Raw genomic sequence first — 72,089 nt, forward strand, 5'->3', positions numbered from 1 at the left:
TTAAGTTGTTCCTTTTGATAAATGAAATAACATGTTTATCTCCCCGATGATGGCGGTAGCTTCACAATATCCATTCCCCACTTCATGAATGTCCAAGGCGTCAATGTTGGGTGTAGCTCTTCAGATGGATTATGTGTCAAAGGTGCGTGTTTTTTACATGCTAAACATTTCTTGGCAAACTCTACAACTTCTTTCCTCATGCTTGGCTAGTAGTACCCCATTCTGAGTGCCCTGTTGGCAAGGTCGCTCCCTCCTGAGTGGTTTGCGCATTCGCCGCTATGTAGAGACTGTAGGACTTGTTGCGCTTCTCCTTTTTGAAAACACCGTAAGAAGGGACCGGCTGCTGAATTTTTAAAGAGCATGTTGCTGATTAGGCAATACTTAGAAGCTTTTAAAGAGAGTGCTTGAGCTGCAACCTTCCCTATTAGAGTTATTTTGTCCGAGAGATAATCTTTGAGAGGTTTTGTCCAACTACTATCTTCCTTCCCTATAGGATCAGTTTGTATTTCGTAGACGTTCATAGTTGACTCTTTCTCTATAGCTGGTGAGAGAACGTGAACTAATGGGATAGCTCCAAACTAATCAGGGTTAATGTTTTACCCCAAGTTTGCCAGGGCATCTGCTTCAGTGTTCAGGTTCTTGGGTACCTGATCTATCTTGAATTCCTTAAATTCCTTAATAAGTTTCCTTGTTACCTCCATGTAGGATATCATCTTGGCATCTTTTGTTGCGTATTGCCCGTTGAGTTGCTTCACGATGAGTAAAGAGTCTGATATCACCTCCAGGTGTTGTATCTTCATGTCTCTTGACACTGTCAGTCCTATGATTAATGCTTCATATTCGGCTTCATTATTGGTTTCTTTGAAGTTACACCTTACTGCTTTTGCTATTTGTCTCCATGGGGCGATGTAAGCACAACTCCTATGTTGGGGTTTGGTGAGTCCAACTCACCGTGGAAAAAAACCCAAAACCAAGACCGCACTTGCAATAAATAAAATCATAAACATAAATAAATTAATCACAATATTAAGACAAGATAATTACCTTTGGAGCGTGCTTCACCCAAACGGAACGGCCTCTTACTTCGAAAGCAAGCCTCGAAAATACGACGGTCTCTAACAATAGTCCACCCACAACCCGACCACCGAAAATGGTCCAATGCCTTGGAGTAAGCAAGGCCCGACCAAAAACCCGAGTGATTAATGAGTTCAAAGGTTTTCACAATGGTGATGCCTTTTTCAACTCTCACTCAAGTGATTTTTCCAATACCCCAAATTGGGTATTTATAGGAAAAATAAGAGAATGAAAAGCTCTCCCATCAATGTGGGAGAATTTGATTTTTCCATTTTATTTTAAAGTTAAAATAAAATTAATAATCAAACTAGTAATAAATCAACAAGTGGCAAGCTCATGTGACAGATTAGGTGAGGACCATTTGGAGGAGGGGGGACCAAACTTGCTCCCCACTCCCTCTCCAAAAACCGGACAACACACCCCTCCAAGGTCCTCTCAATTCACGCCACGGGGCACCCACACTTGGGCACTAAGGCACCCAAGGTGGGCTGCCTTGCCGCGGCTGCCCAGCAGTTTCAGCAGCGCTAGCATGCGCGCAATGGCCTAGCCATGCTGCTGCTAGATGCTGTGGCTGGCGCGCATTGCGTGCTAGCTGCTGCGGCTTGTTGCGGCATGGCTGCTAGCCAATGCGTGCACAAGGCAGCCTCTTAGCAGCGCTAGCACGCACTAGGCTATGCCTAGTATTTCGATCCTAGCCACCATGCCCCTAACACTCGGTTTTCTTGGGGCATTCCGATGCTAGGGGTATTTTGGTCTTTGTTGATTTATTATTTTCATGTCTCGTCTTTTATTATTTTCCGACTCGACTTTCGACGTTCGGTTTCGACGCTCTAAGCTCGAATTCCCGACGTCTAAACTAATTACTCGGTTGACTTATTAATTAATTCATAATTAATTAGTCGCTTCGGTTCGTTAGTTTCTTGGGTGTGACCCGAAGGGTACAGTCAAGATTAAGCTGTAATATTAATTATGCATTAATATTACTGATCGGAAGCGGCCTCCACCCAGGCATTCCAATCACTTGTCCTTACGAAATATATTAGCTTTCTAATAATTCTGAACCCACTAACAGAATAGTACACTTGTTCGAAGGACACCATTCCTTTCAATCTCCCACTTGTCCTTCCGGACAAGTGCGCATTTAGTGTACAACCTTTTTCCTATGTCACTTAATGTCTCTTCATGAACTATAAGGTAAGATTATTTTGTCATCCTTATTACGTCTAGAAGTGTTTCTCGATTCCGAGTCCGACTATTAATAAACATATGATTTCTAAAATCCATCCGAGCACGGCCATGCATTTTTACAATCTCGTTCTACGAGTGGCCTTGTATACAACAAAGACATCTTCCCTATTTCAATAGGGGAACATTCCCAGTCTTGTAATGTAGCTCCTCTTACTGAGAGGACCTAGCCACCCGAGTGTTGCCATTATAATCCCCTATTACGGCAGACGTTTGACAACATCAAAGCGGACTAGTACTCAAACAGGAGAACTCACAATACTCATGGTCGAGGAAATAGGTTCTGATAGCCATAATGAGATGATTTTTAATCTCTTAAAGTATTCTCATAGGTCGATCCAGTATGGTTTTAAACCAATACCTGTGCAAATGATTTATGACAATCATGTCCTCGTAGCACAAGAAACGGTGCTATAAATCAGACTACACACTAATCTCAATTGGTCATTAATCGTCCATTGTTTAAATGACCTTGATTAGGGATAATTTTTTATTATAATATTCAATGTTCACTTAATAGGTGTTTCCTTACCAAGACTTGTCATGATACCCTATTTTGAATATTCCAAGAATCGAATGGACTCATTATTTAACCCTAAACCACAATTAAATAGCAAAAGGAGTGATAAAATATTGCATGAAATTTATATTGTTCCAAAACTTGAATGGTTTTTCTTAGTGTCTTACATTAAATGTTCAAAATTAAACTAAAACACTAAATAAAGAAATCAAAGCCAGTCTCCTACATGCCTGATTCCCATTGCTTCAACGTGCTTGTTGTGCTTCACTTGAGGCAAAGGTTTAGTAAGTGGATCGGCTACATTGTCATCTGTTCCAACTTTGAAAATTTTGATTTCATCTTCTGATTTCCATTCTCGAATCATGTGAAACCGTCGTTTGACATGTTTGACTTTCTGATGTTCCCTTGGCTCTCTGGCTTGAGAAATAGCTCCATTGTTGTCACAATAGAGGGATATTGGACCCTTTATGGAGGGTATAACAACAAGTTCACCAATGAACTTACGAATCCAAACAGCCTCCTTAGCCGCTTCAACAGCTGCTAAGTACTCGGCTTCAGTTGTAGAATCTGCAGTTGTACTCTGCTTGGCACTCTTCCAACTGAACGTTCCTCCATTTAGACAGAGCATTTATCCAAATTGTGATTTGAAATCGTCTCTATATGTCTTGAAGCTTGCGTCGGTATAACCTTCCACAACTAATTCTTCTGAACCACCATACACCAGGAATTTATCCTTGTTTCTTTTCAGGTACTTTAGGATATTCTTGGCCGCAGTCCAATGAGCCTCTCTTGGATCTGATTGGTAACGGCTCGTAGCACTCAAGGCATACGATACATCTGTCCTAGTACATATCATAGCATACATGATTAATCAAATAAGCGAAGCATATGGAATCAGATTCATTCTTTCCCGCTCATCAGGTGTCTGTTGACACTGCTTCTTGCATAGGGTTATGCCATTTGACATTGGCAGGTGACCTCTCTTAGCCTCCTTCATGCCAAATCGAGCAAGTACCTTATCAATATAAGTACTTTGCCTCAATCCAATCATCCTTTTTGATCTATCCCTATAGATCTTGATGCCTAGTATGTACTGAGCCTCTCCAAAGTCTTTCATTGAGAAGCATTTTCCAAGCCAGGCCTTTACAGACTCTAACAACGGAATGCTGTTTCCAATTAGCAATATGTCATTGAAATATAAGAATAGGAAGAAGATGTCACTCCCACTAGCCTTCTTGTAAACACTGGATTCATCTGTATTCTTAATAAAACCAAACTTACCGATGGCTTCATCGAATCGCAGATTCCAACTTCTGCTAGCTTGCTTTAGTCCATAAATGGACTTCTTAATCTTACAAACCTTCCCCGCATTTTTTTGGTCGACAAAACCTTCAGGCTGTGTCATGTACATAGTTTCTTCCAAAATACCATTTAGGAAGGCGGTTTTGACGTCCATCTGCCGTATTTCATAGTTATAATATGCAGCAATCGTTAGGAGGATCCGAACGGATTTAAGCATTGCGACTAGTGAAAAGTTTTCATCGTAATCAATACCAAGAACTTGTCTGTAACCTCTTGTCATCAATATATCTTTGTAAATGAATACATTTCCATCTTTGTCGGTTTTCATCAGAAAAATGCACTTACATCCGGTAGGTGTATAACCTTCGGGTAAGTCAACCAAGTCCCAAACTTGATTTTCAAACATAGAATCCATTTCAGATCTCATGGCCTCATGCTATTTAGCAGAGTCGGTGCTTGCCATCGCTTGCTTGTAGGTTGTCGGTTCATCTCCATCCATAATCAAGATGTCCTCCGAGATCTCGGTTAATACTAAACCAAGATATCTATCAGGTTGAGATCTCGGCCTCTGAGACCTACATAGGGTAATAACTTGAGCATTTATATTGTCAGTTTGACTTTGCACATTTTGATCATTTTGACCTGCGTCAACAGATGCTATTTGAGCACTTTGACTGTCATTCTGATTTTGTTGATCATCCTCACGAACTTCGTCGAGTTCGATTTTCCTCCCATTTTTCATTTTGGAAAGGTGTTCCTTCTCCAAAAAGACACCATTGCGAGCAACAAACACTTTGTTCTCCGATTAGTTGTAGAAGTAATACCCTTTGGTTTCTTTTGGGTAGCCCACAAAGTAAACCTTTTCTGATTTGGGATGAAGTTTGTCAGAAATCAATTTCTTGATATATGCTTCTCATCCCCATATCTTTAGAAAAGACAACCTAGGAGTTTTATTTGTCCATAATTCATATGGAGTCTTTTCTATATCTTTTGATGGTGCACGGTTCGGTGTTAGTGCTGCAGTTAGAAGTGCGTGTCCCCAGAAAGAGATAGGAAGATCACTAAGACCCATTGTTGATCGTACCATGTCTAACAAGGTCCGATTTCTCCTTTCGGATACTTCTATCCATTGTGGAGTTCTTGGAGGTGTCAATTCTAAAAGTATACCCTTTTCTTTCAGATGGTAATCGAATTCTTGGCTCAAGTATTCACCACCTCGATCCGATCGAAGGGCTTTGATTTTCTTGCCAAGCTGATTTTCAACTTCACTCTGAAATTCTCTGAATTTTTCAAACGATTTAGATTTATGCGACAATAGGTAGACATAACCATATCTACTATAGTCATCTATGAAGGTGATAAAATATCGATGCCCATTTCATGTGGTGGAGCTCATTGGTCCACATACATCAGTGTGTATTAGACCTAATAAATCTCCTGCCCTTTCTCCCAGCTTGGAGAATGGCTACTTAATCATCTTGCCTGATAAACATCCCTCGCGGTTCTCAAACGATTCTAAATTGAAAGAGTCAAGAACACCTTCCTGTAGAAGTCTCTTGATGCGTTTGATGTTAATGTGGCCAAGACAACAATGCCACAAGTAAGTTTGATTTGACTCCATGGTCTTAGCTCTTTTGTTAGTATCATAAAAAATTTTGTCTAAACACACAAAAAGGTGTAATTTTTATATAAACAAGACATTTAAACAAAAGGTCTTGTTATCAAGGTTAAAATGACATCCAATGTCGCAAGATCAAAGTATGGTAGATAAAACATAACTAGTTTTAGAATTTAGACAAAATACATGAGATTACAAGCTTTCTTTGGATATATTTTCTTCATCTTCCACTTGTGTACTCATGAACACTTGGAAAACACTGCTCATTTCGTTCCTGAAATAAGAGCATAAAATGAGTCAATTTTCCGATACCTAATACCTTATAAATTGCTTATTTTCATGTGTATAGCTGATACCTGAGATTGAGGGTTTCTTTCCTCTTTCCTCATCTTCCAGATACTCGCTACATTTTCTTTTGTAGTGGCCTTGCTTACTACAATAGAAGCAGTGCATCTTTGCCTTGTTTTTGAACTCCTTTGTATTGAGCCTTAGAGCAAACTTAGCCGCCTTGCAAGAATAGGTTTTCTGGAGCTCTTGGACAACTTTCTTGTAGGATAGTTTGTTCCGATTGTTGGTAAGTCGCATCTCAATTTCAACGTATCCCGAGTGGAGTGAACTTAAAATCATATGAGCCGCTTGTTCATCCTCCACCGGTTTACCAATCAGTTCCAGACAGTTAAATAACCTTGTCATATTTTGCACATGGGCTTGAAGTGGCATCCTGGGTCTAAGTCTTGCACTATAGACTAGCCCATACATCTTGCCTTTCTTTTCTAAGACATCCATCTTGCGGTGGTTTGATCCTCATGTTAGACAATGACCTATTCAATTCTTTCACGAGTCCATCATAGTTGCCCTTATCGCTCTTTGTTACCCTCAAATTGACCACATCTTCTAGAGCCTTGAGAAGTACATCTGGAAGGTAGTTGGAGAATTTCTTCTTCCACTGTTCTAGAATGGAGTTTACCACGATTTGAGAGACTTTCTTGCAATCATAACTCCAATCCTCATGAGCCATATCACTCATAATCCCTTTTGAGTAGTAATTCGGGATGGGAGTATCCAAGATATGCTCTAGGTAGCAATTGCGGAGGGTCAAACGGAGTTCCTCTTCATATTCCTTGAAGTTTACCAAATTCAAGCTAAATGATAACTTCTTGGGAAGTTATGGGAACATAAGATTGTTGTTGATAGTTGAAACATGATTCTACATTTGAAAGATTTTTAAAATGAAAAACCATTCATAATACTTAAATAAGATTGAATTCATTTAATGATATAATTGGCAGTCCTGTTTCTCTGACTGAAGTGGAACCCTTTAAATCTTGCCAAAGACAGAACAATCTTTCTTATTGGGCTGCTGGGGGTATGTTTTATACTTGGTGTAATAAGTAGGCTGGTTGTGATAGGGTGTGTACTAAAATTGATAGGATCATTGTTAATGGTGATCGGATGGATAGATTTTTAGACATGCAAGCTACTTTTTTCCCTGAAGGATTAATGGATCATTGCCCTTGTGTTATTAACATGTTTGATTCTAGAACTCAAGTTAAGAAACCATTTAGGTTTGTTAATTTTTGGGTGGAATCTCCTAAGTTTCTTTTAGCTGTTAAAGAGGATTGGGAGATTAATGTTGATAGTACATTAATGTTCCACTGTAATAGGAAGTTGAAAGAGATGAAAAAAGTGTTGAAAAATTTGAAAATGGTGAATTTCTCTTGTATTGAAACCAAGGATGCTGTAGCTGAGAAGACTTTGATGGAAATCCAATCCAAACTCCAAGTTGAGCCTGATAATGAGAGATTGATTGAATTGGAAAGGGAAGCTAGAGTGAGATATGCTAAAACTCACCTGGATAGATACAATTTTTTTGAAGGAAAAGGCTAAGGTTCATTGGCTTAAAGATGGTGATATGAATTCTGCTTTCTTCCATGCTATTATTACGAAGAGAAGACTTCGTAATAACATCTATTCTATTGTGAACAATGTGGGGGAGGTGACTGCTGATCCTAAGGAAGTGTGTGATGCTTTCTTAGAGTATTACCAAGGGCTCCTTGGAACTAAAGCTTCAATGCAGGGCATCATTCATCCTGCAGTCATAGCCGATGGTAGTGTTTTATCAGATGAGCAAGGATTGGCTATTTGTATAGCTTTTTCTAAGAGTGATGTTAAGTCTGCTTTATGGAGTATTGATGATAATAAGGCTCCTGGACCTGAAGGTTTTTCCAGCAAGTTTTTTAAAGCTGCTTGGCATATTATTGGTAATGATGTTACCAAGGCTGTTCTGGATTTCTTTTATTCTGGTAAGTTGCTTAAACAGGTTAATTCCACTACTTTGACTTTGATTCCAAAGATTGAGCATGCAATTAAGGTTACTCAATTCAGAATTATAGCTTGCTATAATGTGGTGTATAAGATCATTTCTAAAATGATCTATTCTAGACTGAAGGAGGTGTTATCTGGTTTAATTGATGAATGTCAAGGGGCCTTTGTCTCTGGAAGATATATTCTGGATAATATCCTTATTTGTGAAGACATGCTGAAGGCTTATAATAATAAAAGGAAGCCCCCTAGATGTACCATTAAAGTGGATCTCAGGAAGGCTTATGATTCTGTAAGCTGGGATTTTATTCAGGGAATGATAAGTGCTATGAAGTTTCCCATTCAGTTCATTTCTTGGGTTATGCAATGTGTTACTACTCCTATTTTTTCTTTACTGCTTAATAGTGGTTCTTATGGATTGTTTAAGGGGAAAAAGGGAATAAGGCAAGGGGATCCTATATCTCCTCTCTTATTTGTTATTGTGATTGAGTATCTGTCCAGATTGCTGAAGAAAGTTGGGAAGAAAAAGAGATTTAAATATCATCAGAGGTGTAATGAGCTTGCTTTAAATCACTTGATTTTTGCAGATGATTTGATGTTGTTTTCTTATAGGAATAATGACTCTGTCAAGCTCTTGATTAGGGCTTTTAAAACCTTTGAAGCTAGAGCTGGTTTGCAGGCTAATCTTGAGAAAACTGCAATTTATTTTGGCAATGTTCTGCAACCTGTCCAAGATAGCATTCTGTGCCATTCTGGGTTTGTAAAGGGTGATATTCCTTTTAGGTACTTGGGGATCCCTTTGAATGCCAAGTACTTGAAGATGGTGGATTATGATAGTTTGATTGATAAGATGTTGGTCAGATGACACGGCTGGAGTAGTAGGAATCTTTCATATGCAGCTAGGGTCACCCTTATTAATGCAGTGTTAATGAGTCTACATACTTATTGTTCTCAATGTGTTTTACTTCCCAAATAAGTCATTGATAGGATTAACCAGCTTTGCAGAGTTTTTTATTGGAGTGGTAATGCTGTTCTTTCTACAACTCCACCAATTGCCTGGGATTGGTATTGTAGACCTAAGAAGCACTACTACAAAAAATCCCAAAGAGACCTGTTCAAAAAGGCCAAAGAGACTGCCTTAGAGGCGGTCTCTAGCTAAGCGGTCTCTTTGGCTAAGAGACTACTTTATTAAAGGCGGTCTCTAGAAAGAAAAAACTGAGACCGCCTATCTTAGATAAGTAGTCTCATTTTTTAAAAAACTAAGACCGCCTATTAAAGATAGGCAGTCTCTTTTTTCATAAAACGGAGACCGATTTTTTAGCTTAACAGGTCTCTCTAGTTTTATTATAATAAAAAAAATTAAATTATTATATGCTATATATCAAATTGGTGGTAAATTACCAATTAGCTTCAACATTAAACGAGAATAACATTGCGAGAAATCCAACATTCTTTAATTCAATTTGTTTCACAAAATCTCCACAGTTACAACTAACTAAATTCACAGGGTAAGACGTAATAGGCATGCTTCTAACACCACTTAGTCAAAGACGACGCAGCAGCACCACCACCAGCAAGCTTGTTAATATGCTTGCTACTCACTTGGGTTATGAATAACTCAATCCTCTTGTCATCAACATCAACACCAACTGTAGAAAAAAAAAACACAATTACAACCATGAACCATCTCCTCACAGACATAGTCAAATATTGAATTCCAAACAAATTGCAACACCAATAATACATTTCTGACATCAAAATATGCAGCACATTACAAAAATAGGAGAAATTGAGAATAAACCATAGTATCTTTCCTCATTGACCGTATTCAACATAACACTATTGGAAATTTGACAAATAAAAAAGAGAATCACTTTTTTCAAATTGTATATACATAAATAATTCCAAACACATAACATTTAAAAAAAAATAATCAATCATAAATAGTAATAATGACCATAAAACCTCAAGCAAAACCGATCGCAATCAAACTCCTCAAAATCAAATTCCTCCAATGTTGTACTTGTTTGGATCTCAAGCCAAGACAACCGAAAAATAAACTACGAAAATTGTACGATCTTCGCAATAAAATCGATGAGCTCAAATAATTCTAAAACCGTAGAAATTTTTGGGGGAAAGAGAGAAGAACAGATACAATAGTGTGATGGCGGTATGCGTATGTATTCAATGTTATTGTTCTAATCGATTTTAAAGAAAGAAAATTGGAATGACGGGAAAGGAAAGAAGGGAGGAGAGAGAGGGAAAGGAGGAAGAGGAAGGAGATGGAGGCAGAATGAAGAGAGCTGAATCGGCTAGGGTTTCTGTTTTTTTTTTTTTTTGTAACTAAGGGAGACCTGTTAAGTGGAATAACAGGTCCCTCCTAATAATTTTCAATTTTCTTTTTCTTTTTATAAAAAAAGAGAGACCGGTTTACTATAACAAAGGGTCTCTAACTATTTTTATTCCAAAAAAAAAAATATTTAAAAAAATGAAAGAGACTCATTATCTTAGATAACCGGTCTTTCTAAAATTCTTACCCTCAAAAATATGAAATTAGAGACCCGTTATTAATAATAAGCAGTCTCTAGGACCAAAGAGACCCATTATCTAGTTAACAGGTATTTTATATTGGGTCTCTTTGGCCAATTTTGTAGTAGTGATCGAAGGCGGGTGGTTTTGGTATTAGAGACTGCAGAAAGTGGAATAAGGCTGCTCTAGGTGTTTATGTATGGAAAATAGCCAAGAAAACTGACTCACTCTGGGTCAAATGGGTACACTCAGTTTGTATTAAAGGTGAAAATTGGTGGGATTATGTTCCAAAGAAAGATGCTGGGTAGGCTTGGAAATTGTTATGTAGAGTTAGAGCTGACTTGATGCATGGTTTTACTACTAAGGGGTGGCTGAATAACAAGTACAAAATCAGGGATGGATATAACTGGTTGCAAGGTGATATTGATAAGGTTCAATGGTGTAAGTGGGTTTGGAATCCTTTCAATATCCCAAAACACACCTTTATTGTTTGGCTTGCTGTTCTGGGGTGGCTTAAAACTAGAGATAAGCTCTTCCAATATGGGTTAGTGATAGCAGTGACTGTTTGCTTTGTGGTGATGCTGTGGAATCTTGCAGTCATCTCTTTTTCTCTTGCAGTTTTAGCAGGGAAGGTGCTGAAGGCTGTTTCTCACTGGATTGGGTTTGATAAGAATCATGTAGACATCCTACACAGCTGGAAGTTATGGAAAGCTGAGGTTAGGAATCAAGTGCAGGAAAATTTGATCTTGGCTAGTTTGACTGCTGTTGTTTACAGTATTTGGCTTGCTAGGAATCATGCTCTCTGGCATAAAGCTGTGCTCAGACGTGAGTTCATTGCTAAGGTCATTAGAAGGGAGGTGGTGACTAGGTGTCAGCAGCTGATGAATCATACTTGGACAATTGCTGACTGTAAATGCCTGTATCAGCTTAGAAATAGTGTCTAGATGTTTCTCTGTTAGTCTTGTTCTGGTTGTATGCCTGTTTTGGCAGTTTTTGTTTTTGTGTGTCTTGTGCAGGTCTTGGTTTCCCTGAGCCCTTCCTAGAAGGTACCAGGGGTCTTTGAACCTGGTTCTGATTCTTGTTTATCCTGGTACCCTTCATAGAAGGTGATCAGGATCTTCTTGAATTTGTTAGGGGTGGTGTGCCTTACTTTTGAGGCTTGTGTAGTTTAGAGTTTCCCTGTTTTGACAGGTTGTATTTGTTGTACATTTGTACAGTTTCTGTTTATAATACTTTTCTTACTTTCCAAAAAAAAAGATTGAATTCATGCATTTTAATTAATACTTATTTAAAACGTCTTATTCACACATTTAAAGTTGTCCCCATTTTGGTTGAGAATAAGTCGATTCCAAAATCCGAAGAAACAAAGAGTGGTTAAGCATGCTTTGGCTTGTCTTAACACTCAATCTCCAACGGTAAGCAACGCTTTGCTAATGGCTCCAAGCCACTCTTGGTTGAATAAATCGTCGCATCTAATGCTCTCTCAACAACTTATTTACTTTGCCACGACATGTTAGGACTCCATCACTCATATCATTGAGTACAACCAAAACCAACTTGCATACCCGGTATGCCTTACGCTCCTTGGAGAGGTAGTGATGCCTCTCTTTGGCGTAGCCCACCACTACCCTCGTTCGGTTGGTAAGTGTTGTTTTTGAATGACATGTTTTACTCAATATTTAGGGACCTAGGGTTTCTATGTTAGTTGATTTAAGTGAACTTAATTAATTATCACAACATTCAAAATCCTAAACATGCATCTAACATATAATTCATATACATAAACAAATATATTTATCAAAAAACATAAATATAGATGCATTTGGCTTCGTCTTCAAATCTTCAAAAGGTCTTCATTTGCAACTTTATGGGTTCGTCTTCCAAGACTTGACCATAATTAAATGCAACTACTAGTATCTACGATTAGGACTAATCTTAATATTAAGATACAAAAAATACTCAACGGTACGCAGACCGTATTTAGATTTACAAAAATGCATCACGGATCGTAGTCTGTATTTTCTATCCTAATTGGGCCCCACTAGTTGTCATTTCATAAAACCTGTGAGAGAATATACATTTCATTAATCCATTCACCATTTGTGAATGGCCCATGCATTTTACAACGATAAATAAGTAACAATGCATAATCGCGAGAGAACTAGTAACTAATCTAGGTGGTTAATCCGATTAACACGCCTAATTAAAACTAGTCAAAGTTGTTTTAACTGGTTATGTACGATTAACATTTGAAGCTCCCACTAAATTCCGCAGCCAACTTAATTAATCCAATTAATTAAGCCGGTAAAACCCAAATTTTATTAAAATAAATTTTTCCAATGCCGCTCAAAACCGAGGCTTAGCCTCTAAAATTTATTAAAATAATTAAAACAAATTAGATTAATAAAATAATTAAAATGACAATTTAAGCAAAAAATTACGTAGTCCAAAATGTCTAAGTGCCTAGCACTAAGACATGGAGTGCTCACATTCCGCACACCCTTTTGATGCCCAATGAACGTGGGAGTGGGCCCAATGTCGCTAAGAGTTACACCTCCCACATCAGCGAACTTTCACACATCAATAACGTGGCCCTTGAAGACCATGTTGTACGAACTCATTGCACTACATTGCTTCGCAAGCAACATCTACGCTTATTCCTTATTACACAACGCATGCACCAAGACCAAGTACACCATGCTCGTGCCATCACACCCGCGCCACAGCAGCCCCACGCACCACGCAACACAACACGCACACACACACGTATAAGGCAGCGTGCTGCCGCTGTGATGTTGTTGCTGTGCTACTGCTTGCGGCCGTGCGCACCAGCCACGGCTTGGTTGCACGCACACACATGAAAGCCCCTTGGTAGCCACATGCGGGTTGCTATGCATCCCGGCTAGCCAAGGGTGCTTATGCCTTGATTTGCGTGCCATAGCCTCGGGATTTTGATCCCAAATTTTCCGTGACATTTTTAATAAATTCTAAATTATTTTTAGAACTAATTTATTGAGTGTAGACACCCATTTGTGTCTCCCCAAAACCAAACCCAGTGATGAGTATCTTTCGCGTCGAATCATAATCGAATGAAGTGAAAGTGTGGAAAGTTTAGTGTTGCGGATAGTTTTAATTTCTTTTCTTTTCTCTTCTCTCTGTTTTTGAAAAATTATTTTAAGAAAACAGCCAATCCAGTTTGGTTGGTCCATTATATGGGTCCAATAGTAGTGTAATTGGATGGGGCTTGACAAGAGCTTTCCAACGATATATTATATGCCCAATTCCGATGAATATTGAGGAAGTTATGGCCAATTTACTAAACTGGGCCCGTTTTGAGCCTTATATGCGGCCCAATGATCTAGGGGAGGGCGTAATAGATTTATCATTCCTAATGAAATTAGGAATGGTTTCAGTCTTCTAGATTTATCTAGAAGGTTCTTTTCATTCCTAATTCAATTAGCATTGATAAATTGACTTTTGTTGATTTTTCCGGGTTTTAATTAAAATCAAAGAACGTTTTTTGAGGAAGATACGATTTTATCCTCCTGTACGGCAATTTCTATCTGATTTTAAGAAAACGCGTGAATTTCTGAATCAGCGCCAAACGCCAGCTGTAGCGTCTGGCGCTACGCTTGGCGCCTGGCGTAGGATTGGCGCCTGACGCTAATGTTGGCGTCTGGCGCCAATAGCCAGCGTTGGCACCAACATCGTTTTATGTGCGCCAGAACACTGTTTTGATATTTAATCTTTTTGGCTGATTTTCTCTATTAATAACGTGCTTAAAAACTCCGTTTTCGATACCCAATTTTCATTCATCTACCATCTACCAATTCTCATCAAGATTTCCTTGATCTCTCTCTCTCTTTTTCTAAACTAGCCTTCTCACAAATATCAAAATTCCGCATTCATTAGATCTAGAAACACCTAACCATATTCGAAGTTGCCTTCGCTCTAGACGTGAAAGGTTTAATTTCTGAGGGTTTGGTCCCAAATCTCTATTTCCATTATTTGATTTAATTGTTTTGCTTATTATTTTCCTTGAAGTTACTAACGTGTGTATTTTGTTATTAGAAAGAGGGACATCAAAGTAAGTATTTTAATGATTTTTATTGATGTTATGATGTAGGAATCATGTTTAGGTTGTTATTATGGTATTCATAGTATCATGTCGAGGGTAAATTTAATATCAAGTATGATTGTTATGATGCCTTTTATTTTCTTCCTAATATTTATAATTGTTAGTATCATGTTAGGATTAAAGCTTTGATTTTTATTGTTTAGTGACATGCTAGGGTTTGTTATTAATCTTGTTAGTATCATGCCTAGTATCTTGCTGTGCTTTTATATTGACATGAATATGATTATTATAATTATTATTATGATGACTATGGTTTTGATTATTATTATAATTATTATTATGATGATTATTATTATGTCGCTTGATATTTATTGTTATTGCTTGATCACACCTTTTATGCATGTTTAAAGGGAATCTATACTTGTAATCACGCTTAATAAGATAATTAATAATCTTGTTTAGGGTTAATTTAATTATAATTCAAGTGATCGCCAATAATAGATTTATTTGTGCATTAATAGTCAACCAACATAGATAAACAGGTTTAGGGTTAAACCTATTGATTGCATGTAAGTCAGAAAGCGCACATGAATACGATCTGAATAAAGTAGAGGCCTATTACTAGGGCAGGTTCAATCTCTTTTAGGTTGGATTTGTACCCTCATCCCCGAACCCTATTTGGTTCAAGACCTTATGGAGTTGACGATCTCTTGGATCGTTAAGGGGTGTAACCTTCACCTCGTGAACGGTTTACAAGTTCCTAAAAAACTTTTTGGCGACTCTTTTGCTCTATCTTCTTTCCCTTTGGACGCCACCATACTTTAGTGTATGATCACAGTGGGGTTCAAGTTAGGGGATTAACGCTTGAAATTTTCCCTACATTGAGCAAAATGAAAAATTTAAGGGCTTGTTTGGCATCTGTTTTGGTTTTTAGTTTCCTGTTTTTTTTTAAACCAAAAATCAAAAACAGGAAACAAAAAAAAGGTGATTCCAATTTTCTGTTGTCTGTTTTCACAATTATCATAATTTTAATAAGTTTATATAATTTTTGATTCATTATTGGACTCATATCATATACTTTTAGAAAACAAAAAACCAAAAAACAGAAAACCATTGCAATGCCAAGCGAACCCCTAAACAAGTCTAACTTAAAATAAAACTTTCAAAGTGCATGTAACAAAAATAATTCCCAAGAACCATTCTTTAATTAAATTGGTTTAACTTGGTGCAACAAAAATAAGAGGGCAATTACTCACTATTAATTTAATTAATTTAAATTAATTTTGAGTTTTTGACAAAATAAGAGGGAGTTGGAAAAAAAATGAACATAAGTTCAATAAAAGATTCCAACTTTAATACTTGTGAATCCATGAAAAATTATATCTTTCAATGTGAAGATAAACAATTTTCTATCACAAAGATACAAACTTTATGATTCCAATCAACTAAAAAATGATTAAATCTACAAAATTTAAAAAAAATTCATGGAATTTAGTAACATAAAGTTTCAATCACTTAACATAATTAAAGATTGAATCTTTAATACTTGGAAGCCTCAAAGAACAACAATTTCACACTTTATGCAATTAGTTTGCAATTATGTGAAAAAGAAAACCAAGCTTTCAAGCAAAAATTACTACCAATAATCATGCCTAAAGAGGTTTAAAATTGCATAAAAATATGTATTGAACCAATTACATAACCACCATAAATATGCAATTAATTTTCAAGGTTAGAAAGACTTAAAAATTTTCGTAAAAACAAAAAAAAACCCTCGAAAAGTGCAGTTCTGGTCGTTTTTTGGCTAAAAACCGTACCTTAAAAGGATAAACCCATTTCCAAAATACATTTTCAACCCAAAATTCACTATTTTTTGGTCGAAATCTGGGTTTGGGGCTGATGATAGCTTTAACACAAGGATAAAATAACTAAAACGAGCTACTAATCTAATTAGCACATCAAAATCAGAAAAATTAATCCATAAAACACCTTGAAAAATATTATGATTTTAAAAATAAACGAGCGAGACTCTGATACCGCTGTTGAGGTTTGGTGAGTCTAACTCACTGCGGAAACAAACTCAGAACCAAGACCGCACTCGGAATAAATAGAACCATAAACATAAATAAATTAATCACAAGATTATGACAAGATAATTACCTTTGGAGCGTGCTTCGCCCAAACGGAATGGCCTCTTACTTCGAAAGTAAGCCTCGAAAATATGACGGCCTCCAACGATAGTCCACCCACAACCCGACCACCGAAAATGGTCCAATGCCTTGGAGTTAGCAAGGCCCGATCAAAAACCCGAGTGATTAATGAGTTCAAAGGTTTTCACAATGGTGATGCCTTTTTCAACTCTCACTCAAGTGATTTTCCCAATACCCCAACTTGGGTATTTATAGGGAAAATAAGAGAGTGAAAAGCTCTCCTATCAATGTGGGAGAATTTGATTTTTTTCATTTTATTTTAAAGCTAAATAAAATTAATAATCAAACTAGTAATAAATCAACAAGTGGCAAGCTCATGTGACAGGTTAGGTGAGGACCATTTGGAGGAGGGGGGGATAAAACTTGCTCCCCACTCCCTCTCCAAAAATTGGCCAACACACCCCTCCAAGCTCCTCTCAATTCGCGCCACTTGGCACCCACACTTAGGCACCAAGGCACCCAAGGTGGGCTGCCTTGCCGCGGCTGCCCAGCAGTCACAGCAGCACTAGCATGCGTGCAATGGCCTAGCCATGCTGATGCTAGCTTCTGTGGCTGGAGCGCATTGCGTGCTAGCTGCTGCGGCTTGTTACGGCGTGGTTGTTAGCCAATACGCGCACAAGGCAGCCTCTTAGCAGTTCTAGCACGCACTAGGCTATGCCTAGTATTGGATGCTAGCCACCATGCCCCTAGCACTCGGTTTGCTCGGGGCATTCCGATGCTAAGGGTATTTTGGTCTTTGTTGATTTATTATATTCATATCTCGTGTTTTATTATTTTCAGACTCGACTTTCGACGTTCGGTTTTGACGCTCTAAGATCGAATTCTCGACGCCTAAATATTAATTATTTGGTTGACTTATTAATTAATTCATAATTAATTAGTCACTTCGGTTCTTTAGTTGCTTGTGTGTGACCCTGTAGAGAATATTTCAAGCATTATTCCTAGCTTGAACCCCACTGTGATCATACACTAAAGTACGGTGGCATCCAAAGGGAAAGAAGACAGATCAAAAGAGTCGCCTACAATTTTTAGGAACTTGTAAACCGTTCACCAGGTGAAGGTTACACCCCTCAACGATCCAAGAGATCGTCAACTCCAATAGGTCTAGAACCATAACTGGTAGTTCGGGGATGAAGGTACAAATTTAATCTAAAAGAGATGGAAAAATTGTCAAGAATAACATGACCTTTCACCGGTCTTCCAAAAATAAAACAACCTTTTGATTATTCCAGAATAAAACGACCTTTGACATGAATCTTCCATAAATGCAATGTGACCTGTTAGTAACTTGTTTGATAGGTTAAGTGTGACAAGTGTTGCTATATAATTGGCAGTTTAATTTATTATTATTTTTTTTACATTTTTCTTAGTATAAAAATAATTATTTTATTTAAAAAAAAAAACCCAACCGGCCCCAACCCCATGAACAACCCCCCTTTACTAGTCACCACCACCACCTCCTCCCCAACCCACACCACCACCAACTCCTCCACTACCCACACCACCACCAACCGTCGCCAGAATTTTCCTCCACAACAATAGACAACCACGCTGACCCCCTCACGAATTCAGCCCCCCCTCCGACCACCACGCTGAACCCATCATGAAACCACCCATGGAAGCGAGCGAGGACGGGTTGGTAATTGAATACGGAGAACTAGTAAGGAAATAGTCAATAGTGGGTAACTCAAGATTTATAATTGCACGACCATTCAAAGGAATCAAAGCTTGCAATAAAACATTATTGAATGAAAGTAAGTTGCGAAATCCCAAGGAGGAAGCTAAACAGGAATGGCCAATGGGGACAGAAAGGCTGAACAGGAATGGCCAATGGGGGAGGTGGAAATTAATGGAAGGTTTTTTTTTTTTTTTTCCTTATAGAAATTAAGGGGTTTTTTTTTATATATATTATTTATATATAATTTAAAATCACATTAATGTTAAGTTTTAAAAAAATAAAATCCTAACAAATCACAATGCGACACGTGTCATGTTTAACCTATGAAACAGGTTACCGGTTTTTTATTCTATTTAGGGAAGATGTAGGTTAAAGGTCGTTTTATTCCGGAATAATCAAAAGGTCGTTTTATTTTTGGAAGACCGGTGAAAGGTCGTATTATTTTTGACAAATTTTCCAAAAGAGATTGAACCTGCCCTAATAATAGGCCTCTACTTTATTCAGATCGTACTTATGTGCGCTTTCCGACTAACATGCAATCAATAGGTTTTACCCTAAACCTGTTTATCTATGTTGGTTGAATATTAATGCACAAATAAATCTATTATTGGCGATCACTTGAATTATAATCAAATTAACCCTAACAAGATTATTAATTATCTTATTAAGCGTGATTACAAGTACCAATTCCCTTAAATCATGCATAAAAGGCATGATCAAGCAATAAGAATATCAAGCAACAATAATAATCATATATAATAATAATATTCATAATCATGTTCATTTTAAAAATAAAGCATAATAATAGCAAGATCCTAAGCATGATACAAACAAGATTAATAACAAACCCTAATATGTCACTAAACAATAAAAATCAAAGCTTTAACCCTAAAACGATACTATTAGGAAAGACAATAAAAGGCATCATAGAAATCATAATTGACATTATATTCTTTACCCTAAACATGATACTAGGAATTTATTGTTGTCACCTTAAACATCAAATTAAAAAAAAAAACATTCTAACATGATACTAGGAATCATAATAACAATCTAAGCATGATTTCTACATCATAATATCAATTAAACAATTAAAGCACTTACTTGGATGCCTCGTACCTCTTTCTAATAGCAAAATACACACGTTAGTAACTTCAAAGAAAATAATAATCAAATAATTAAATTAAATAATTGAAAGAGAGATTTGGGACCAAACCCTCAAAAATTAAAACCTTTTACGCTAGGGCGAAGGCAACTTCGAATATGGCTAGGTGTATCTAGGTCTTTTGTATGAGGAATTTTGTTTACTAAGAAAAGGCTAGTTTATAAAAGAGAGAGAAAAATCAAGAATTTCTTGATGAGAGTTGATGAATAGAGAGAATTGGTGTATGAAAACGGAGGTTTTAGAAGTCTATTTATAGAGAAAATAAGCCAAAAAGATAGAAAATCGAAATAGAGTTCTGACGCGCATAAAACTTGATTAGCGTCGACGCTGGCAATTAAAGCCAGACGCTAAAATTAGCGCCAGGCGCTAATGTCTGGCGTTAGGCGTTAATCCCGTTTTTGACGCGTTTTCTAAAATCAGATAGAATTTAACGGTACAGGAGGATAAAATCGTATTTTCCTCAAAATCATTCTTTTATTCTGATTAAAACTCTAAAAAGTCAACAAAAGTCAATTTATCAATGCTAATTAAATTAGGAATGACAAGAACTTTTTAGAAAAATCTAGAAGACGAAAACAATTCTTAATTGCATTAGGAACAATAAATCCATATTAGGCCCTCCTCTAGATCATTGGGCCGCATATAAGGCTCAAATCGGGCCCAGTTTAGTAATTTGGCCATAACTTCCTCAATATTCATCGGAATTGAGCTTATAATATATCATTGGAAAGCCCTTTTCAAGCCCTATCCAACTACACTATTATTGGACCCATATCATGGACCAACCAAACTGGATTGGCTGTTTCTTTAAATAAATTTTCAAAAACAGAGAGAAGAAAAAAGAAATTAAAACTATCCGCAACACTAAACTGTCCACACTTTCACTTCATTTGATTATGATTTGACTTGAGAGGGTACTCATCACCGGGTTTGGTATTTGGGAGACACAAATGGGTGTCTACAGAAGCCCCCACTTTGACTGAGTTTGGAGAAACGCAAGTATCGAAAACGAAAGTCAAAGTATCGATAGGGATGGAGAATGATTTAGAACGTTCTGCGATCCTAAATCACTCTTGTAACGCCGATACCTACAATCTAGCGTTAGTTAAACAGATAAAAGAGTTAAGAAACGCGTATCTTGCACCGTCAAGCACACGTCTCTGAAAGTAACCGATTTGTTGTTGCATTGTTGTTACAACCTTCCACAACCTAGGGAACGCCATCTTGTTGTTTTGTTGTTCACTCGTCTCTAAACAATAGAGCTTTTTGGATATGTCCACGCGTCTTTGAACAAAGAGCTTGATAATAGGATGTCCACGCGTCTATGAGCAAAAGAGCTTGATAATATGTCCACGCGTCTCTGAATAAAAGATCTTTGTTAATATGTCCACGCGTCTCTGAACAAAGAGCTTGACAATAGGATGCCCACGCGTCTCTGAGCAAAAGAGCTTGATAATATTTCCACGCGTCTCTGAACAAAAGAGCTTTGATAATATGTCCACGCGTCTCTGAACAAAGAGCTTTGATCATATGTCCACACGTCTCTGAACAATAGAACTTTGATAATATGTCCACGCGTCTCTGAATAATAGAGCTTCTTTTTACTTGAATGTTTGTTGCGATAATATTCCGAAGACCAACGCTTTTCGATCTTTAAAGCTTGCTTGAACTTTGCTTCCGCTATGCAAGTAAGTCGGCGGTTTGCTTCTTGTGAACTATTAAGTTGGTGCCTCTGCTGTTTATGAACCAGTATGTCTGTGTCTCTGCTGTTTATGAACCAGTACATCGGTGTCTTGCGATGAGCCAATGCTTTAGGCGCTTTAAGCTAAGTGAGACGATCTTTCGTCAGGTCGATTACTTATTGCGATTGTAATCAAGCCGACTACTTAATCATGTTAAATTGCTTATAGGGGCTAACTGGCGTACCAAGGAACTCAAAATTGCTGAAAGAGGTTGAAATAACTGCTCTTAGTGGCTAAGCGTTCTGTCGCCGCTGCAATGCCTCTGGCGTCGCGATTTGGCTCTGTCGCCAGACGCTGGAATCTAGCGCCAGGCGCTGAAGTCTGTTGCCAGACGCTAGATTTTTTCGTCTGGCGCTGAAGTAGGGAATTCCCTATTCTGCTGCACCTGTATTTATCTTTGACTATAGGACTTCGCCAATTCCTTTAATTATTTTAGGGTTGACCTAAGGTTTAATGTCGCTTGACTTGACAAGACTCAAGGTATAAGCTCGACTCGCTGTGATTGACTCGAGGTTGACTCGACTCGAAGTGAAATGACACGTGTGACTCATGACTTGTGCGACTCGAAAATGCAAAAAAAAAATCCGTCATTTTGTGGAGGGTATCGACTTTCTCTCAAAAAAGAAAGACGCAAAAAAAGAGTTGAAGTTTTTAATGGTGCATGTTGAATGAGCTTAGTCAAATTTTGTTTGATACTATCTCTCAAGGTGAAAAGATTAATCCATCCTAGGCTATCTCAATGGTTGACTGAATGACGAAATTATTTGGGTAACTTAGGCACGGAGGCTAAGCACATCATACACAATTATGATTGATGTGTGATGCTGATATGACAAGGCATGCTTCAACGTTTAAGATTTCACGACAAAGGGTTCCTAATGGAAGGTATATTTTGTCATGTATCTGTGATGTGTGTGAAAGTGATTCTAAAGTTAGGCCGCAAGGGCTAAGTGTGTGGAAAGATATTATTTTTTAAAAGAGTCAAATGGTGGTGACTCTTAGGCTAGGTAAGTAAATAATGTAGGAATCAAGCCCCCAAGTCTAGCTCTAAGTAGATAGGGATGAGCATTGGAGATCCTTTGATATGATCATGGTGTAAGTGTGTGAATGTGAATATGAATGCATTTTTATTACGGCCGCACCTCGATGTGAGGTTGCCTATGTATCCGTTAGGAATCAGGCCGAACATAGCTCTAGTCGAACCTCGCACAAGTGTATGTATACCTCAAAAAGGTCTTCTGAAGGGTTGTAACGTGGTTAGGCTAAAGGTTTGAAGAAGAAGGGGGATAAAGGCTCAAGCCCCTAGATAAGCCCCCAAGGTGTGCAACTTTGCTTTTGAATCTTTGTTTTTTCATGCTTGAGGTTTCTCACTCTTTTTTATTTTTTTTCTTTTTGCTTTAGCATTCATTTTATTTTTATAAGTGTGGGCAATCTCGATCATGCGGTCTATCACTCACTTGATATTCATGTTTCTCAGGCACGGTATCGAGCACTCGATAAGAGACGCAATATGAGACGTGTTCATATCGAAGACATTTTCATATCAAAGACATTGGAACACTTGCCCTTTTGTACACTTTTATTATTATTTTTTTGCTTAATTATTTATTTTGATCTTTTGAAATCACTTAAGCTCTTTTTTTTTTTTAATTTTATTTTATAAATTGCATAAGTTGCACACCATCCCATCCCAAAGTTAGGTAGATGTAGGTTGAAAAATGAAAGGTCTATTGTTAGACGAGGCTCAAAATGGTTTATTAAGAAGAGATTGTATATTAGAAGGGTGAAAGGAAATATGATGTGGCTACAAGGGGTGCCTCAAATCATTGGTATACCTTGTGCTTAGCTTGGCAATGGTTTTTTTTTTATTTTTTTTTTATTTTTTTTATGCACTGCAATGTGATGATCGTATGCAAGGAAATAAATGCTCATTTTATTAAAAAATGAAAAAAAAGAAAGAATCTACAAAATTAATCTAAGGGAAAAGAAAGGTGCCTATGCTAGACTTATTAGGGAGAGGAAAAAATGAATAAGAAATAGAAAAAAAGATCATGAAATCTTGTCGTTGAAACTTGCGTCTTGTCCCTTGGCTTATCATCACTTGGTGTTCTTGCCAACTGGAGGTATTGGAAGCCCGTTATTGTCGATCAAATATTGGATTGCGTCCATTAGCTTCCAACAGCTCTCAGTAGTATGACCCCTACCTTGATGGTACCTGCAGCGTACATTTGGGTTTCAACTAGGCAATCTCTTCTCAAGTGGTGGATCTTGAATGGGTCCAATAGGAGTAATGAGTCCCTTTGCATGGAGTCGATCAAAAGCATCATCGTAGCTGATTCCAATAGGGGTAAAATCCTTTCTTAGTTGCTTTCTAAATCCTCGATTATCCATGGCTAAGATTTCATTAAGGTCAAAAGTGCCAATATTGCTACTGGAGTAGGTTTTTTTGGAAGAAGAAGGATAGTCGTTCAACTAGTGAGTGATCACATTTGGAGAGATTCCCTTCATATCTTCATGAGTCAAAGCGAACGCGTCTTTTCTGTTTCTAAGAATTCTGAAATTCGCAGTCGAAGTTCTATACTCAATTTTGATCCTATCCTTACTTTCAGATCTGGATTGTTAGGGTTCAGCTGGACCTCTATTGCTTCTTACTCTTCTACTATACTGAGTTTCTCTTGGCCTAGCTGACCCTTTGATTTCTATGCTTAATTCTTCTCTACGGATGTTGCTTTTAGGGCGATCTTGTAACATACTTTGGCTTCTTTAGGATTCCCTTTAATTTCTTGAATGCCCCACCTAATAGGGAACTTAATGACTAGATGATAAGTAGATGGGATAGCCTTCATTTCGTGTATCCATGGTCTTCCCAGAATCATATTATACAATGATAAGGTATCGATCACTAGGAACTTGACTTGCAGGTTATTCCCTTTTGCGTAAGTTGCTAATGTAATTTCTCCGCTTGTTTTCTTGGTCTCTCCGCTGAAACCTACTAGCATTGTTGAATTTTTGACGATGCTCTTCTCATCAATGTTCATATGTTTCAAGGTATCAAGCATAATGATGTTCGCGGAGGTTTCGTTGTCAACGAGGATTCTCTTGATCATGCAATTTCCTATTGGGAGTGAAATCACTAGGCCATCATGATGGCCTTTTACTGCATCACTTTCTCCGAACATGATTGGGATGTTCATGTTTGACCTTGCCTTTCTATCGAGCTGATCCATATGGCTTTCTTTTGCATGTCGCTTCACTGCTGATTATGTTAAGCCGCACACCTCTGACCCTCCTGATATGAAGTAGATGGTCTTGAGAATTGGAGGAGGAGGTGGGGGGCCACCTTACTTGGATTCATTCTCTCTTCCTGGAGCTTTAGTGCTATATGACAAGAGTTCTTTGAGGTAGCTCTTCTTCAATAGGTAAGAAACTTCCTTCTTGAGCGCGACATATTCATCAGTTGTATGGCCAATATCTGAATGGAAATTGTACCATCTTGATGGATCTTTCATTTCTCCTTGCCTGTCACTCTTTCTGGGCCACTGCATGGTATCTCCCATTTTATTCAAGGTTCTGATTACACCTGTACGGTTAACATTGAAACAATATTCATGCAATTTAGGTGGGAGTTCAGGATCTTCCCTCCAATCTGAGAATTCTCCCTCAACAACATTGATTGACCCTTCATCAAAATGGTAACGCCGGTATGGCTAGAATCGATGATCCCTTATGGGGAAGTTATTGCTCCTTTTTGGTTGGCGATTTGGCTCTAGAGTCTTTCTTGCATACACATCTTCTTCAAATCTGACTTGTGCCATAGCTTTGGCTTTTATGTCTTCAAAGGTTGTGCAGAGATACTTTGTTAATTCCTTATAGAGTTCACTATGATCTAGCGACCCCCTGCTGAATGCTTCGATTGTTGTAGGAGCATCGCACTTGTGTATCCCAATCTTCTCCCTGTTGAACCTGTTAAAATAATTCCTCAAGGATTCTTCATGTCTTTGCACGACACGGTACAGATCTGAGGATTGCTTCTCATTTTTCCCGCTACTAGCGAATTGAATCTTGAAGAGATTCACCATCCTTGCAAAAGATTGAATTGTCCCATTATCTAAATTAATGAACCAAGTTAGGGCTAGACCCGATAACGTGGCTCGAAAGCCTTTGCACATGATGACTTCTCTAATATCTCTAGGGATTGAGCTAGTCATCATCTTCTGCTTGTAGAGGGATACGTGCTCATCAGGGTCTGTTGTTCCATCGTACATGGCCATCTTGGGCGTGTTGTACCACTTTGGCTCTTCCATCATTGCAATCTTTTCTGAGAAAGGAGACTCTATGTAGCCATCTGCTGCTTCTTCTTCCATGGGATTTGGCACTCCGGGGATCTTGGAAATCTTGGGCTCAAATGATTTGAGGTACTCCTTGACCACCTTTTATATCTTTCATTCCTCAGTTCCTTCTTGTTTGTTCTTCTTAAAATTTCCTGGATCCATAAAATCTAAGTCCAGGGGTTGCTCCCTGCTGTTAAAGCCTTTTTCCCCATTAGGGGTTTGGATGGTTCCGGACATATTAAGCTACATGGCTATACTTTCAGTGCTTTTTCTAGTGATAACAGCTTTGGATGCAATTATTGTATTTGGTTGCGGAGGGCTACATTTTGTTTGGTTAAGCTAGTGAGCTTGGCTTTGGTTTGAACCTTTTGGGCTAACAATGTTTTGATTTGGCTTTTTTGCTGGTGTAAGGTTTGACGGATCGGAATGCATTCTTTCCCTCATTGATTTCGACTACGGTGAAAGGTATTGGTTGTCCAGTCATGGTGATTGTCTTGGTTTTTGGCGGATTGGTAGGTTAATTGATTATCAGCCCCACGGTGGGCGCCAAATTGTTTAAGCAAATCTTTGTAAAGGCATCTAGGAATTTGCTTAGGTATTTAGGGGTATTAACAATCAAACCACAAGAATGGAATACAATAACAAAGAGCAATAATAAAGCAATAAGTAAACAATTAAACGGAAATAAAATAAGTTTAGAGATACAATAGTGAGTAAGGACATGCCTCCTTGTTCAGCAAAGACACGATTCCGAGAATACAAAATAATTAGTTTATATTAATGTATATGTGAGCGTACATGCGTATTATGATGTTTAATTATGCTATTTATACTTAGGACCCATTAGGGTAACAAAGATACTGAGTATATTCAAAGCATGAGACATCTTCTTAATTTATTCTATTTCCCTATTAAGCAGGTGTATTCTTCGCAAGTATCTTCATGATTGATATTCTGATCTTGCTTGCCTTGCTTGTTCCAATCAAGCAATTTTGCCTGCTTTAGTGTATCTTCTGATCATGGAATGGTGCCCTAAATGTATTGGGTCACTTAGTGATACGGGCCCAACAACATGGCGAGTAAGTTTTTCTATCTATTAATCTATCACTGCTCTAGATAATACAGGAGAATCTAAACAGTATACATTACTTCATAATTTTAAAGTATACACTTTTGTTATCAAGGATAGTATTTGCTCAATTTGATATGATTTTTCTCGTCTTTAAGATCCTATGGTTAATGAATACTTCGTAATCTTACATGGTTTGATCTATCAACTGAAGGGCTGAAGGCTTCTTAGCATATGATGTATGTGCAGGGATTAATATTTTATTAAACTATTAAAATGTCATTTATTACACTATTATTATTATTATTATTATTATTATTATTATTATTATTATTATTATTATTATTATTATTATTATTATTATTATTATTATTATTATAAACAAAATTCATACAAACTACAATAAATTAGTAGGAATCTGATATACAATCTGGGCCACCATAGTGAAGATATGAGCTGCTCCACGAGCCCCTATATCTTGCGTCGTCGAGAACCTCTGAATCCGCTTCAGCAACACAATAATTTTTAAAACAAATTAATCAACATTAAATAAAAAAACCACCACCATCCCCCAACGCGCACTGCCCCAACCCCTCCCCTCCGGCCGACTCAACCCCCTCCTATTGAGGTCAGCCCTCTCCCTTCCCCTTAAAAACCTAAAACCTTATGGTTAATCTATCACCACCAAGATTGTAAGTGTCATCGAGATTGCATCCTAACGCTCTGATTTTTATCCCAATGAAACCGTATGAGACATGTTTAGGGTAAAAAAAAATACCCCAGCTACGTGGTCTAATCCTATACCGACACATGGCCAAATCAAAAGGTGACACGTGTCCTAATAGGAGGACAACACGTATTAAGCGTTAGGGCACCTGAAAAAGAGAGTAAAGGCCTTATGACACCAAGAGGCCCAAAATCCTTGAAATCTGCAAAATCGGCGCCTCATAGGGACACGTGCCCTACATTGGTTGCGCAGCCAATTAGAGCACAAATTCTTAGACCACTAACCCTAACGAGGCACAAATTCCCACCCCTATAAATACCCCAATTATTTATGATGGTAGGGGAATTTTGATGACAAAACCTTAAAAAGAGCATTAAAAGCTCCAACTTCTCTTTACTTTCTCTCTCTGGTTTATTTCGTTTTCCGATCTCTAACTTGATCGCCTGAGGCGGATCTCCGTTAAACCAGAGTTTCATTGTTTTGCAGGTGTCCGAGTCTACTTGTCGACATAACATGATTGATATCTAGAGGGAATCCAAAAAAGCCTCAAAACATTTGGCGCCGTCTGCGGGGATACTCGTCCGTTATGGCAATAGATGCTCAGACACTTAATGCACACCCTGGCCCTGGTTAGGACGTCCATGTAGAAGACATGGTCGTGATTCATTCTAGTGATCCTCTGATGACTACTTCATTTCATGAGGCCGAGGATCCTCCAGTTACTTCTGGTTCTCTCAAGATCGCCTTGAGCAAGCTTCGAAAAGAGCTTGAGGGTAAGATGCCATCCTCTTCCAGGTTGCCTCCCAGATCAGGAGGAGAGGGCACGCAAAAGAAGACCCCGAGTAGGGAGGTCAATGATGAAGACGCTTGGAATACCCCATTTCGACGACTTGAAGGGTTCGCCAAGGGTGCCGCAGACATATATGTCTAGGCTCCTAAAAAAAATGTAGTCTGCTGGGGGGCAGGAAAAACGGCCTCAGAAGGAGATTACTGAGCTGTCTCGGCATTGGAGAGATGCAAAGGAGTACATTCGGCATAAGCAGCGGGAATGGATAGCTGTTTTCAACACTGCCTCTACACCAACTATGCCGGATTATTTCTCAAATCTTACTCTCTCCAAGCATACCAGCTCGGCCAAGATTAGTGGAAGTCAAGCTCACCGTACTCAAACTCCTATCCAAGTTCAACCGTTTTAGTATCAGGCCCTCCAGGACTTTAATGCGTTTTTGCCACCTAAATCGCCTGTCTTCGGACAGGTATGGGCCATATGGCTAGCCGTTCAACCAGACAGACAATCTGGCCGGGCCGGCCGCACAACTTCAGCCTATTGATTGGCAAATGCGCTTGTTAAATCTTGGTGACAAGCCACCTTCGTTTTCTTATGAAATTCTCAACTCCTCCCCTAACCCGCGAAAGTTAAAAGTATACTTGTGGGTACCTATGATGTTACGGGCAACCCTAAGGATCACGTCACTTCTTACGGAAACCCGATGTATTTGTAAAGTGTGGACAATGCCACATGGTTCAAGTGCTTCCTGGCCACTCTTAAGGGCGTGGCACAAGAGTAGTTAAATAGCCTGTCTACCGGATGCATCAGCTTCTTCATCACTCTTAGTCTCTTGTTTATTGGAAACTTCTCTTACACCCAAGGAAGACTAGTCTTAACTTGACTACGATCGTCTAAGGGAAGAACGAAGGTTTGCATTCGTACGTTAAGAGGTTCAATCATGAAAAAGCCCATATTCAGAACCTGCCGGATGAAAAGGCCTATTCGGATTTTCTCCGTGGGTTAGGGCATAACGGTTTCAAGTTTGACTTGGTCAGGAAAAAGGTCCGGACATACATAGGCGTTCTGCGGGAAGCTAAGGCCTACATTGAAGCAGATAATTTCTGTTCACTCACAAAAGCTGAAGTACCGGCCAAGGGGGCCGAGAAGAAGCAATCTTCTCAGGAAGACTCGACAAGGAAAAAAATAGAAGGAAAGAATAAAAGAAAAGAAGTTTGGGTGGCTGATAGTTAGCAGAAAAAACCAAGAAGGCCAAGACGTACGAGCCTCATTACAAGTTTAACAAGGATTGTTACTCAATCTTGATGGAAATTAAAGATAAATTTGAGTTTGAATATCCCCAACCGCTGAGAGGTTCGACCCATTATTGCAACAAAAACAAGTACTGTCATTACCAAAACGACGTGGGACAAGACATGAATGAGTGCATCAATTTAAGGAGATTGTTGGATAAACTGGCCGAAAAGGGCATGTTGAATTCGTATGTTTTAATGTCAAAATTTACATATACTCGGACAGACAACAAGTCCGTAAAGAAAAAGCAAAATGACAAGGAAAATCAGGTAACAAAACTGATTCTGGTTTTCTGGCCGTCATATCAGGCGGCTTTTCCGTAGGCGGCCCCACAATGAAGGGAATCAAGCACGACGTTTGGAAACAGGGCACTGTGATGCACGCCGAGGGGGTGAAGGACGAGCCCATCCCAGAGGTGACGGTTTGCGAGGCAGACCAGGGTGAGATAAAGGCCCCTCAAAATGACCCTATAGTGTTTGTTAGGAAGGTAGCTAAGTTGATGGTCGGACGGGTGCTAGTCTATACTGGCAGCTTGTCCAATATAATCAGTTTGGGATGTCTGAAAAATTTAAAGTTTCCCAAAATTTCTCTCCTAGATATCTCCCATCTACTTGTCAGATTTGATAGGAGTATCATCCACCCGGTTAGACAAATTGATCTACCTGTCCGATTTAGAAAGATGGGAGAAAGAAGGGACATGGTCGTCCGCTTTCTGGTGGTCAAGGAGCTTACCGGTTACAATGTTTTTTTCAGCTGTCTAACTCTAATAGCAGCCAAAGAAGTAAATGTGCCCCACATGATGATGATGAGGTTTGAGTGGACGGATGGGAAGATTAGCACCATTCATGGTAACCAAAAGATGGAAAAGGAATGTAATCAACTGGCTGTAAATCCCACAGCTAGAGGATGATCACGCTCAACCAAGCCAAACTAAAATGAATGGTTACTCAAAACACATTATATCGGCCAGAAACATATCAAGAAAGAGGCGGCATAGCACCTAATGGTCTTCGGCCGGCCAGAAGAATTAAGGTCGCAGCTGGCTGGCGACCATACGGACATAGTGCTCAATCCAGTTCAACCTAATTGAACGGTCAAGGTAGGCACTTTGGCCATGGGATTACTAGGGGATGACCTAATAAAGTTGTTAAGAGAATTTAAGGATGTTTATGCATTTGAGGTTAAAGAAATGCCGGGCATAGAACCGAGTCTGGTCGTCCACAAGTTAGTAGTGAACCCAATGGTTAAGCTTGTCCAACAAAAGAAGAGAAATCATGGAGAAAAAAGGAAGCAGGCGGCCGCCGCAAAAGTTAAGAAGTTCCTGGATGCTAGTTTCATTCGGCAATGTTACTACCCTAATTGGGTAACGAATGTAGTTTTGGTAAAAAAGCTGAACGGGACAGCGAAATTGTGCATGGATTACACTAAACTCAATAAGGTGTACTCTAAGGACAACTTTCCCTTGCCAAAGATCGACTGACTGATTGATTCAATGGCCGGACACGGCCTGATGAGCATTATGGATGCAAACTCTAGATTCCACTAGATTCCTTTGTGGGAAGAAGACCAAGAAAAGACTGCGTTTGTAACCGAGCAAGGTATGTACAACTGCAAAGTAATGCCATTCGGCCTTAAGAATGCCCCTAAAACTTTTCAGAGACTTGTTAACACTGTGTTTAGAGAACAAATAAGCCGAAACATGGAAGCATATATTGAAGACATGATTTTCAAATCAAAGCTGTCGGCCGACCATCTTAATGATCTTCGAGAAATGTTCACCGAACTCAGATGGCATAAGATGATGTTAAATTCAAAGAAGTGTGTCTTTGGTGTTCAGTCCGGCAATTTTCTCTGATTTCTAATTGATCAATGCGGAATTGAGGCCAACCCTGAAAAAAATCAAACTGTCTTGGACATGAAGTCGCCAAGGACAATAAAAAAGTCCAATTAAATAGTGGACTGAAAAGACCTAGGAAGCTTTATGCAATTAAAGAGCCATCTGCATACATTTCCTCGTCTTGTAAGCCCACTTTAAGATGAGAAGCTATATATGTACCTTGTTATTTCATATCATTCTTTAATAGCCATCCTCCTTGTAGACAGGGACAATCATCAGATGCCTGTGTATTTCATCAGCTATGTCTTGCACAATGCCTAGCTGAGGTACTCACCCATGGAAAAATTTGGGCTGGCATTGTTCATGGCATAAAAAAATCTAGGGCCATACTTTCTTGCATATTCAATTATGGTGTACATGGACCAGCATTTAAAGAAGTCGTTCACAACATTGGAGGCCTGTGGATGAATACTCAAATGGGCTTTAGAGCTAAGAGGCTTTTACATTACGTTTAAACCCAGAAAAGCAATTAAGGGGCAAGCAGCCAGCAGGAGATCAAATCTGGAATATTTATGTGGATGGTAGTGCAACAACGACTAGGTGCAATGTCGCTATCATTTATCTATCTCCTAAGGGGGATAAGTTTGTGTACGCAATGAGATTTCAGTTCCAAGCCTCCAAAAATGAGGCTGAATACGAAGCCTTATTGGCCAGCCTTAGAATGTGTAAGGCGGCCAGGGCAACAAAAGTTGATAAAAGTTCGAATTCTCAACTAATAGTCAGCCAAGTGAATGGTGACTATGAGTCCAAAGAGCCATCCATGATGAAATATTTGTAGATGCTAAAGGATGAGTCCGAGGGCCTTGAACATTACACGATGCAACAAGTCCCTCGTTCATAAAATCATCAAGCGGACGAGATCTCCAAATTAGCATCCTCGGCATCTTGTGACACTCCTAGATCAGTTTTTTGGGAAGTGAATGAAAAGAGGAGTATTTGTGCCGAGCTGGTACAAATTATTGATAAAATTTCTATTTAGATAAACGAAATTGTTTCCTACCTGAGGGATAGGATACACCCACCCGATCCGAAAGAGAGCGGACTGATAAAGAAGAGAGCGGCCTAGTTCGAAATGAAGAACGGGGAGTTATTCAAAATGTTGGGTTTCAGTGAGTCCGACCCACCGCGGAAAGAAACCCGACCCAAAACCAAACTCACAATAATTATAACCATAAAGCATAATAAACACAAACACTAGACTAAGTAAGAGATCAATACCTTTGTAGCGTGCTTTGCTCACTTAATTGACCTCTTACTTCGAAAGCTTATAGCCCCGCACACAAGAGGACCTCCAACAAAGTCCACCCGCAACCCGAGCACCAAATACGTTCTATTGCTTAGGAGTAAAGCTAAGCCTGATCTAAACCCGAGTAATTAATTGTGTTCAATGGTTTTCACAATGGTGATGCCTTTTTCAACACTTACTCAAGTACATTTCCCAATACCCCAAGTTGGGTATTTATAGGGAAATTCAAGAGTGAGAAAAGCTCACCCATTAATGTGGGAGATTTGATTTTTTTTTCATTTTATTTTAAATAAAAAATAAATTAATAATCAAGCTACTAATAAATCAACAAGTAGCACCATGTGTGCGGGCTGCTGCTGCCGAAGGCAACTGCTAGCAAGCCGCGCACCATGTGCGGGCTGCTAGCTGCAGCATGCTAGCAAGCCACGCACCAGGTGCGGGCTGCTAGCCGCAGCTTGCTGGCAAGCCTCGCACTTGGTGCGGGCTGCTAGCTTCGGCCATCAGCTAGCTTGCCTAGCACTAGGTGCGAGCTGCTAGCAGGCCATGCCCCTAGCTCTCTACTATCCAATGCTAGGGGTATTTTTGTCATTATGTTGATTTATTAGTAATTCTCCTCTGTTCTTTTATCATTTTCGACTCGACATCCGACACTCGGTTTCGACGCTCTAAGCTTGAATTTTCGACGTCTAAATATTAATTTACTCAGGCGACTCATTAATTTCTTCCGAATTAATTTTTCGCTTTGGTTCGTTAGTTGCTTGGGTGTGACTGATGAGTGACATTTATGTCACTCTTAGGGAGTAGTTTTAGATTCTTTTTCGTGTTTATTTTATCTTATTTTCTCTTTCTTTCTCTTGTTTTCTCTTTAATAAAGTTTCTTGTTTATTTGGTAGTTTTGGAGCGTTTTAGTTTATTTTCTTTATTTTATTAGCTTTAGTTTATTTTCGTATTTTATTTTACTTTATTTTCTTGTATAGTTTTTGTCTTTATTAGTTTTAGTTTTATTTCTCTTATTTCTATTTTACTTTTATTTATTTTAATTAGTTTGGAGTGTTTTTCACATTTTATTTGTTTGTGTTTTATTTAATTTTGTTAGTTTTAGTTTTAATTCTCTCATTTCCTATTTTAGTTTATTTAGTTTTATTTTATTTATTTCATTCCTTTTTGTCTTGATTTCCCCTCGTGTTTTTGGTTGTAGGTGTCCCGGGTTTCAAGGCAATGTCCGTGTTCGGAGGTCCAAGGTTCGAGGCGCAAAACTTGAGCCAACCCAAGTTGCTGCCTCCTATCCTTCACCCCATCTCTCTTAACCTCCACCACACCAGCACCACAGCCAATCCACTCCCCTGCTTCATCCCTGCTCCACCAACACCAACACAACCAACCACCTGACCACACCACAACCAACCACCTGACCACATCACAGCAGCTCCCTCGACCAGCCACACCCCTCACAGCTGCCGCAACCAATACACCACCTGACCACCTTCACGTGCAGCCCTAACCCCAAAACCAGAGCAGCCCGCAACACCACCAACAACACCTCCATCTCCCCTGCTCACCCTCACCTTTAACCACCAATTTACAGCCTGCAACCCAAAAGCAGCCGCACCACCACAGCACCACCAGCCGCAACAGACTTACCACCACTCACCTCCATTTCCCCTGCTCCAATCCGCACCAACACCCCGTAACAGCCACCATCACAATTCCCTCTCCTTCACTCGCGCATCAACCACCACGCCTACCACCATCACCCAATTGCAACCGCATCTCCACTAGCCGAAATCGCAGCAACCAACTTCACCACCGCCCCAATTTACACCCGCAATCAGCCGCACCTAAACCAGCAACATTTAAGCAACCAATTCGCACAAGCAATTCGGCCCCTCAATTAAGCAAATCAGAACAAATTGAAAATTAATCAAGTTCGAGCATACCGTTTGTGGTTCGATCGAACTTCGAGTCAGAGACTTTGGGGGTTTTGTTATTCGAAGAGGAGTGGTCGAACATACCCATGGTTCGACCGAACCAACCCCGTAGTTCGGCCGCACCAACCCCGGTTCGATCAAACCATTTCACGAGCTATGCACATGGCTTTTAATGAGGATCGAACGGCCTCGATTTGATGATGATGGTTGATGAACGGTGGTGATAAGATGAGCTTCAATGGAGTTCAACTTGAAGCAGCCAATGTGAAGGAGAAGAAGAAAGAAATCGGGGTCTGATGTTTTTTTTCTTTGGGATTTATTTTTCTTATTTCTTTTATTTTTATTTCCTTTGCTTTTCCTTTTTTTTTCATTTCTTTTTATTCTTTGGTCTCGCCTCTTTTAACTTTGAGCGGCTTTTTCTTTCATTTCCTTTATTTTCTTTTCATTTACTCAAACCATTCAACATAACAAAAATAATCTCAAGTACCAAAATTTGAGTTTTTCACTTCTTTTTCATTCTTTTTCTCACTTTCATTAACCAAAAATACAAATCAAGTCCCAAGAATGCTTCACAAAAACTAATAAAGGTGAAAATAAAGCAAAGGTCCATTGGTTTGTAATGTGGTTATGCCAAAGAAGGGAAAATGGCTCAAATTGGGTTACTAAATGAGCAAATGCAAAAGAAAAATAAAAGAATAGAGAATAATAACACAAAACAAAAATCCTAATTGCCTTCGTCTTCCCCTAGGTTGGTTCGGTCTCGATCTTGGGTAGATTAAGCCAAATTCTCGATATAAGCTAGCAATGCCAAGGATCCAAACGCCACACATGCAAGAAATGTAGAAGGCTAGAACAAAATAGACACATCCTCACAAAAATGACGGTAGTGGAGTAGCAAAAATCACCTTTAAAGCTTCAACTAGCTAGAGAGCGACAACCGTCTTACCACAAACCAAGTGAGCTAAGGTCTCATAGCCCTTAAGTTCTACTACCTTGGCAATGTTATATGTGTGAACCAACCTCGACATTCAAGTGCACCAAAACCTCTAACAACTAGCAAAGAGGGTATTCTAGGTGCTAAAGCCCAATTATGTCCAAGTTTAAAACAAAACACTTGAAACTTGCCTTGAATGCCATGGAAAGACACTATACACACAAATATTCACAAAACCAACAATACTCAAGAATGCATATACAATTGTGCAAGATGAAAGCATGATCAATCAAAGCTACAAATACCAAAAGTCAACTCAATAAGGCGCTCATGGCCATCCAAACATAGAAAACCAATCTCAATAATAGACTTTGGCAAGTATGAGAGAAATAAATCAAGCAATCATGAGACTATGGATTAAGAAACCACCAAGAGATATAGATAACCCCCCCAAGCTAGCGAATAGCTACTCCCCCAAGCTAGAATGGAGCATTGTCCTCAATGCTCAAAATAAAGGCACAAAGGGTGGGTGGGAGGGGAAGAAAGAAAACACATTCACACAACAATTCATATTCATTCAATCCAAATGCAATTAAGAAAGCAAATCCAAGATGAGGGAAGAAGGAAAGAGTAAACCAAATGTGAGGTTGGTGTTGAAACCCGCAATTGAGCACATTGTCCACAATTTCATCTAATTCCTCGTCTTTGTTGCTTTTCCAAATGCAAGCAATCATTGGTGTGCTTCTTCTCAAGGAGCTCAATCCAAAATCCTTGCACATGAGTATATGCATCGAGTACCTATACACATAGACAAGAGAGTAAACAAAAATGAGAAACACAAAAGAAAGAAAAAGAAAGCAATAAAACACGGGTTACTTCCCGCAAAGGCTTGCTTAACGTCCAAGCATGACCAATCTAGTAAATAACCCAACAAAGAACGCAATAGCTTGTCATATGCACCGGCAAACATATCAAGAAATAGAGCATACGCGATGCTCATATGACAAGCAAACATAAAGTACAAGGAGACTTTATGCTTGAGAGAAGGGAGAAATGAAAAAGTAAAAGAATCAAAAGAAAAATCAAGAAAATAAGAAGAAAAAGAAAAATCCTCACAAAAATCTTTTTGGTTGGCATTATAACTCTTTTCCTCATCAACAATGAAAGAGTTAGGGGCTTTGGAAGCTTGAATAGGAAGAGGATCCCTAAGAGGTTTTTTGAGAAAAGAGGGGAGGAACAAAGGATAGTAGGAGATATGGTTAAACCTTTGGGAAAAAGGTGTATGAGAAAGGAAAAAAGGGGTAGCTAATCCCTCATCACAAGATCTCACATCACTAATGAGGGAATGAAAATTAATCATGGAATCCTCAAATGAAGAACCCTTATGTTCTACATCTCCCTCAAGCTCAAAAACTCCAAATGATTCAATCTCAACCTCCTCTTCACAACCTTGAACAACATCTCCCTTAAATTTCTCAAGGCCTACCATCTCAAAATCAAGAGTGAATGGGGGCAAATATCTCTCAAACTCATCTCTTTCTAATGAAGCTTTATCAATGAACTCACTCATAAGGTTATGGGCTACCGTTTGAAACTCAAGAATATCGAAATAAAGCTCGATCTAACCGCCTTCCGGGGTTAATCGATTTCTCCTAACATAGCCTCTATGTTTCCGCATTAGAACCATATATTAGAAGGTGCAAACAAAGAACAATCGATAGTAATGAACCTTAACTAAGTCAACTTCCGTTTCTTGTTAGCAAAGATTCACCTTTAATCAACCAACAATGTGCACTTGCAAGAAGATTAAAGAATTAAGCTGTAATATTAATTATACATTAATATTAATTATTGGAAGTGGCCTCCACCCAGGCATTTCGATCACTTGATCTCACAGAATAATTAGCTTTCTAGTATTTTCGAACACTCTATCGGAATAATACACTTGTTTGAAGGACATCATTCCTTTCAATCTCCCACTTGTCCTTCCGGACAAGTGCGCATTTAGTGTATAGCCTTTTTCCTATGTCACTTAATGTCTCTTCATGAAATATAAGGTAAGATATATTCGTCATCCTTATTATGTCCAGAAGTGTTTCCCGATCCTGAGTCCGAATGTCAATAAACAGATGATGTCTAAAATCCATCCAAGCACGACCATGCATCTTACTGTCTCGCTTTTCGAGAGGTCTTGAAAACAACAAAGACACCTTCCCTATTTTTAGTACGGGGACATTCACAGTCTTGTAATGTTGCTTCTCTTATTGGGAGGACCTAGCCGCACAAGTGCTGCCGTTATAATCCCCTTTTACGACAGATGTTTGACAACATCAAAACGAACAAGTACTCACACAAGAGAACTTACAATACTCATGGTCGAGGAAATACATTCCTATAGCTATAATGAGAAGTATACTTATGACGATTTTTAATCTCTTAAAGTATTCTCATAGGTCAATCCAGTATGGTTCTAAACCAATACCTGTGCAAATGATTTATGACAGTCATGTCCTTGTTGAATAAGAAACGGTGCTATAAATCAAAATACACACTAATCTCAAAAGGTGCTATAAATGACCTTGATTAGGGATAATTCTCGATTATAATATTCAATTTATACCCTTTTTATTATTACTTTTCATTTCATTGGAGTAATTAGCAAAGCATTTGGGAAACTACTCAACTTAAAGTTAAATTAATTATCAAAATTTTATAACATTAATGATACTTTATACTTTTTTTTGAAGCAACTAATGTTATCACTAGGAGTGTTAATTAAGTTGAGCAACTCGAGGTCATCTCCGATAAAACTTGGTCAAAGCTCGACTTGAGTAGTCTCGACTAAAACTGTTAACCTTAACGAGAATAAGTTAAGCAAGTTATAACGAACTCGACTCAATAAGTTCGTGAATAGCTTGTTAATTGTATTATTAATTATGAAAATAAAAAATCATATAAATTAATTTTGTATTTCCTTAAAGAGAATTTATTAATTAATGCTTTTGTCCATGAATAATACCTAAACCTAGTTTTTTTTGGTAATTACCAATGCAAGATTATGGTTGGACATTACCTAAACCCTGTTTTTTTATATAGTTACCAAGATTGTTGATGGACATTACCTAAACTCGGTTTACTTGGTAATTACCAAGATTATGGATGGACATTATCAAAACCCAGTTTTCTTAGTCTAAACCCGACTCCGGTTGCCTATACTCGAGCTAAGTATGCTATAACTCGGCTTGATAAGCTCGTGAGTAGTTCTATAATATTTTCATTTAATTGCAAAAAATAAAATATCATTGTTAAATTTGTTTTATTGGTATTGGTATTGGTATAACTAATATTTTTTATTGGTATTAGTATTGCTCAACTCATGCTGGTTAAGGCTAATAGTTTGAGTCGAGACAACTCAAGTCGAGTTTTGACCAAGCGTTGTCCAAGTCGACTTCGAGTTGCTCAATTGGATTAACATCTCTATTGATAACATTAGTTGTTTTACAAAAAAAAAAATAAAAAATATTAAGTATCATTAATGTTAATCATTAATTACAATTATAAGGTAAAGTATATTAACATATAATTACATAACCATTATCTAAACAATAAAATGTATAAAATTATGATAAAAACATTAAATTAAATTTGATTAGGTATCCCAAAAATTATAGTAATATTGGCTACGGAGTATTATTATACTTATGATTATTGTTCATGTTATTGTTATTATTGTTGTTATTACTATTATTATTATTATTAGTGTCCTTATTATTATTATGATTATTGTTGTTTTTATTAAAAATATTATTATTAAATTCTTCTCATAATATTATTATTATTCTTATAATAATAATAATAATAATAATAATAAAAATAATAATAATCATCATCATCATTATTATTATTACTACTACTACTCCATCCGTTCCTTAATTAGATGGAAAAATTGATGGGAATAATCCCACCTTTTGAGTGTCTAAGATAAATAATACCACCTTTGGGATTTTTTTTAGAAAAACTTGTCAAAAATAAAATGACCTTCCAATGGTCTTCCAAAAATAAAATGACCTTTTAATTATTCCAAAACACAACGACCATTGACGTACATCTGCTAAAAATAGAACAAAAAAACAGTAACTTGTTATTAAGTTTACAATTGGACACATGTCTCTTTGTGATTTGTTGGCATTTTTTATTTTAATTTTAAAAAACAATTGGATTTTAATTTTTTTTTAAAAATTTTTTTTAAAAAAACTCTCTGATATATCTCTCTCTCCTCCTTTCCCCTCTCCTTACTACTACAATTTCTGTATTTTATGGATGCTTTTACCTCGACGCTGTGGTACTAGCGTCCATGTACGGATCTATATTCCGCTTATTGTCGACGCTTTTCCAAGTCGAAGTAATCTATGGACATTAAAAAGCGTCCACAAAGTCACATGACCCGCACGCGTCCCTTAGAGTTAAGCCGCCTAGGTCAGATCATCAGAGTTGCTAACCTGCTACGCCTCATCTACCTATATGTTCTCCACTCAAATTCATTCTAAAATATAAAATAATCTGTGATTAGTTCATCACTCAATTTAAATTTGTTCTGGAAATTATGGGAATTTTCCTCTTCAACTTGTCAATTTTATCGATTAATAGAGGTAAACTCTCTTGCTTTTCCGTTATCTCTGGTTCGAATTTCATCTAGGGTATAGTATAATGTTTGAATTTCTCATGAATTTTCTTTAATCTCTGGTTGAAATCGGAAAATTTTTGGCCTTCTACGGTTTTGAATTGAAAGAAAATAAGCATCGCCATACCGATACATCGAAGAATTCATTGAAGTTGCATCAGGTAATTTTCTGCACTTAATTAAATACTTAAAACATTTTTTAGTTCATAATTCGTGCTTTCAATTTCTAAATTTTTTGTTCCTCAAATTTTTCTTTTTTTTTATAAAAAAATGGATTGTTTGTTGGTTTATGGCGATTTATATGGCTTGCTTGTTTGGATTTTCTAAATTCCCTCATGCTAAGGTAAAGGATTTTTCATTAATTGTTTAGTTTAGCTTAATTTCCTTTTTAATTTTGCCTACTTTTCATCTGCTTCGCTATAGCCCAGGCAACCGATTTAACGAATGTTTTGGGTTTTGTCAATTTCTCATTATTACATGCTTATTTTGCCAATTTTGATTCTGTTCTACTTAATTTTGTTGAATTTAGTGGCTGAATGCATTTTCATTTTAATTATTTTATCTATAACCCAGTAAGTGTGCTGAAACTATGTTGCCGATTATTTCCATTCAAAAATCTACAGTTGCTGGAGTTCAGACAGTTAAGGCCAATTACAATGCAAGGTCGAGATACTATGGCAATTGCTAAGAAGGGTTCTGGAAAGACCTTAGGCTATCTTCTTCAAGGTTTTATGCATCTTAAGCAGCGCCGCAACAATACACAAATGGGACCAACAGAGTTAGTACTGTCACCAACAAGGGAATTGGCAACACATATTTAAGATGAGGCTGTGAAATTTTTGAGGTCCTCCAGAATATTTTGCTCGGTATGACGTGATCTTTGTTTCTCATAAATGTATTTAGGTTGTCTTGCTTGATTATTTTTAGTGAGGGCACATCTACTCAATTGGAAGTTAAACATAAATTTTGTTTGTTTCTTTTGAATTTGTTCTTAAAATTAGGACTCTCTTTAGTCTGTATTTTAATGTATATAGCAATATCCTTTTTTCAGTTTTTGTTTTTAGGAAAAAAAGATTTAAAAGCGTCCAAAAGGACATATTTTCTAGTAGTGCCTTCGTCCTCCTTGCAAGCCACCTGAACGTACTCCCCACCACCTCACCACAACAGTCACCTTACTTCCCTTATGAAACCTTCTTGCAGCCCCTCAACCAACCCACTCCACTTGATACAACCCCAAAACCACCGTAAACACACCCGCAACCCTATAAACTACCAATTAACCAATAATCCACTCCGCTTGAAACAATATCGAAACCATCCTCGAACCCACTTGTAGCCCCTATGATACCACCCCCAAATCTAATAAAGTATCATTATTGTTGGTGTTTGCTTGCGTTTGGAAAGGTTAACCTTAGGTGATTATGTTATTAACCTTAAGTGGCTAAGATTTTGTCCCCCATTAAATTTTCCTCACTGGAAAAGTGTCTTCAATCACCGAATTACAAGCAAAAAAAACTTGATCACCAAAAGGTAAAATTGGTGAAAACTTGATCAACAACTGTTACCTTAACTCCCCAAACCCACCGCCACCAACCCCTAATTCAACCTCCAAAACCACCAGATCCCCCCTTTAATACTCCTTAACTACCCACTCTCCTTGAAACATTCCCGAAAGCCTGTTCACCACCAAAACGGAAAAACCACCATACAAACCAACTCATAAACCCCATCTCTATCCCATTAGCAACCTAGTAAAAAATCTCACCTCAACAAACCCACAAAATCCTTAACCGTTAAACTCCACCAAAAACCACCCACCAACCACCAGCTACCGAATCCACCGCCACTATCCCCAGCCCCCTGTGACTTTTGCCACCCTGCCCCCAAGGACAGCTCTAGCATCGGCACTGGCGCCGCGACTGACCCCCTATGCTGATAAAACCTTTTCCCGTACGTACCCCAGTCCCCCTCCCCTCAAAAACCCCTTTCCCGTCTCGATCCCAGCCCCATCCCTATCCTCCATCCCTTTTTCGGTCACGTCGACCTACCCTATCCCCCATTCTAACCTCTTCATCCTCCTTTGATCTCAATTCACGCCATTTCCTAATCAGTTTTGTGGGTTGCGATTTTTCGAAGGGGTTGGTTTGGTGGGTTGCGATTTTTTAAAGGGGTTTGGGGTTGGGCTAGCTGGGTTTGGTTCCTAGTCAGCGTAGTGTTGTAGTGGTTTCTTGGTGGCGGTGGTTTCGAGCTGGATGGGATGGTTGTTCCGGGGAATGGGTGTGGGTGGTGTATGGGGATGGTGGTGGCTGAAACTTAGTAGAAGGTGGTGGTGGTTTTTTTATTTGATTTTACCTTTTTTTTCAATAATATTTTTTTAAATTTTTCACAAATTAAATTGTGACACGTGTAAAATAAACTTAATAAAAAATATTTACCTCTTCACCAGTTATTGGTCACCTGAGGTGGGATTATTAATCTCCAATGCTTAAAAGGTGGGATTATTCCCATCTATTTTTCCTAGTAGATTCCTACTTCTCTCTATTATGTTATAAATAAATGCTAGAAGTAGGAATCTAATTCTGTGATGGAGACTACGGAATATTGTTATTAATTTTACTCGAAGAAAATCAGTGTTTATAAATATATACAAATTAACTTGAGAAAATTAAGATCGATTTGGTCAAAACTAATAAGATTTGTTTAAGTTTTACATTGAAAAATAAATGAATAGTATTCATTAAGAGAGGTTATCCCTTTTAAAAAAAATTTAATAGGGGTTTTAAAAAGAAAATATTGTTGTATTAGCTTAATCTAATGCGACGGATACCACATAGTCGTTGCACTAGCAAATTCTAACACAACAATTACACCCTAATGCAACACCCCTATTGTATACACCTAAAAATGTCTCCCTAAAACCAAACCCGATGATGAACAACCTTTCACCTTCATTATTGGTCGGGTTGACTATTTAACTTTGGAGTGCTTAAATCCATATTCATTCTCAATACATTTTATAAACCAACTCAATTCCTAGCTCATTTCCCTAAACCATAACTTACTTTCAACTTTTCGTGTCCACGTCCCTAAACCGAGAGAAAATGATTTTGTGTCCCTATAATTTTGTTAAAATTATTATTTGGTTGGATAGGCTTTTCAATAAGCTTTGCAAAAATATATCATAAGCCCAATTTCGATTTAAAATGAAGAAGATATGAGCAGAATAATAAACTCGGCCCAAAACCGAAACCTTTTAACTAAAATGGTCATATCTTAAAATCTACAAATGATTTTAACCTGATTTTGGTTGAAAAGGAAAGTAGACTTGATAATATTTCCAATTATATATTGTATGTCTTATATCGAGTTATGGATCAAAAGGTATTGTAGTTTTTAAAACGCATAAAAAAACTAGAATTACTGCGCAGCAGCTAAAATGCCAACCTTGTCACAGTGCTTTCTTTGTGTATCTTCCGAACATGGACGCATTTTGAAAAAACCAATACACCATGACATGGCACCATGTGCCGCCCCACGGTGGACTTTTCCGTTCCATGGCATTATTTGCCGTGTCACATCACGGGATTTTACCGTGTTTTCTCTGCGTAAACCCTGCACACGCTTTATCACTTTAGGGAAAAATATTGCACCATGACACGGCGATTTGTACCGTGTCACGACACCATCTAACTATGTCACGACTCCCCATAACTAGGTTTTTATCTTTTTTGGGTTCCGTGTGTTCCCTCTACTCATTTTCTTTATAAATACGAGCCTCCTTTATGCAATCCGGGGCACCAAAAAAATCATGTTCTCTCCCTCTACACCAACAATCATTCTTTTCTCTCTTTCTCTCATGCTTTGGCCTAAACCCTAGGTACTTTATTCTTCCATAGTATTTCCTTAAGCACTCGAAGGATCCGTCCTTAAACCAAGGCATGAAAGGTATAATTAATTGTGGGTTAGACCAAATTAACTCTACTTTTAAATTTAATTGTTTCAATTTAATTTATATTTTTATTGACGTTACTAACAATTTATTCATGATGTAGCAATTTAAAGGAGCACACAAAATGTGAGTAACTAATTAATTTAATTATTTATTTTATTTTCATATTGCTAGTATCATGATTAGGTTTATTATTATTATTTGATTTGACTAACAATTTATTGTTGAAATGCTTCCAATATTAATGTTGGTTTTATTATATTTTTTATGATCACCATATTGAATGTTAAAGGGAATATGTAATTGAAAATCACGACTAATAAGATAATTTGGACGACCGATTTAGGTTCAGCTTTTTAATCTTGTTGTTTAATCAAGTGATCACAATATTTTAGAATTATTTGTTGCATTAATATTCAACCAATTTAGCTTAATAATAGTTTGGAGAAAATTGAATCGTTGTTTGCATTCGTTTGAGATCGCAGGAATCACTTTTCACTATAAGAATCGAGTAGAGGCCAATACGGGCAAATGTAACTCCATGACTTACTGCGTACCGTCATCCCTGATCCTCCTTTCGTGGTTCCGAACCAAATGGAGTTAGTAATCTCATGGATTATGAATGGGGTGTAACCTTCACGGGTCAATCGTTGTTTCCTATCGTTGTCCCTTTATTCGTGGTTGCCTTTCATGATCCGTGAACAATTTACAAGTTCCTTAAAAACTTGTTGGTGGCTCCTTACTTTCCTTGTCTCTAATCGTATTATGTCCATTCCCACTTCTTATGAGTACCAAGCATATTCACCACATGTTTAATGTAGGTGATGTGTCTAATTAATATATGATTTTACCCCCGTCCCCTGGTAATAATTAGTAGTGTTTTTGGCTCTTTAGAGCCACTTTTATTACTAATTGGTATTTTCTAGTGTTTTTGTAGTTTTGCTTGAGTTTTGTAGGAAATTGCACTTTTAAAGCATTTTCCCGGGTTTTCATGGAGCAACTACGGATATTGGAGGAGCACGACCGTTTTTTAAGCCCAAGGCCGGTTAGAGTCTTCAACCCGGTGATTAAGGGCTCGGTATATGTGATACCGGTGCATTTGGACCAAGTATTCATGACCCAAAGAGGAAATCGGATTGGGCCACAGAATCAAAGCCCAATCGAAGTCCAAGTCTCGAGGTGGTATCGAGCCTTTTCGGGCAGGCATACGCTCGATCGGGCGCGCCTTGCTAGCAGCACATAGTTGCGCGCCTGCCCGATCGAGCGCGTGTTTCTGGGGAGACTTCTTCGCAAAATTCTTAGTTTCTTATTAGGAGTGTTTTTAGAGTTTGTTTAAGTACGATTTAGTAATTTATTTTTGTTTTACTTCTCTTCTTAGACTTTCTCTCTCTACTTAGATTATTTCTCTCTCTAGATTTCTCTCAACCTTTACTCTTGTTCTTGACATAACTTTATAGTTCCATCGATTTTGGTAACGATTTTTTCTTTATTAATTTCTGAAATTTTATTCCTTTATTCCTTATGACTTGTTTAATTGCTTTATTTACTTAAGATTTAATTATGTGTGAGTAGTTTTATTTCAAGGGTTTATGGGGATCCAATAAATAATATGAAGGGGTAATTATTTATGATTGTTGATTGTCAATGCTTAATTAATTTCCTATTGATTGGTTTAATGCTATGCAATTAGATTAGGCCTGGTTTAATTGTACGAGTTTAGGAGTATTGATTCAAAATTTGAGAGATGAGAATTGATGTTTAGGCTTAGTTTCAATAGTCTGACTAATTTATAAATGGTTAAGTTGAGATCCGAGAGTTGAGAATTAATACCGGTAAATTAACTTTGTGATTGTAATACGTAGCGAAAGCCCTTTATGATCTGATTAATTGATGCATTGATGATTGATTGTTATGTTTTACCCTGAAATATTGTTTATTAGTGAACCTATGCTCTAGGTCTTTTATTCATTGATTTTCTCTATTCTTACTCTTCCCTACTTTTACTCTTAGTAGTTTAGTTATTCTTCGATTACAATATTTTGGTTACTTAATAATTTAGATTATAATAATTAATTAGGAATAGAAAGACCAGTTTCCCTGTGGATTTGACCCTACTTCCCTATCTACATTACTTAAAGGATTTAGGAATTACTTTTGATTGGGTGATACGAATTTATTTCTACACACTTTGTATATCACCCTACATTGTCTAGATTAGGACTTGATAAACCGGTAGAAAAACTATTCTAGGGCATTGGAATGAGTGACTTTTTTCAAATGCATTATTACACTTATGATTATTTGACTTTGGAATTTATTTCTCGTTTCAATGTGATTAAAACTAATGCTTTGATTACTTATGTTCAATTCCGATTCCTTAACAATGATGTGCGTATAACTTTGAAAGAATTTGGTAAATTGTTTTGAGATAAAATCGGATAATCCCATTGAAACTTCCCAAGACCATATTGCTGTGATCTATAGAAAACTCAAAGGGGAGGGTTTGTAAACTCCAACATGCCAAGGGGACGTGGATTGAACATCTCATGCCAAAATTTTGGCAACGGTTTGTTGGCCTCACCATCTTTAGGAGGCATGAGCCAGCTAATGTAAGGAGGGATGAGCTAGAGTTGTTGGCCTCCTACATGATTCCTAGCGCCGAAAAATTGAACATACCGCATAGGATAGCCCAACACTTCCAAAGGACGGCCAACGCGGCCGATGGGGGGTAGGTCTAGGGCACCTATCTATTTTGGGGGGTTTATTACCCACATTATGGTAAAACATATAGGTTTCACCCCGACCGACCATAGGAAAGTGGAGGGTTCTACCCTTATGGATATTGCTTACCTAGGAGGCCTTAACTGGGTCTAACCCATGGGTGGTGAGACATGGTGGATAGTCCACCGAGAGTCGGGTAGGAGAGACCAAGCCTTTAGGCTACCCAACCCCACCTTGACTAAATTTAAGAAGGGAAAGCCTTCCTACACTTTTGAGTTAGATGGTCAAGGAGAGCCTCAAGCGGCTCACCATACACCACCCCACCCACCACCTCAATTCCAACCACCACTCCAACCCTACACATATGATATCCCTACCTCTTCCGTTGATTACAACATTGACCCTCATTCCCCATATGAATTTTTGGCTTTTAGGAGCCAACTCGATAGGATTGAGAGGGGACAGGGGAGAGTAGAGGGATTGGTGCAAAACCTGGACTCTAAAGTAGGTTCTCTAGATAGAAGGGTTGGGTATGTGGAGAGAAACCTTTGGAGGGGTTTATACCCCATGTACGATGATTATACACGCCGAGGGGCTATCCCCCCCCCCCCCGAGGCTCTTGTTCCTGACTTGTTTCAATACCCCCAAGGAGGGTATTCGACCTCCACTGCCTAAGGTAGTTACGTGGACTATTCTTCGGTCCATGGTTATGGGGCCGATGCTCCTTTGGGTTGGATGGGGGGGAATGTGAACTACTTTGCAGGTGGTTCGGGTTATGGTGGCGTTGGTACGAGCCATGGTTGTGCCAGCTCTAGCCATGGAGGTGGCTACTCGAGGACGAATGAGGATCATGATGAGGAGTAGCTACTCCTAGCTACACCCCAAGTCAATGAGGGCATTGCTTGATTTGGCTTGGGGGGGAGATGATCTTGTACATATGGTAACTCTCTCTCTCTTTTCTCTATTTTTCGCTTTCTAGTATAGATTAAATTGCTTTCTAGTGTAGTTTTTATTGCTTTCCTATATGAAAAATACAAAAAAAATTGAAAAAAAAAAATCCAAAAATACGTTCCAATGAATTGTAAATCATGCTTCCCTGTGTCCCATACTTGAAAAATATTGTTTTGATTCTTGGTATATGATAATGAGCATTGTGAATTTGTTGATTATGATTTGAAATTTAATTGTTCGGATACCTAAACATGCGTCAATTTAGCCAACTGTTTGTGAATATAGTGGTTGACTAGTTGATTTGATTAGGAATTGTGTGATAGTTCCTGGTATGTCAAGGAATTTAAGTATTGGTTTGCATCTATTAGAACTGTTTGTATGGCTCAATATTATGCACATTGAGGAGTACGAAGGCATTTGTTCTTTTAGGTAGCCTTCAGACGATATTAGATTCATTTGTTCCCTTCTTGTTACTCATGTTGTTGCTTGTGCCCTTTATATTGATTATTTAGCCACATTTCAAGCCTATATGAGCCCCATTGGTTACTAGTCCCAAGCTTGGCTTGGGGGAGCTATTAGTTGGTGAGGTGAGGGAGTTGTGATGTGCACTTTAATTGCACAATGTGGGAATAAAATAAGAGTGATTGTTCTTTTAATATTGTGATTGGAAAAATGTTGATAGTTTTTGTTTCAAAGTTGAAAATTCCAATGTGAGATAAAAGGAAAAAAAAAGTGCAAAAAGAAAAAAAAATTGTTTCAAATGTTCTATGCGAAGGTTGCTCAAGGAACTAAAAAAAAGAGAAAAAAATTCATGAAAAAAAAGAAGTTCAAGTTTGAAGAAAAATAAAAGAAAAAAAAGGAATGAATTCAAAGTTTGTTTTAATTCACTCTCATTCTTTATTATCATATTTCTGTGAGTGAATGTGTAAGTGTTGGGATTGTTGTTATGTATGGGATTGTTTGTGCGAACTTTTGGGGAGTTAAGTTATGATTGGAGATGTTTTGGTCATTGTTTATTTTGACCTTGGGTTTTGTTAGGATATGGCTCCCTTAAGCATGGTTTTTCTCTCACATTTTCCTAAATTTATCCTACCCTTTACCCTAGCCTTACATTACAAGCTTTAAAGACCTTCCGACCATTTTGCATAGAGTTGTATGAATGTGAAAGTGTTGTTTATCAATGCAAGTTATGATTTGACATATTTTGAGTCGACTAGTAGGTTGAGTGTACATTTTGTTAAACACACGAGAGTGTGAGTTGGGAGGGCATTGTTCACATTAAAGGGGTTGGTTGGAGAGCGATCGAGTACATCTTTTACTTGCCACATAAATGAGAGTTGACTGTGTGAGCACTAGTCTTGAATTCTATATGCTCATGTGGTTTGCTCTACTTGACAATTGTTGGAGAGGAAGAGTGATTAGATGAATGAGATTGATTGACATTGAAGCATGTTTATTAGATTTTTTTTTTGAATCGTTTGTTCTTGATTATGATTACTTGGGATGCGGCGTGTTTTATATGTTCATTGATGAGCTCTTTGCTTAGGGACAATCAAAGGTTTGGCTTGGGGGAGTTTGATGTGTCTAATTTATATAGTATTTTACCCCCTTCCCCTGGTCATAATTAGTAGTGTTTTTGGCTCTTTAAAGCCAATTTTATTACTAATTGGTGTTTGCTAGTGTTTTTGTAGTTTTGCTTGAGTTTTTTAGGAAATTGCACTTTTGGAGCATTTTCCCGGGTTTTCATGGAGCAACTACGGGTATTGGTGGAGCACGACCGTTTTTGAAGCCCAAGGCCAGTTATAGTCATCAAGGCAGTGATTGAGGTCTCAGTATATGTGATGCCGGGGCATTTGGACCAAGTATTCAAGACCCGAAGAGGAATTCCGGATTGGGCCAAAGAATTAAAGCCCAATCGAAGTCCAAGTCTTGATGTGGTATCGGACCCGATCGGGCAAGCATACGCTCGATCGGGCGGGTGAGCAACTATGTGCTGCTAGCAAGGCGCGCCCGATCGGGTGAGCATTAGCTCGATCGAGCCACTAGTGGAAAAATTTTCATTCGTAACAGGCCATTTGTAACGGGCAAAGTTATGCCCGTTACAATAAACATATTCGTAACGGACAAAATAACAGTCCGTTACAAATACATATTATTCGTAACGGGCACCATATTGCCCGTTACGAATAAATAAGTATTCAAACGGGCAATAAAATGTCCGTTACGAATACTTATTTATTCGTAACGGACAATATAATGTTCGTTACGAATACTTATTTATTCGTAACAGACAAGATAGCGCCCGTTACAACTGGTGAATTTGGCCCAACTAATGAGAAAAGCCCGTTCTTATAGTTATAACTAGGGTTCCTTACTTTCACTCTTCTTAAGCCGTCATGCTCCTCTTTCCTCTCTCTATCATTTCACTCTATCTCCCTCTTCTCCTCACTCAATCTCCCTCTTCTCCTCACTCAATCTCCTCCATTTTTTTTCATCTCTATGTGGATATACGAACAACGGAACAAGCATAAGATAGTGCCCTAACTTCTACGACTGAAGATGCTTCGATGGTGGTTCCGGGTCCTGTTGGTGAATTACTCGCGAAGATTCGGTAGATTCAGAATGCAAAATGTGTCGAGATTCAAAATTCTATCTCTGAAGGTGAACTAATTTCTCTTTTTTGGGGGTTTTATTTTAATTTTTCTTTCTGGGTTCATTTTGATTTTTTTTCTTTATGGGTTTGTTTGATCTAATATGTGTGACTTGATTTGGATGATTTATGGGTTTGTGTTAATTTTGCTGGATATTTTGTTTTTGAAAAACCCTCATTTTGTTACTTTTTCCTCCTCATTTGCAAGCTTGCAGCCGTCTCTCTCTTCTCTCTCCTCGGTTCTCTTCTTTGTTCTCTCTCCTCGGTGGTTATCTTCTCTGTTCTCTGTCCTCAAAAATCACTATAATCATGGCGATTCAGATGAGCAAGAAGCGAAAGTTCATCGCTGATGGTGTCTTCTGTCGACTGGAGATCTTGGCTATAGTTTGGAATAAAGCAGATCTGAGGTAAAATACCTTTTTTCATTGAATATCTGTTTTACATTTGAGGGTTTGTCGTTAATTTAATTCTTAGTTCAGCCATGGATCATGATAGTAAAAAGGCTCATGAATTAAGACAGGTGAGACTCTTGATCGGTTTAAATACCCGTAGAAATTTTCAAGGGCTTAGTGTTTCTATAAGTTGTTAGATTGATTAGAATGATGAAATATATAAAATGGTGTGTATCTGTATTTTATATGATTCTTCTTCGTATCATCATCTAACCTGTTTCTATTGATGTTTGAAGTTGTATGTGCCTATGTAGTAGTATGTTATATCCATTATGAGGGAGGAAAATATGAGTTGAGGCTAAATTGTTTGCGGACTTCTAACAAATAAATTATATTATGCACAGTATAAAAGATTTGGCTGCCTTGTTAAAATGATAACAATCGAATTCTAGGAATATCTGGCTTTTTTCCTTTTTCTGATGTATTAGGCATGGTGGCTTGACCTGACCAAGAACAAGTAACGTAATTTAGTTTACTCAATGATTATGTTAACAATGTATGACTTTGTAGTATCTCTTTTATCATGGAGTAAGTGGATATCATCATATTAGTGTCGAATTGTTATTTTATTCTTTGGTTGATTATGTTTCAGACTGGTTGAGAAGTGAAGAAATTTTCATTGTAGATTGATCGTTTTACTCTTCTGCTTGGGTTGCATTGCTGTTACTTAGTGTGTAGTTGTTTGTTCTAACTGACTTTTGTACAATACTAATATTTGTGTGTGTGTGCGGAGTAGACTATTCATGATCCGCAAAGTATCATAGTTTTCACCTCCGAAGAGGGAGTATTAGTTGTACATTGTGCTTGTGGTAGCCTGAAACATTTACCTTGAATAATCATATGAAGGGTAATGCTATGCATTTGCATCCAAAGACTTGTTTTTGGTTGATTGAATAATCATAGGCATCTGAATGTCTTTGGTTGATTGATTACCCTTATTTTCTATTTTTTAAAATTTCCTTGAATACTCTACTACTTGATATTTGGGGGGGGGGGGTAGGAGATATTAGAGGGTTATATAGATGCTTATATTGGTTGATGTTTTGTGTAAAAACAATGTCTTAGTAGTATGTCAAGTTGTGTCTCTCTTTCATTAATGCTGATTCAATTTCGTTTGAATGGAAATCTTTCTCCATTGATTGTCTGGCTCTGTTTCGGATCTTTGATATCAATTTGGCTGAGAAGTTAAGAAACTATGGGTTTTTCCTCATAAAAGAAATACAGGTTTGATGTTAATGGTATGCAGAGTTTTGTTGATAAAATTTCGGAGTAATATGGTGCAAGTAATGTTGATTTTATTAGGTTAATGAAGTTTAATGTGTCCTGTCAAAGCATGATGTGTAATAGACCCTGTATATGGGCCTTATTGCACTAATTGATCTAAAGCATATAGCCATGGCACAACTGAATCATTAATTATTATTCTTATTATTATTTTAATTTAATGTGTGGAATTATTGTTAGTTTGTCAGATTAATATTCTTTTATGCATAATTTTATGATAAGTGTATTATAATGCTTTTTACTTTCACATAGATTGATAATTTACAATTCTGTAGTGACTAATGGTATCTTGGAAATGATATGTATGCCCATCAGTGATTTATGGTCTGAATTTTGACTATTTTTGAAGGTATGCTATGGATATATAGATGCTAATATGTCTATTAGGAGGAAGAAGGATCATATTCTTTTTATTACTTTTTATTTAGGGATATTAGACCAAATTTCTTTTGTTTTCTTTATTATCTTTGTAACATTTCCATGTAAAGCAATTTGGTTTACATCAGACTATTCTTCTAGAGCTGTATATCAATTTGGTTTATGTTGGCCTCTTTTTATATTATCTGTTGCTATCTTTGATTAATTGATAAGAGTGTATAATGCTGTTTTGTTCCTAATGGCCAAAGTTGGAACATTGACACTCTTTGTAAATTGAGTATACACTAGAGTTTTATATGGATTATAAAAGATAATATACTTGTGAAGGTGATGAGAATATTTATCAAGATGCCTTCTTTAGTTCTTTACATGGGCTGTGACCAGATAATTTTTATGTGGTGTTATGTAGAAGTCTTTCTCTACTAGTGTGTTTTGTTTACTGTTTCAGTTTATCCGGACTATTAGATTAATATTGTTTTGGTTTCAAGTCTTGAAAGTAAAGTACACAGAAGGCTTGTGCTGGGTCATGCATTATTATTATGGAGTCTGCTCATGGGAGTGGTGAGTTAGTTTGACCACCATCTTCCTCTGTCATGCATAATCTTCCTGGTTCGACCTCAGGGAATATCGATGAGTCCGAGAGACCGGTTAATACAGCTGCAGGGGATATGTTATCTGCAACTGATGCAGATGAAAAACAATGTTAGGAAGAGAATGCTGACAAGAGAATGCAGATGCAACTGTTCTAATGATGTCAGATGAAATTTGCTGAGAATTTGACAGGAAGTCATAAGTGTATATAGGAGAGTATAAAAAAAACAAGTAGTAGTACAGTATGTAATACAGGATTTGTCTAGCATTTACATGATATTTTACTGCAAATATGCAGGTGTTATTAGTATTGTTGTTTGTCAAGGTCAAGGAATAATAAGTCTTTTAGAATGTAATAATTTGGGTGGTAAATGGAAAGAAGAATAGGGGTATTTGTAACTAGCACCTGAAATGCTAGTTACAAATACCCCTAATTTTTTGTCTTATTCGAAGATTATTCGTAACGGACATTACAATGTCCGTTACGAATAAGTAGTTATTCGTAACGGGCATCTGAAACGTCTGTTACGAATAAGTAGTTATTCGTAACGGGCACCTGAAACACCCGTTACGAATAAGTAATTATTCGTAACGGACACCTGAAACGTCCTTTACGAATAAGTAGTTATTCGTAACGAGCACCTGAAACGCCCGTTACGAATAAGTAGTTATTCGTAACGGACATTGTAAGTGCCCGTTACGAATAAGTAGTTATTCGTAACGGACGGTGCCCGTTACGAATAATAATGGCCATCCGTAACGGCAGCATACGTAACGGACGCTGCACGTTACGGATGAGCCCTTTTTGCCCGTTACGGATAACCTTTTTTCAACTAGTGAGCGCGGCTGCTTAGAAGAGGATGCTAAGAAAAAGGCGGCCCTTCGCCCGATCGGGCATGTGTTTCTGAGGAACTTCTTCGCCGAATTCTTAGTTTCTAATTAGGATTGTTTGTAGAGTTTGTTTAAGTACGATTTAGTAATTTATTTTTGTTTTACTTCTCTTCTTAGACTTTCTCTCTCTACTTAGATTATTTCTCTCTCTAGATTTCTCTCAACCTTTACTATTGTTCTTGACTCAAATTTGTAGTTCCATCGATTTTGGTAACGATTTCTTGTTTATTAATTTCAGCAATTTTATTCCTTTATTCCTTATGACTTGTTTAATTGCTTTATTTAGTTTAGATTTAATTATGTGTGAGTAGTTTTATTTCTAGGGTTTATGGGAATCCAATAAAAAATATGAAGGGGTAATTTATGATTGTTGATTGCCAATGCTTAATTAATTTCCTATTGATTGATTTAATGCTATGCAATTAGATTAGGCCTGGTTTAATTGTACGAGTTTAGGAATATTGATTCGAGATTTGAGAGATGAGAATTGATGTTTAGGCTTAGTTACAATAGGCTGGCTAATTTATAAATGGTTAAGTCGAGATTCGAGAGATAAGATTTAATACTGGTAAATTAACTTTGTGATTGTAATACGTAGCGAAAGCCCTTTATGATCAGATTAATTGATGCATTGATGATTGATTGTCATGTTTTACCCTAAAATATTATTTATTGCTGAACATATGCCCTAGGTCTTTTATTCATTGATTTTCTCTATTCTTACTCTTCCCTACTTTTACTCTTAGTAGTTTAGTTATTCTTCGATTACAATATTTTGGTTAATTAATAATTTAGATTATAAAAATTAATTAGGAATAGAAAGACCAGTTTCCCTATGGATTCGACCCGACTTCCCTATCTGCATTAGTTAGAGGATTTATAAATACTTTTAATTGGGTGATACGACTTTAGCCTGTCGGTAGGCATACTTCAAATGACGCTTTACACCTATTCATAACCGTTGTGTTACGGTGGTCTAATGTGACGGCAAATCAGAAATATAAAAATATAATATGATAATATTAGTTGGATTAAATTTTTGTTATAAAGTCTCATTAATGTTAGGAACAAATTACAATTACAAGGTATAATTTTTAATAAAGTATCATTACTGTTAGTAATTAACTAATAACAAATCTAATAAATAACAATAACAACATTAATAATTATATATATATATATATATATATATATATATATATATATAAACCATAAAATTAGCAATAATAATAAAAAACACTAAACTAAACTAAACTGGTCTTTCTATTCCTAATTAATTTAACCATCATAACAACAATAATAAATTAATTAAATGTCCTAAAACTAAACTCCTAAAAGCCCTGGGGTAGATTCTGAACTTTCAGGTGTTTCTTGGTATGATGCCTAAAATTTTAGAATCTTCTGGAACATTAAAAATTTTAGGCGTTTCATGGTATGAACACCTGAAATTTAATAATGTCCCGGGGTAGATTCTAAACTTTCAAGTATTTCTCCTACAATTAATTACCATCCAAACCGAACATTGGTGTTGTCCAACCACAATCTTGATAATTACCATCCAAACCAGACTTTTTTGTATTTCGGTAATTATCGTGAATAATCTTGGTAATTATCATCAAAACTGGTCTTTTTCGTAGTTTAACATTAAGTCTAAAGTCGACAGTTAAACTTGACTTTAAGGCCAAAATTAACATTAAGAAATAATTATTAAGAAAAAAATTAGCCACCCCTTTACCAATGCTCACCCACCGTCCGGGGCTGCCGGCGACCCAAATCCTCCTCCCGCCGGTTACCAAGCCCCAAATCCTACCGGCGATCCACCCCACTCCCCTTCCCCTTATCCCGACCTCGTCGACAACATCCCAGCCTAAACCCTAACAATTAATTACTTTCAAGCGTAGACAAGAATGATTAAGATTGAACAAATGAAACAATGTAATAGGAAAAAGAAGGAAGAAAAAACTAAGCTAGTATTATAGAGTAATTTTTTGGCAAAAAAAGTCCCACATTGAAAGAAAATAGAGAGTATTAACATAAAGACGTTATAAAAAGAGAAACTTAGCCTCTCTTTCAACAGTATGAATAACTTAGCTCCTATTTAAGGCTTGGGTTATTCATACAGTGGCTCAATTCAATAGGTCTTATTCTCTTACAGTCTATTGCCTTAGTAATAAATTGATGATTTATAAACTTATAACAGTTTTACAACAAAACACAACACAAACGCTAGATGTTTTTTCTTAGAAGAATTGACAGCTTCCACTTCCAAGAACAAGCAAAATAATAAAATTTATGCTACTTTTGTGTAGATAATGATAATATTAATTACACAAATATGTAATGTTTTCTTAAAAACTTATTCATTTTGTGTCCTATCAAAAGAGACGAGATCTCTAAAGTCCTACATTTTAAAATTAATGAGGACTATAAATATAGAGAAAAATATAGGTAATTTGGATCTTTTTTTAGCCTTGAGTTATTTATATATGGACTCTAATTATTAACTTTGAGCCCATGTTAATTTTAGCTTTAAAGTTAAGTTTATTTGTCGCATCTGGACTAATGTTAAACTACGAAAAAGCCCTATTTTGATGGTAATTACCAAGATTATTCACGATAATTACCAAGTTACGAAAAGTTCTGGTTTGGATCCAAAATTATTCGTGATAATTACTATGTTACTTAAAAGTCTAGTTTGGATGGTAATTATCAAGATTGTTTAGAAAACACCTCTGTCTGGTTTAAATGGTAATTAATTGCTGGAGAAACGCCTGAAAATTTAGAATCTACCCCGGGACATTCTTAAATTTCAGGCATTCATACTAAGTAACGCATGAAAGTTTGGAATCTACCCCAGGATATTTTAAAATTTCAGGCGTTCATACCATGAAGCGCCTAAAATTTAATCAAGACATTCTAAAATTTCTTGCGTTCATACTTTTTTTTTTTTTCAGGAGCTTTATTTAATTTAATTATTGTTGTTGTTATGGTTATTGTTTTTATAAAGAGTTGTTATTGTTATTGTTATTGTTATTATTAGTATTATTATTATTGTTATTATTGTTTTTGTTATTGATATTTTTTAAAAAATAAATATTAATGTTGCTATTGTTATTTATTAGTTTTATTATTAGTATTACTTATAATATAAGATTTTCAGATTTTTTTATTAATGTTTTTGTTATTATTATTATTATTATTATTATTATTATTATTATTATTATTATTATTATTATTATTATTATTATTATTATTATTATTATTATTATTATTATTATTATTATTATTATTATTATTATTATTATTATAAAAAATAACAAAAACCGACAAAGTCAATCAATTTATTAGATTTATTATTATTATTAATATCATTATTACTATTATTATTATTATTATTATTATTATTATTATTATTATTACTATTACAAAATAAATTTTAATTTGAATAACTAACCTTTTTTTTATAAAACTGTGGTTTTTCGTTTTGTATGGTACATAAATACATCTATGACGGATATTAGCATTCAAAATTGATTATTTTATCTTTTGGAATAATAATCAACTTTAATTTAAATTATTTATCAAAAATTTATACATTTTATTGTTTAGGTAATGGTTATGTAATAAGAATTGTAATTATATATTAATACTTTATGTTATAATTGTAATTAGTTACTAACATTAATGATATTTTATAGAAAAATAAATTAATCCACCTAATATAATCACAAGGGGTGTTAGTCGAGTTGAGAAACTAAAATTTACTTTGTATTTCATTAGAGAGAAGTTATTAATTAGTACTTATATCCATGACTTACCCCCATTTTAAGTTCAAAGGGAAATTAATAATGGTGATGAAATACTTTGTACAAAGTAGTCAATATAGATTAAGATTAAACTAGTGAAATAATGTAATGAGAAGATGAGATAGAAAAATCCAGTGAAATAATGTAATAATCTATTACTTATGTCCACAACTAACACATTTAAAAGTTAAAGTTCAATTAATTAATTGATAATGAAATATTTTTGTATAAAGTAGACAAGAATGATAATAATAGAAATAATAAAACAATATTATCTACTTCTTACAATCTTAATCAATATTATATACTTTGTAATTAAAATAGTATATCATATCGTCTAATTAATATACCTTAAATTTAAAATGTGAGGAGGCATAGACATAAGTACTAGCATCTCTCGAATATAAGGAACTGGAGTCGGGTTTAGACCAAGAAAATTGGGTTTAGGTAATGCCCAACCACAATCTTGGTAATTACCAAGAAAACTAGATTTAGGTAATATACATCCACAATCATGGTAATTGTTGGGGTTTGGTGAGTCTGACTCACCGTGGAAACAACCCCGACCCAAAGAACCACTCGCAATTAAGAAAACCATAAAGCATAACAAATAAACATAAAAGGATAAAATCAGAATTTACCTTTGAAGCGTGCTTCGCCCTCAAAGTCGAGCTCTTACTAGAAAGCTTTAAGCTCTTAAAATACGCGAGCCTCCTACAGAAATCCACTCGTAAAAACTACTAGCGACTTTTAGGTCCGTTACCTCGAGGTTAGCAAGGTCCGACAAAAACCCGAGTATTATATGAGTTTAAGAGTTTTTGCTAATGCAATGCTCTATTGAACTCCTAATCAAGCACCCTTCCCAAAACCCAAGATGGATATTTATAGACAAGAGAGAGAATGGGAATTTCTATCCCATCAATGTGGAAGCATGAAATTCCACAATTTATTTTAAAGCTAAATTAAAATAAATAAGCAAACTAATAATAAATCTACAAGTGTCACTATAATATGTAAAAAGAAGTGAGGACCACTTGGAGATTAGGGGGCCATACTTTCTCCCCACTCCATACTCTCCTTGTGACACATGTCCCTCATATTGAAACCCTCCCTTTACTTGCTTCTCCTTTTTGCTTACGGCCCACCCGCACCTAGGTGATGCGGGCTGCTGCTGCTCGCAGCTAGCAAGCCACGCATGCTTGTGCGGGCTGCTGCTGCTTGCGGCCAGCAAGCCACGCACACCTTGTGCGGGTTGTTGCTGTTGCTTGCGGCTGTGGCTGCCTTTGGCTGCTAGCGTTGGTGCACTAGCATGCCCCAGCTAGCCTAGGCTTGGCTTGGTGCGCATGCTAGCCACCAATGCTTAGCACATTATGCCCCTAGCACTCGGATGCTCGGGGCATTCCGATGCCAGGGGTATTTTGGCAAATATTGTCGATTTTTTATTATTTGTGCGTCTCGTCATTTACTATTTTTGACTCGACTTCCAACGCTCGGTTTCGACGCTCTATGCTCAAATTTCCGACGTCTAAATATTTAATACTCGGGCGACAAATTAATTTCTTCTGAATTAATTCGAGTCGGTTGTTTACTGTTAAGGGTGTGACCCGAAGGGTTTAGTCAAGTTTAAGCTGTAATATTAATTATGCATTAATATTACTGATCGGAAGCGGCCTCCACCTAGGCATTCCGATGACTTGACCTTACTTAATATATTAGCTTTCTAATAATTCTGAACCCACTAACGGAATAGTACACTTGTTCGAAGGACACCATTCCTTTCAATCTCCCACTTATCCTTCCGGACAAGTGCGCATTTAGTGTACACCCTTTTTCCTATGTCGCTTAATGTCTCTTCTTGAACTATAAGGTAAGATTATTTCATCATCCTTATTACATCTAGAAGTGTTTCCCGATTCCAAGTCCGACTGTCAATAAGCAGATGATTTCTAAAATCCATCCGAGCACGGCCATGCATTTTTAAAATCTCGCTCTATGAGAGGCCTTGTATACAACAAAGACATCTTCCCTTTTTTAGTAGGGGGACATTCCCAATCTTGTAATGTAGCTCCTCTTACTGAGAGGACCTAGCCGCCCGAGTGTTGTCGTTATAATACCCTATTATGGCAGATGTTTGACAACATCAAAGCGGACTAGTACTCAAACAAGAGAACTCACAATACTCATGGTCGAGGAAATAGGTTCAGATAGCTATAATGAGAAGTATACTTATGACGATTTTTAATCTCTTAAAGTATTCTCATAGGTCGATCCAGTATGGTTCTAAACCAATACCCGTGCAAATGATTTATGACAATCATATCCTCGTAGCACAAGAAACGGTGCTATAAATCAGACTACACACTAATCTCAATTGGTCATTAATCGTCCATTGTTTAAATGACCTTGATTAGAGATAATTTTCGATTATAATATTCAATGTTCACTTAATAGGTGCTTCCTTACCAAGACTGGTCTTGATACCCTATTTTGAATATTCCATGAATCGAATGGACTCATTATTTAATCCTAAACCACAATTAAATAGCAAACGGAGTGATAAAATATTGCATGAAATTTATCTTACTCCAAAACTTGAATGGTTCATCTGATGATAAATGGTTTTTCCGAATGTTTTAAGAGTATCACTCTTTATAAAACAATATAAAAATCATACCCATATCTAATATGCTTGATTTCTTTCATGCAATTGTGAATGTTGTCGTTCACTCATTGCATAGGTTTAGTTATAATTACTTTGCTAATCTTAGCATCTTCATTACTGATCATTTACATAATAAGATGATAAAATTTGAGAGTTTCATGGATTATATGTGGTTTAGGCTTTATTTTCCAAGTGATGGCTCCCACTCATTTTCATGATTGAGACTTTCAACTTGATAACCTACAATCGTTAACGTTCAGCAACGAACTTTCCATAGAACATCTTCTTTATTACCGCCATTAAGGCAATAATGCTCTCAAAATATATTTTAGTATACTTTCTGATGATGTTTTGCTTGGGTTTCATTCAAAACGGCTCACAATGATTTGGTATACTCTAATCACTTGTGATCATGGAAATTTTCTATAAATTCCTGCACATTACACATGGATGCACGTCCATGTTACCATTCTCAAGCCACGACTTATTGTTAGCTCGTGCTTTATAAACGGCTTCCTTGTTAAGGTTTGTGCTTGCAACATCAATTCTCAAATTGTATTTGTTTCCACAAGTAAAGAACTCATCTAGTTACTTATCCAAGTACTTTGGATGTTCTTGGCCATAATCTAACGATTTATTACATAGATTCAGGTTGATTGGTACTACATACATACTTCACATTCTCTAACCAAGTAAGTCGTGTGACGATTCCATATCACATCGTACATGATGATTAAATTGCAGAGTAATTCTCAATCTTATTCCATTAATTTGTCATTTTAGCTCATTCAATTTCACTAAGTCTTTGCTAAATTGTTTGCTATGTGATATGGTTGAAAGTCTCTATTAGAGTCTTTTATGTTTAACTTAGTATTTAGCCTAGCTTATCCTTAGTTCAAACATTTACTTAGTTTTATACATATGGGTCGAAAGTCTTTCAAAGTCCTTCAATTCATGTTTAACACGGTAAACTCCTTTACACGTTCAAACATTTTATCAAGTTTATACAATAGAACTTAATACCCAATACGTACTAAGTATCGTCTTTTGTTTGGTCCATTGTCAAAAAACTTTCAAATCTAAGCATTTAACATTTGATAGTTATTTCACAACAGAGTACATAGACTTCTAATTGGACCTTTATATAATTTTCTATGTTTCTCCATGAGTCAATCCTCTTATTTACTTCATGAGAAAACACGTTCCAATTCCTATATACAATGCTTCCTTTAATCCCATGACAGATTCCTTAAGCTTGCTTTCAAATCTAGCATTATTAGTTTTCAAAACCCTTAGACTATTCCATAGTCACTTCCAATTCCTATTTTGGGAAGGCGGTTTTGGTATCTATTTTTCCATATTTCATATGAGCAATTTTGCTAAAACAATCACGAAAAGACTTTAGCATTCCGATTGGTGAATAGGTTTTTATTAAAATCAACTCCGTAAATTTAATTGTATCATTTTCATCCAATCTAGCTATGTATGCATATACATTTCCACATTTGTTAGTTTTCTCCTTGAAAACTTATTTGCAATCGATGGGTCCTTCACCATTTATGCAAATTAGTCAAGTTTCAAACATGATTTTCAAACATAAAGTCTATCTCAGATTTTTATGGCCTCTAACCATTATTAGGAATTTAGATTTGTCGTAGCTATCTTACAAGACATTATTCCTTTACTATCTAATAGTAAATAGTATGCTTGTAAGTCTTAGGTTTATTTCTAACTTAATAGAAAATTTATAGGATTCAACCCAAGCCTTTGGTGAATTCTATACCTATTGTAAGGAGGTTGATTCCGTCTAAGGGGTACTCTCCTTAAATGCCCATGGCCCTTTAAAAGCCTAGGACTTTACACTTTTTAGGGTGTATTAGGATTTGAATTCCCTACTGTTTGGGGGACCTTGAATTAGAAATGATTCTATCATACACGATTTTTTGTAAGGAACAAGTAGGAGTCGCCAATGAGTTTTAGGAAAACCCATAAACCTCGTTCATGCCTTTCTCCCAAGTAGAGTTCAAGGGATATTTAGCATGAATTATAAGTTTACCCATGCCCAAATTGGTCTACATAAACAAGAAATGAGTTCGGGAGCGAGGGTACTAAGATAACATTCCCTTTAGCGGGGAATCGTGATCCTAGCCCAATTGCGGCCTCTACTAGCTCTTCCTTTGCACAATTTCATCACCAAATAATATATGCAACGTGATACCTAAAACAATGTTATTTGATTTTATCTACACACGTCAATTCATGTAGGAATTACATCGTAAGGTCGTATTTATTATTTAATTAAATTCGTGAAAAGAACAAGAAAATAAACAATATTTTCCTTGGCTTAAGCGATCAACCAACAATTATTTTATTCAATTCTAATGTTTATTTAACAAAAGATGCTATATGGAATTTATTAATTAATTATTTTAAAGGTGATCAAACAACACTAATTAATTAATTAAGGTTCTTTTAAACAAAGAAAATAAATGTGATTTAACTAAGTGCTCGGAAATTTACCACTTCTCTTTGGTAGATCTCCGTTTAGAACACTTATGGATTCCTTCTTGTTGGGGAACCTCCACCGTAGTAACAAAGTATCAAAGGGGTGAGTGTTTAGGATAAGAGGGGTTAGGAAGCACAAGTTCACAAGTATTCTGCCAGCGTTTTAGGTTATTTTTCTGTGTGTTTGATGAGTGTCATTTATGGCACTCATTTGGCCTCCTTTAGGATGATTTTCATGCTATTTTATAGCCGTTTTCCTTAGGTTTTCCTTAGTTTTGTTCTTTATTTCGTTAGTTTGTGCTTTCCATAGTTAGTTTCCTTGTTTTGTGCATTTCTTTGTTTTATTTGTTCTTTTTCCCTTTTATTTGTTTGTTTTCGTTTGATTTTAGGTTATGATGGTGTTCCCAAGGATTCCCGAGCCTTCCTCTCATATTTCTAATCAATTTGGATGCCTCATGTTCGCCTTTTGGAGCTTCAAGTTTGAAGGAACGCAAAGGGCAAGTCAAGAGATCGATGAACGTATGCGGTGGAGGCGTCATCTTTGCCATGAACCCACCAAAATGGCCCTTTCAAGACTGCCTACCTTGGTGTTCATCATCATCATAAAGACGAGCGCACGAGGATGAGCTTAGACGAACAAGAGGGGGGGCTCCCCTGCTGCCAGGTGCGGGCGCGCACGAGGGGGGTGCGGCCGCGCGCCTAGGTGGCGCGGGCGCGCCTGGCAGGGCCCCTGTTCCGTATCCTTTTTCCCGCGGCCGCGCCTTTACTCTGTTGCGACCGCACCTCTCCTCTGTTGCGACCGCGCCTTCCGGGGTTTCTTTTGGGACGATCTAACTAACTCTTCTTTTGTATCTTTCCTATATATAGTTTTTCCTTCTATTTGAAGGAGGAGAGAATTAGAATAGAATTAGAATTAGTTTTAGATCAAAAATTAGAGAGAGATTTTTAGAGAGAGAAACTCTAGATTTTTAGAGAGAGAATTTCATGGTGGATTGTTGATGATTTAAGATTTCTCCATTTCCTTTGATTTTTGATCAAGTTTGTAAGGATTTCTTTTCTTTGATGCAGTCTTTATTTAGTTTGATCTTTAGTTTGATTTGAATTATTTGTTGAATGTTCAAGTTTGATTGATTTGTGTTTTATTTTAGCTTGTTTGATTTGATCATGATGAATTTGTTGCTTAGTGTTTTTTTTTTTTTTTTTTTATTTCAATGGCTAGTGCGTAGATAGCTTGCTAGGGCAACAGTGAAGCATGTATGAGTAATGGAGTAAAGCTAATTGGGAAAATTGATGGAGTTGACTATGTGATTAAATTAGTTGATGATCATGTGCATGTGTGTGATTAATTTAAGAGTAGCTAACTTTGATTGTTGAACTAGATTGCATTGTAAGTTCGCATTGATACGGACCATTGATTTGTGGCTTGCAATTAGCGATTGAGGTGTCTTGTGATGTTTCCTAGCTAGAGTTTATCGTAGTTGACGCTAGTTAGACCTCTAGGAGAATAGCTTGATATGCTCTCTTGGTTGCATGATTTATTTTCCCTCACATTGCTTGACTTAATCAATTTGACCTCCCAATTAGTTAAATCCGTTATGATTACATGCAATGTGGATCCTAGCCCTAGCGTTTTACATACTTGATTTCAATTCGTTATTTAGTCATCCTTGTCCTAGTTTACATACATACACCCTATCATTTCGAGTAGCTTAATTTAGGCAATAGATAATCGCCCACCGTTCCTTAGTGGTTCGACCCTCAACATGCCATTACACTTGTGTAAGGGTGTGTTGAGAGATTACAAATTTTGTTTGGCCTTGGGTAGGGGTTAGTTTCAATGACCTAGTCTTGACCCTCATCAAAATGGCGCCATTGCCGGGGAATGGTGTTGTGATTGTGTATTGTTGTTGAGTCTATTCCATCTTATTCAAAAATACAAAAAGAGTTTTCTTCTTTCTTTTAGGCTACACTTGTAGCCGCGTTACTAACAATTTCTTTTGAGTTTTTGCATGCATAGGACCATATTTCCTTTGGATCCGGAAATACAAAGAAGTCTTTCACTAAGAAGGGTAGCCAAGCGGTCTTTGAGCCTAAGTTCCTCAAGTGAAGAAGAGTTTGAGGAAGAAGAAGAGCAAGCCATGGGAGAGAATCCAAGAGTAGCTTTGAAGGAGTTGGGAATTCCCGGTGCTTAAAGGTTTGAGAGTAGCATTGCTCCACCTACAACACCGGCGAATGATTTTGAAATTAGACCGGCCATGATTACTTTAATAGAAAGGAGGCAATTTAGTGGAGCCAAGAGTGAGAGCCCGTTGAATAATCTAAAGGAATTTGAGAAGTATTGTAATACTATTAAGGTGAACGACATTTTTTAAGAGTTCATTCGGCTAAAGTTGTTTCCATTTTCTCTTATTGGTCGTGCCTTAGAGTGGTTTGATATAGATGTTAAGCCAAATTCCCTTATGACGTGGGATGAAGTCACCAAAGCTTTCTTGTCTCGCTTTTACCCACATAAGAAGACGGCGGAGGCTAGAGCCTTGATCCAAGTATTCAAACAAAGGCCTAATTAGAATCTCTATGAAGCATGGGAGAGGTACAAGGAGTACCAAAGAGAGTGTCCACATCGTGGAATTCCTACCTATCAAGTGATAAAAATTTTCTATGGAGGCTTGAGTGCTCAAGGCAAGTCATGCCTAGATGGAGGAGCCGGAGGTCCTATAATGAATAGGACGGAAGAAGAGGTAGTTGACATAATTGAGGATGTGGTGAGATACTATAGAGATTGGCAAGAAGGAGAGTGGGAGTCTACGAGCAAGAGTGGCTCGACGGTTTATTCGGTGGATCATCTCAATGCGATTAACAACTTGTCCTCCCAAATTTCAAATCTAGGGAATGAAGTGATGTCGATCAAAGCAAAGCTTGAGAGTTTTTCTAAAAATTCATTGAGTCTTCCCTCCCAATCTTAAGGGAGAGGTACACTTTATAACTCTTCTCCTTCTACTTCCAATAACATGCACAGTGGTTGTCTATTTTGTGATTCTTGTGGATCTTATCATCATGATTCTTCCATGTGTTCTCAAACTTTTGTTGATGGATGTGATGATGTTGAAATTAATGAATGTGAACATGTGAACTTTGTGGATGCCAATGGTGGTTAAAGGTTTGATGGACCTAAGAATTTTAGTAATAGGAATTCTCACTCCCAAGGTGGTTTCAATAACTACAACAATGGAGGCTATAAGAACCAAGGAAACCAAGGTTTTCGAGGTAACTATAACAACCAAAGCTATAGTAATAAAAACCCGAGCCATGGGTATGGTAACCAAAGTCAATCTTAAGGCTTTGGTAATCATTACCATAATGGTGGCAATAGTCAAGGCCGTGGCAATTGGAACAACAACCAAAATCGGGGAAGTTTTCAAAATAACTACCAAAGGGGACCCCCACCCGGTTTTGCTTCAAAGCCTCAAGGCAATGGTGAAAATTCTTATTCCCAACCATCATCATTTAAGACAAATTTCGAGAAATGATTGATAACCAAACCAAGATCATCAACTCATATATGGCGGTGAGTGACAAGAAATTTAATGAGATGATGACTCATAACAAAATGCTTGAGACACAAATTCTAGCCAACACTCTAAAGGATTGTGCTAGTCCATCCTCTTTGCCTTCTCAAGGAGTGGAACCTAAGAAACTCGTTTATTCTATCACCACTAGGAGTGGGAGAGTTCTTAATGAGGGAGCTTATAGGTCCATTGAGGAGGATGAGGAGAGGAGTGACCCAAGAGTGGAAGTTGAGAAGGTTGAGTCTAAGAGTGTGAGTTATGAGGAGGTGCAAGAGAAAAAAAAGAGTAGTGAGAAAGAGCGTGAGGAAGTGCGGAGACCCGACCTTCCATACCCACAAAAGTTCTTGAGGCACAAAATTGATGAGCAATTTGGAAAGTTTATTGCTATGCTCAAGGAAGTTCACCTTTCTATCCCCTTCACCGATGCAATTACCCAAATGCCTAGGTACTCTAAGTTCCTTAAGGAGATTTTGAGTGGGAAGAGAATGTGCAATGAAGTTGATTCGGTTGAAGTTGGGAGTTGTGGTGATGCTTTGATTCATAATGAGTTGCCCAAGAAGATGGAGGATCCGGGAAACTTCTCTATTCCATGTGAGATCAAAAGGAAAATGTTTAATAATGCCTTTTGTGATCTTGGAGCTAGTGTGAGCGTCATGCCTTATTCCATTTTCAAGAAACTCGAGATAGGTGAGCTACTCCCATCTCACATAACCCTTCAATTGGCCGATCGGACTATTATGATTCCAAAGGGGAGAGTTGAGGATGTTCCTCTTAAGATAGGAGGGTTCACTATTCCCGTTGATTTCATTGTGCTTGAAATTGCGGAAGATGACCATATCCCTATCATTTTAGGAAGACCTTTCTTAGCCACTTCGGGAGCCTTAATAGATATGAAAGGAGGCCGTATTACCTTGAGAATTGGTATGAAAGAGGAAAGCTTTGAGTTGAAACCAATGCATGAGTCTTTGTCTCTTGTTCAAGGAATTATGTGTGCTAATTCCCCTCTCTCTATTGATAATGTGTGCATGATTAATTCTTCAATTAACGATGCTCTTCAGAATTGTGAAGATGTTCTTTCAAGTTTTGATGGCAAGAAGGTTAGTGAAGAGAAAATGATGATTCCCAAGCATATGGACAAGGAGGAAGTTAAAATCCCTCATTAGTTTGAGCTCTATCCTCAAGATGGAGGGGATGTTTCCATGAGTATGGATGGTGAGGAACCATATACAATAAGCAACAAGCCAAAGAAAAAAGCTCGTGATTCTATGAAGAAGAGAGAGAGAAAGTAGTTACGGAAAGAAAAATTTGCAATTGAAAAGTCTTTGAAGGAAGTTTCATCAAGCAACAACAAGAGGTTGCTAGAACTTGAAAAAGAATTTTCTCTTTCCACTACCTTGAATAAGGTGGTGTTCTTTGACCCTCCATGATTTGGAGGAAGGGTAGAGCTTAGGACCATAAGCAAGCGCTTCCCGGGAGGCAACCCGGAGATTTCTAACTTTTCTTTTTGATTTTTGAATTTCTCTTATTTTTCCTTCTTTTATTTTCTTTCCTTTAACTTTTCTACTTGATTGGATTTGTAGGTTGCATTTTTGGGATTGGATTTCATTAAGTGAGCATGAATAATGGGAAGGTGTTTTGCGGTTTTTGATGTGATTATACTCGATTTTATCGAAATTTGAGGTAAAAGGGTAAGAATCTTGGTGAGGTAAGTTAGCTAGGGATTTTGTGCTTTAAAGTTGAAGGAAGTTTGCTCTTGGTGAGTTTTTATGGTGGGTTCATTAAATTCTAGTTTTGAACCCACTAAAACAGGATTTTGGTACTGCCTATGTTGGTGTTTATCATCATCATTATTCGTGTACCCACCAATGAATGCACCAAGAACTTAAAAAAAAAGAGAGAGAGCTTGGCTGGGCTCAGGTGCGGGCGCGCACGCACTTGGTGCGGCCGCGCACCTGGCTGGTGCGGGCGCGCATCAGCCCCTTCCCCCCCTTATCTTCCTTCCTTCCTTTCTTCTCCATTTCCCCTTATTCCTCCTTCATAGCTTCGACCCCCATCATCCTCAAACCCTTAAGACTGCACCGCTCACCTCAACAACTCATCAAAATTTCAACTCAAATCACTCAAATTTTCACTCCAAATTCACTAAAACCTTCTACATTTTCATCCAAATCATCAAATTCATACTACTTTCATCAAATTAAACCTCCAATCTCTCTCATCCATACTTGGGTATAATTTGGGGTTTTTTCTATTTGGCGGAAATTGGTGGTTAAAAGTGGTTCAATCTTGCTTCATATATGGTATAATCATCTTCTCTAGCTTTTAATTGCTCAATTATGTCATATATTTGCAAGTTTTGATTTGTTCATAAGCATGAATAGTTGTAGTACCAACTTTGATGATTTTAATGATTGATATTGGTTTTTGGTTGATTATTTAAGTTGTTTGTCATTTGATTTTACCTCACATTGTGTTGTTTGTTGATTTTGTAGCATTTGTGAGCAATTTGTTGAGAATTTTGGAATTTGAATTTTGGTAGTTTGGGTAGTAAGGTGCTATTGTGGTATTGATGGTTCTTCTTGTGATTGTTGATTGTGTGGGAAAAAATTGTTGGTTGTTTGGTGTTGTTTGGTAATTTAGATTGGAATTGTGATTTGTGGATATTGAAGTTCTTGGTTGGAGATTTTGCGGATTGTTGTGGGAATTTTGTGATTGGTTTTTTGTGATCCTTGCACTTGAAGTTCATCATGTCGAGAGTCCTCAAAAACCTTGTCAAGAAACACTAAACAAACACCTCCACTAATGAACCTACCCCAAGCACATCCACTTCCCAAACACGCAACCCTACTCCACCACCCAAAAGAAAATTCCACGATAAAAAACAAAAGAACCGGTACCATAAATTAAAAGAAAACCGCTCCCTCAAACCCACAAGACACTACTTCCAACCCGACATGTCCGCATTGGGGATTAATGAGGATGTAAGGGAGTTGTTGATCAACCTTCGGATGGGCACATTCATCTCCCATAGCTACCGCACCTATGTTGAGCCCACTCTCGAGTTCTTTGCTTCGGTTGAGATAGTTCCCGTAGAAGGTCAATATAGAGTTCAATTCCAAATTTTCAACAACTTCTTCGACCACTCCTTAGAGCAATTCAATGCCGCTCTAGATTTTGATCCTCATGGTGACATCTTGGATCTAGAGCCTTATATTTTTGAGGAGTATGATCAGGATTCTTGGTGGGGCGATATCTCCGGAGGTGGTGAGTTTGTCACCAAGCGGGCCAAGATTAGTAATGTCTACCAACCTTGTCTTCGTGTTGTTCACCGTCTTTTGGGGTACTCGGTTTTCCCTAAACAAGAGTTGGGCAAGATGAGAAAATTGGAGCTCAAAATTCTATGGTTGGCCACTAGAGGAGAATATCGTGGCCGGTTGAACTTGGGGTAGATCTTTGCCACTTATTGTGTAGCCTTGCAAGACCGGGGCACCGGGGAGATTCCTTGTGGGGGAATGGTCACTAGGCTCTTGACCAACCTCCACCTTGATCATCATTTGCCTTATTGCAAGCCGGTTGTAGATGCCGACTCCGTGTACCTTGATATGAAACAATTGGGGCAAATTCAATTTATCTCCAAGCATTATGAGTGGCTTCGGGATAACAAGCATTGGTGCTACCTTCCCAACCCATCTTTGACATCTCTCCACCAGACGGACACCCCTAATGTGTGGCATGTCCCCAAGATCTTCCGTCGCCCCTTCTTTGACTCCGATGAGGAAGAAGAAGAATAAGAAGTTGAGGAAGAACAACATCAACAACAACAACAACAACAACAACATCAAGGGCAAATGCAACAACCTCAATTTGCTAGCTCCGACTTGGAGGCCCTGACTAACCAAATGAGTGGGTTACAAATCCGCTTGGAGGGCATGTATAACCAATATTTAAAGGCCCTCTACTCCCAAATACGAGGTATTTTCGAAATGCAACAAGGTATGTTCATTCAACAACAACAATTTTGTGATGCGGAGGTTAACCGAGGGAGCATCACTCCCCCGGTTAACTACCCTTACTTTCCGCCCCATCAAGGTCCTATACCTTCGCATGGGCATCGTAATTGGCAAGGGCCTTTAGAGCCCTTTACCGAGCCCTTACCCGAACGAGCGTGGTAACTACGAATACTGTGCTTCTGGAGGGTGTGACTATAGGGGTTACCCTAATTACCCCTAGGTGCACCCTAACCATCCATTTGAGCTTACCTTGCCCGAGCAATTAACTCCTCTTGCCCCTTGGCACCAAGATAACTTCAAGGGGCATTATGGTTGGCCCAAAAATATGCCTCTCTTGGGTCTATTTTTGTGTAGGTTTTTTTATCATCTCGCATTCATTCGCTTAGTAATATTATAAGAACTAAAAAGAATAATCTCTCTAAATTCTTACTCTCTCTCTCTCTCTTTTTCTTTTCTTTTTTTTTTTTTTTTTTTTTTTACTACATTGAACAATGGTGAAGACCTTTGAACAGCGTTTGAAGCAATGGGTTACCTCCCTTTTAAACGAGGAAAACTAGCTTCCAAAATTTATCACCTAGACCCTCTATTGAATTATATGCAATTAGTGACTAATTTTTATTTCCTTCATGCCCTAGTTAACCATTGGGATTCCAACCACCATCTTTTTTTATTTAAAGGGGACGAAATTATTCCCCTTCCTTGTGAGTTTGAGGCCTTGCTGGGCTTCCCTACAAATACTCTCCCTGTGACTTATTCGCCCCCATTGTCGGATCCCAAACCTATATTCCAAAGATTTTTCGGCTTCTCCGACTATGATATTACAAATACTGAAACTGAAGAAGGCGTGAATTTAATTCAATTTATTGAACATTTTGTTGCCCCTCGTGACAACATGACCAAACAACGCTTTAAAATTCGTGCTTTATGCTATTGTCTTGTTTTCAATTGTTTACTTAGGACAGGCAAAGAATATGGAGAATATTTCATGGTGTCCGTAGTAGAGCAAATAGAGGAATGTCATTCACCCGCTCCTTTGGCTTTGGCAGAAACCATTTTATGCTTGAATCGCCTTAGAGGAGACCCTAACGAAAATGATTTCACGGGAAGTCCACTCCTATTACACGTAAGTTATTTTTTTCGTCGTTTTTGGAGCGCAAGCCATGAAGTTGCGCTGGTATGTCCAGCGCAATCTTCTGCGCTGCGCGCGGATGGCGCGCGCAACTTATTCTGATGTGAGCGCCACCTACTCGTGTAAAAACTAATTTTTTTTTTTTATTTTTCAGATGTGGCTCATGGA

At 37.4% G+C, this 72,089-nt stretch overlaps 2 protein-coding genes, 1 long non-coding RNA gene and 1 other non-coding gene across 4 annotated transcripts; 1 reads left to right on the forward strand and 3 right to left on the reverse strand.

The window, feature by feature from the left end:
- Nucleotides 1–24,188: 24,188 nt before the first annotated feature.
- Nucleotides 24,189–24,677, reverse strand: LOC145627949 (uncharacterized). The gene has a single exon (XM_081680289.1). The coding sequence runs from the start codon at nucleotides 24,675–24,677 to the stop codon at nucleotides 24,189–24,191; it is 489 nt and encodes a 162-aa protein (XP_081536415.1).
- A 147-nt stretch (nucleotides 24,678–24,824) lies between these two features.
- Nucleotides 24,825–25,847, reverse strand: LOC145627950 (uncharacterized). The gene is made up of 2 exons (XM_081680290.1): nucleotides 25,290–25,847; nucleotides 24,825–25,190 (listed from the first exon to the last, which is right to left on the reverse strand). The coding sequence occupies exons 1-2, from the start codon at nucleotides 25,845–25,847 to the stop codon at nucleotides 24,825–24,827; spliced, it is 924 nt and encodes a 307-aa protein (XP_081536416.1).
- A 14,118-nt stretch (nucleotides 25,848–39,965) lies between these two features.
- On the forward strand, nucleotides 39,966–41,426 carry LOC145629146 (uncharacterized). The gene is made up of 2 exons (XR_014111584.1): nucleotides 39,966–40,537; nucleotides 41,000–41,426. It is a non-coding gene; the product is annotated as an uncharacterized LOC145629146 (long non-coding RNA).
- A 24,313-nt stretch (nucleotides 41,427–65,739) lies between these two features.
- On the reverse strand, nucleotides 65,740–65,845 carry LOC145629750 (small nucleolar RNA R71). The gene has a single exon (XR_014111899.1). It is a non-coding gene; the product is annotated as a small nucleolar RNA R71 (small nucleolar RNA).
- Nucleotides 65,846–72,089: the final 6,244 nt, after the last annotated feature.

This window comes from Chenopodium album, chromosome 4 (assembly GCF_948465745.1).
Source record: "Chenopodium album chromosome 4, dcCheAlbu1.1, whole genome shotgun sequence".
Taxonomy (NCBI): domain Eukaryota; kingdom Viridiplantae; phylum Streptophyta; class Magnoliopsida; order Caryophyllales; family Amaranthaceae; genus Chenopodium; species Chenopodium album.

What these genes read in the sequence shown, in the direction of transcription:
- LOC145627949 (XM_081680289.1), bottom strand. Translation starts at nt 24,677, where the DNA reads ATGAACATCCCAATCATGTTCGGAGAAAGTGATGCAGTAAAAGGCCAT.
- LOC145627950 (XM_081680290.1), bottom strand. Translation starts at nt 25,847, where the DNA reads ATGGAAGAAGAAGCAGCAGATGGCTACATAGAGTCTCCTTTCTCAGAA. An exon ending in AAGCCAAAGCTATGGCACAA is followed by an intron (nt 25,191 to 25,289) that starts GTCAGATTTGAA and finishes CATCGATTCTAG; the next exon opens with CCATACCGGCGTTACCATTT.